At 46.5% G+C, this 72089-nt stretch overlaps 1 long non-coding RNA gene across 2 annotated transcripts; it reads left to right on the top strand.

The window, feature by feature from the left end:
* The first annotated feature begins 20714 nt into the window (after nt 1–20714).
* Nucleotides 20715–62459, top strand: LOC138286612 (uncharacterized). 2 transcript variants are annotated; one of them, XR_011202023.1, is made up of 4 exons: nt 20715–20788; nt 22184–22239; nt 48930–48985; nt 62402–62459. It is a non-coding gene; the product is annotated as an uncharacterized lncRNA (long non-coding RNA). The 2 variants fall into 2 exon arrangements; XR_011202022.1 differs by lacking the exons at nt 20715–20788; nt 22184–22239 and adding an exon at nt 47811–47874.
* The last annotated feature ends 9630 nt before the right edge of the window (nt 62460–72089 follow it).

The following is a 72089-nucleotide window of genomic DNA, read 5'->3' as shown; positions in this document are numbered from 1 at the left end:
CCCACTGGACCATCCTGGGGAGTGCAAAGCCACAGTCTCTCAATGTCTCTACAGTGGGTGGGCTGCCCACTGGACCATCCTGGGGAGTGCAAAGCCACAGTCTCTCAATGTCTCTACAGTGGGTGGGCTGCCCACTGGACCATACTGGGGAGTGCAAAGCCACAGTCTCTCAATGTCTCTACAGTGGGTGGGCTGCCCACTGGACCATCCTGGGGAGTGCAAAGCCACAGTCCATCAGGTGGATGACAGTCTCCACTGGTCAAGGAGGAGGCATGGTGGGCACAGTGAACCATAAACGGTGCTTGAGACGGCGCTGCCCAGCGGAGCGGTGCTTGAGATGGCGGTGCCTAGCGGAGCGGTGCTTGAGAGGAAGGGCCCAGCGTAGCGGTGCTTGAGAGGAAGGGCCCAGCGGAGCGGTGCTTGAGATGAAGGGCCCAGCGGAGCGGTGCTTGAGAGGAAGGGCCCAGCGGAGCGGTGCTTGAGATGAAGGGCCCAGCGGAGCGGAGCGGTGCTTGAGATGAAGGGCTCAGCGGAGCGGTGCTTGAGATGAAGGGCCCAGCGGAGCGGTGCTTGAGACGGCGGTGCCCAGCGTAGCGGTGCTTGAGAGGAAGGGCCCAGCGGAGCGGTGCTTGAGATGAAGGGCCCAGCGGAGCGGTGCTTGAGAGGAAGGGCCCAGCGGAGCGGTGCTTGAGATGAAGGGCCCAGCGGAGCGGTGCTTGAGATGAAGGGCTCAGCGGAGCGGTGCTTGAGATGAAGGGCCCAGCGGAGCGGTGCTTGAGACGGCGGTGCCCAGCGTAGCGGTGCTTGAGAGGAAGGGCCCAGCGGAGCGGTGCTTGAGATGAAGGGCCCAGCGGAGCGGTGCTTGAGAGGAAGGGCCCAGCGGAGCGGTGCTTGAGATGAAGGGCCCAGCGGAGCGGTGCTTGAGAGGAAGGGCCCAGCGGAGCAGTGCTTGAGATGAAGGGCCCAGCGTAGCGGTGCTTGAGAGGAAGGGCCCAGCGGAGCGGTGCTTGAGACGGCGGTGCCCAGCGGAGCGGTGCTTGAGAGGAAGGGCCCAGCGGAGCGGTGCTTGAGATGAAGGGCCCAGCGGAGCGGTGCTTGAGACGGCGGTGCCCCGCGTAGCGGTGCTTGAGAGGAAGGGCCCAGCGGAGCGGTGCTTGAGATGAAGGGCCCAGCGGAGCGGTGCTTGAGAGGAAGGGCCCAGCGGAGCGGTGCTTGAGATGAAGGGCCCAGCGTAGCGGTGCTTGAGAGGAAGTGCCCAGCGGAGCGGTGCTTGAGACGGCGGTGCCCAGCGGAGCGGTGCTTGAGAGGAAGGGCCCAGCGGAGCGGTGCTTGAGATGAAGGGCCCAGCGGAGCGGTGCTTGAGACGGCGGTGCCCAGCGTAGCGGTGCTTGACAGGAAGGGCCCAGCGGAGCGGTGCTTGAGATGAAGGGCCCAGCGGAGCGGTGCTTGAGAGGAAGGGCCCAGCGGAGCGGTGCTTGAGATGAAGGGCCCAGCGGAGCGGTGCTTGAGAGGAAGGGCCCAGCGGAGCGGTGCTTGAGATGAAGGGCCCAGCGGAGCGGTGCTTGAGACGGCGGTGCCCAGCGGAGCGGTGCTTGAGAGGAAGGGCCCAGCGGAGCGGTGCTTGAGATGAAGGGCCCAGCGGAGCGGTGCTTGAGACGGCGGTGCCCAGCGTAGCGGTGCTTGAGAGGAAGGGCCCAGCGGAGCGGTGCTTGAGAGGAAGGGCCCAGCGGAGCGGTGCTTGAGATGAAGGGCCCAGCGGAGCGGTGCTTGAGAGGAAGGGCCCAGCGGAGCGGTGCTTGAGACGGCGGTGCCCAGCGGAGCGGTGCTTGAGAGGAAGGGCCCAGCGGAGCGGTGCTTGAGATGGCGGGGCCCAGCGGAGCGGTGCTTGAGAGGAAGGGCCCAGCGGAGCGGTGCTTGAGATGTCGGGGCCCTGTTCAGCGGTGCTCTTCTCCACGGCGGGGCCCTGTTCAGCGGTGCTCTTCTCCACGGCGGGCCCTGTTCAGCGGTGCTCTTCTGCACCGCGGGCCCTGTTCAGCGGTGCTCTTCTCCACGGCGGGCCCTGTTCAGCGGTGCTCTTCTGCACCGCGGGCCCTGTTCAGCGGTCCCTATCTCCACGGCGGGGCCCTGTTCAGCGGTGCTCTTCTGCACCGCGGGCCCTGTTCAGCGGTGCCTATCTCCACGGCGGGGCCCTGTTCAGCGGTGCTCTTCTGCACCGCGGGCCCTGTTCAGCGGTGCCTATCTCCACGGCGGGGCCCTGTTCAGCGGTGCTCTTCTCCACGGCGGGGCCCTGTTCAGCGGTGCTCTTCTCCACGGCGGGGCCCTGTTCAGCGGTGCTCTTCTCCACGGCGGGGCCCTGTTCAGCGGTGCCTATCTCCACGGCGGGCCCTGTTCAGCGGTGCTCTTCTGCACCGCGGGCCCTGTTCAGCGGTGCCTATCTCCACGGCGGGGCCCTGTTCAGCGGTGCTCTTCTTCACCACGGGCCCTGTTCAGCGGTGCTCTTCTCCACGGCGGGGCCCTGTTCAGCGGTGCTCTTCTGCACCGCGGGCCCTGTTCAGCGGTGCTCTTCTCCACGGCGGGCCCTGTTCAGCGGTGCTCTTCTGCACCGCGGGCCCTGTTCAGCGGTGCCTATCTCCACGGCGGGGCCCTGTTCAGCGGTGCTCTTCTTCACCGCGGGCCCTGTTCAGCGGTGCTCTACTCCACGGCGGGGCCCTGTTCAGCGGTGCCTATCTCCACGGCGGGGCCCTGTTCAGCGGTGCTCTTCTGCACCGCGGGCCCTGTTCAGCGGTGCTCTACTCCACGGCGGGGCCCTGTTCAGCGGTACTCTTCTGCACCGCGGGCCCTGTTCAGCGGTGCCTATCTCCACGGCGGGCCCTGTTCAGCGGTGCTCTTCTGCACCGCGGGCCCTGTTCAGCGGTGCCTATCTCCACCGCGGGGCCCTGTTCAGCGGTGCTCTTCTTCACGGCGGGCCCTGTTCAGCGGTGCTCTACTCCACGGCGGGGCCCTGTTCAGCGGTGCTCTTCTGCACCGCGGGCCCTGTTCAGCGGTGGTCTTCTGCACCGCGGGCCCTGTTCAGCGGTGCCTATCTCCACGGCGGGGCCCTGTTCAGCGGTGCTCTACTCCACGGCGGGGCCCTGTTCAGCGGTGCTCTTCTGCACCGCGGGCCCTGTTCAGCGGTGCTCTACTCCACGGCGGGGCCCTGTTCAGCGGTGCTCTTCTGCACCGCGGGCCTTGTTCAGCGGTGCCTATCTCCACGGCGGGCCCTGTTCAGCGGTGCTCTTCTGCACCGCGGGCCCTGTTCAGCGGTGCCTATCTCCACGGCGGGGCCCTGTTCAGCGGTGCTCTACTCCACGGCGGGGCCCTGTTCAGCGGTGCTCTTCTGCACCGCGGGCCCTGTTCAGCGGTGCCTATCTCCACGGCGGGCCCTGCTCAGCGGTGCTCTTCTTCACCGCGGGCCCTGTTCAGTGGTGCCTATCTCCACGGCGGGGCCCTGTTCAGCGGTGCTCTTCTGCACCGCGGGCCCTGTTCAGCGGTGCCTATCTCCACGGCGGGGCCCTGTTCAGCGGTGCTCTTCTTCACCGCGGGCCCTGTTCAGCGGTGCTCTACTCCACGGCGGGGCCCTGTTCAGCGGTGCTCTACTCCACGGCGGGGCCCTGTTCAGCGGTGCTCTTCTGCACCGCGGGCCCTGTTCAGCGGTGCTCATCCAGCAGGTCAAGGGAGCCAGACCTGGCCTGGACTCCCTGCTCAGTCGCCCTCGGACCGTGACGTTTCTGGACCCTTCGGGGACGGACTCCTGGCCTCCTTAGTGTCCTCCTTCCCAGCTGGGATGTGGCATGTGGGGTCCACCTTCTCCGCGCTCCTGCTGCCCTTCCGCTCCTTTGATGGGGCTCTCGGGCCCTTGCCTCCCCTAGATGGTGTGGGTGGTGAAGTGGCCGCACATTGCTCCTTGGGGGCAGCCCTGTCGGTCCTCGCACGGCGGCCCTTGTTTTTGCGGGTCCTCTTGCCGGGGGGGGGGGCTGGACGTGTCCTTGCTGCTGATCGATGTGTCACTGCTGGCAAAGGGTGGGCTCCAGAACCCAGGCACAACAGTGACACCCGAAGCTGGGCTGGTGGTGGCTGCGGTGCTCTTGGGACTCTTTGAAGATGGATGGGGGAGCTCATCGGGGGGAAAGAGGTTAAGGTTAGCCAGGAAAAGTTTTTTAGGGCCAAGGTAAAGGGTAGGAGAAGTGGAGATGGAAGTGGAGGTAGAGGAGGTGGTTGTAGGAGAGTCAGGTGTGCTGTCATTGGGTGAAGGTGCTGGTGCTGTAGGCTGTCGTGAGGTGGATGGCTGTTGGGTGGGTGTCTGCCTGCGTTTGTGTGTCTTGGAAGAGGGGGTGACAGACACAGTGGGAGAGGACACAGGGGACGTGTAAATGGCAGTGGGGGTGGTGACTGCACGAGTGTGGACTGTACTGGAGGGTGAGGTGGTGATGGAAGCACTGGCTGATGTTGGGGTGCATGCAGGTGTGAGTGTAGACGTCACAGGGAGGGAGGAGGGAGACGAGGAGGAGGGGGACACAGGGGTGGCAGTGGCTGTTGGCATGTCTGCATCTGGGTGTTGCTTGGGTGAGTGTTTGTGGGATCTGTGGTGCTTGTGTTTGGATGAGCTGCTCTTGGGTGTTGAGGTGTGTGCAGGCTGGTCTGATGGTGTGGATGGGATAGGCTGAGGAACAGGAGACAGAGAAAGGCTGGAGGCAGTAAGAAGAGGGAGGCTGGAAACAGGGACAATGGCTGCCGTCAGTGCTGAGGCCAGAGCAGTGAACGCTCGTTGATGGGCAGCCTGACCCGAATGAATGCCCTCCAGGTACGCATTGCTCTGTTGCACCTCCCTTTGCACACCCTGGATGGCATTCAAAAGGGTCGTCTGCCCAACAATGAGCGTCCTTACCAGGTCAATGAGCTCCGCACTGAGGGCAGCAGGGGCAACAGGGGCAGGGGCTGAGGTGCCTGGGGCGAAAGAGACGCGCGCCTTCCTGGGCGAACCGGCACGGAGGGAAGACTGAGGGGCTGCTGGGAGGGCGGGGCTGGTGCGCTGGGTGGCGGCTGTACCTGTAGAGGCGGGGGCACGGATGTTGCCGCCACCCCTAGGGAGCTCCCATCCGAGGACGTGTCGCTTTCGCTGCTCTCACCAGCGGTCCCCGTCGTGGTGCTCCCCTCGCCCTCCGGATCACTGGTGCCCTCGGTGTCTGTTCCTGGGCCCACCGGTGCCTTGTGTCCTGCAGCTCCCTCGTGCTCCGATGCCAAATCTCCTCCGCCTGATGATGCTAATGCACACATGCACAAGAAGATGAAGAGAAAGGGTGGGGGGAGAAAAAAGAAGACCAGGTTGAGTGCATGCAATGTCAACACCGTTGGCGGAGAGGACAGACACAGGTGCCTAATGCACTAAGCCGCGCATTCGGGGTACACTACTCAGTACTACTGACTAAGACAACAGGCCAAGAGACGTCAAACGCGCACATGGGAGATGCTGGACCTTCAATGGCTGTACTTGTCACCCTACCGAGGTGGGGGCCGGGGGCACAGGGCCATGCCTAAGGGAGAGGACTACACTACAGAAAGCGCCCTGGCCTAATGTCACCCACAGCCCTCCTCCCCCACCCAGACGCCTCCACTGCGCAGAAAGATAGGAGAATGTGCTGATACTCACCCCCTTGTGTCTGCTGTGATGTCTTAAAGCGCCCATCCAATTCAGGGTAGGCCACCGCCAGGATCCGGGACATCAGGGGGGTCATGGTGCGACTGGCACCCCTCCTAGGTTGGGAGGCCATCCCCAGCAGTGTTTCTGCGGTCTTCCTTGTTCCGCGGGGGATGTCCTCCCACCTCTTGCGGCAGTGGGTGCCCCGTCTGTTGTGGACCCCCAAGTTCCGGACTTCCTTGGCGATGGCACGCCAAATCTCGATCTTCTGATGGGCGCTGACCTATTTGACATGTACAGGGTGGAAAGGAGGAAATCATGAATGACCTGCATGTTAGATGTGATTGGCCCCCCCCACCAACTTTGCCATATGGCACATGCTCTCATCTGTCGGGCGTTGCACTCCTCATTCGCCCCCCACCCCACCAACTTACATCCACCCCAATCCACACAGGCATAGCCCATTCCATGTGCACCCGGTGTACTCACTTGTTGGTCTGGAGGACCGTAGAGTAGCGCATACTGGGGGAGGACCCCATCCACGAGCTTCTCCAACTCTTCAGACGTGAAGGCAGGGGCCCTTTCCCCAGTCGCAGCAGCCATTGTATCTTCCAGACCGAGGTCACAGCAGCACTTGCAGTATAGGTCCTCTCCTGTGGATGATCAGGTCTCGAGTGATTAAGCAGATAGAAAATGGCGGTCACGCCCGTGGCGGTGCGTACCGCGGCGGTGCGTACCGCGACCGCCGGCGCACTTCGTCATTGGCTCCTGAAACCCATAGGCTTCAATGTTAACCAATGCGGCTTTGCGCCGCGGTCTTCGACCGCCTACCGCCACGGTGTGCCCCGCCAGCGCATTGACCTCACATCCCATTGTCCCACTTCACAGGTCAGGCAGCCGCCATTTCAAGGGCCTACATGGCTTAATTTTGACTGCGACACACAGGCCTAGGCCTTGCATTGCCACACATACACGCCTTTCAACCCATTGCCATTCTTTAACTGTGCAAGCTGTCTGTACGTACCTGTGGTTTGGCTGACTCTGTGCTCCATGTTGTCCTTCCTAGGCACCGTCCGCTGGGACTTGCGATGAGAAGGAGGAATCCTCGCGTGTACCGACCGCTGGTGGACCTGTCGACAATGGAAGAACGCCATATATTACTTCGATACAGACTTGACCGTGCCACTATCCATGAACTGTGTGCCCAGCTGGAGCCAGCCCTGATGTCCCCCATCCGCCAACCCACAGGGATTCCCCCTCTGGTGCAGGTTTTGTCAGTCCTCCATTTTTTGGCCAGTGGGCATTCCAGACCACAGTGGCCATGTCATCTGGAATGTCTCAGCCTATGTTTTCTAAGATTTTGAGCAGAGTGTTGTCTGCCCTGATGAAACTCATGCGGAGCTACATCATTTTCCCAGAGGAGGGTGACTTGCCTACAGTGAAGGGTGATTTCTATGCCCTTGGACATATCCCCAACATCATTGGTGCCATTGATGGGACCCATGTGGCTTTGGTACCCCCAAAAGACGATGAGCAGGTGTACCGAAACAGAAAAAGTTATCATTCGATGAATGTCCAGGTGGTCTGTTTGGCTGACCAGTACATCTCCCATGTAAATGCCAAGTTCCCAGGGTCAGTGCATGACGCATATGTGATGCGAAATAGCAGCATCCCCTATGTGATGGAGCAGCTACAGAGCCTACGTGTGTGGCTAATAGGTGACTCTGGTTACCCCAACCTGCCGTGGCTACTGACCCCAGTGAGGAATCCCCGGACAAGGGCAGAGGAACGGTACAATGAGGCCCATGGGCGTACTAGGAGGGTGATTAAGCGAACCTTTGGCCTCCTGAAGGCCAGGTTTAGGTGCCTGCATATGACAGGTGGATCCCTAATGTACTCACCAAAGAAGGTGTGCCATATCATCGTGGCGTGCTGTATGCTTCACAACCTGGCTTTGCGACGCCAGGTGCCTTTCCTGCATGAGGATGGTCCAGATGGTGGTGTTGTAGAAGCCGTGGAGCCTGTGGAGAGTGAAGAGGAGGAAGACTCAGAGGACGACACAGACAATAGGGACAGAGTGATACAACAGTATTTCCAGTAACACCCAGGTAAGAATCACCCACGCCATTTCACAATTGGTTCTAGCCTCCTGCATCTGTACTTTCTGTAGTTCCCACCAGATCTTTTTGGGTAATTTTTGTTTTTCCCTTCCCTTCTCAGTGCTGTATGACTCAGTGCCTGACTTCTGCTTGGTTTGCCCATGAACTACAGCGTATTGACATTGGTATGTTGTCATCACTAATTGACAGAACAGATATTGAACAGTAATATGTAATACATTTGCTAATAATACAGCATGACTCCAAACTGATTTGTGTGCAATATGTGATTTATTTACAGGGCTAGATATTGGTACATGTGATTATAAGGGTGATGGGTGGGGGTGGAGTAATGTCCATGGCAGAGTCCAGTTCTCAGTCTCACAGGTGCATTGTCCTTTTGCCTGTGGACGGATGGAGCAGAGGCAGTTCATGGTTGGACAGGGTGGCAATGTGGGACAGTGGGAAGAGTTCAGGGGGTATGTCCTGCTGGCGGGGGTCTTGACATCCTACTCTGTCTTTTTTTTGGATCTCAGGCTCCTCTTACGGGGTGGTTGTTCTTCAGCAGGAGGTGGGGTTCTGGTGGCCTGCCGTGGTGTTGGGGCCTCCTGTCCACTAGCGCCGGCGGAGGTGGTAGGCTGTTCCTGGTCCGGGCTAGTGACAGGGGCCCTGTGTGGTGCCACATGGTCCCGCAACGCGTCTTCTATCCTGTTGAGGGCCAGGACGATGGTCCCCATTGCGGTCCCGATGATTCTCAGCTCCTCCCTGAACCCCATGTAGCGTTCCTCCTGCTGTGCCTGGATCTCCGTGAACCTGGCCAGTACCGTCGCCATCGTCTCTTGGTAGGCCCCCATGATGGTGGTGAGGGCCTCTTGGAGAGTGGGTTCCCTGGGCCTCTCCTCCCCCCCCTGTCGCACAGCAGCCCTCCGAGCTGCCCGGTTTCCCCCGGCCTCTGTCTCCTGGACGGTGTGCCCGCTCCCACTGCCCCCAGGTCCCTGTTGTTGTTGGGGTGTTGGGTTAGCCTGGGTGCCCTGTAGTGGCACACACACCGCTGATTGACGTGTCCTAGAGACAGAGGCATGGGCCCGCTGGGTGGGAGCTGTGCTGGTGTTGGCAGAGGGGGTCGGGTCTGGTGTGGCCTGTGTCTGGGTGAGGGGAACCGACTGCCCAGAGGTCCCCGATGGTCCGGGCTGGTCATCAGGTTCAGTGTCGACAGAGCTGCTGTCCTCACTGTGGGCCTGTTCCGGGGGTGGGATGGACATTTCTGGACCCTCCTGGCTCGTGTTTTGGCGTTTGGGTCCTGCATGGGGTAAGAGAGTTTGGTTATTGTTTCTGTGTGTACAATAGCGTGCGTGTTATGGGTGCCCTCGTCCCCCAGTGCAGGCATTCCCTTGAGGGAGGTGTTGTGAGGGTAGTTAGTGGGGGGGGGGTAAGTGCAGTGGTCATGCTTGGGTGATGGGTGTCCATGGATTGTGTTGGCATGCAGGAGTTGGTGTTGGGATGGGTGGGTTGTGCTGGTGAGACATTGTCAGGGAGGATGTGTGCTGGGGGGTTGGGGGTGAGGGTGGGGGTGTGGGTTGGCATGCTGGTGGGGTGGGGGGGATCTAGTAGTTGAGATTGGACTTACCAGAGTCCATTCCTCCGGCTACTCCTGCGAGGCCCTGAGGATGCAGGATGTTGAAGACCTCTTGCTCCCATGATGTAAATTCGGGAGGGGTGGGTGGGGGTCCGCCGCCAGTCTTCTGGACCGCGATGTTGTGCCTGGAGACCATCGATCGGACCTTCCCCCGTAGGTCGTTCCATCGTTTGCGGATGTCCTCCCTATTCCTGGGATGCTGTCCCACCGCGTTGACCCTGTCCACGATCCGCTGCCATAGCTCCGCCTTCCTAGCTATAATGGTGTGCTGCACCTGTGAGCCGAAGAGCTGGGGTTCCACTCTTAGGATTTCCTCCACCATGACCCGGAGTTCTTGGTCCGAAAAGCGTGGGTGCCTTTGGGGTGCCATGGGGTGGCGTGGGTGAGGTGTGGGGTGGTGTATGTGATGATGAATATGTTGGTGTGTGGTGCTTTGTGCTACTATGTGGTGTGTGTGATGGTGTAGTGTGCCTCAGTGTGTATTGCTATGGATTGTCTGCTGTGTCTCTCTCTCCTTCTCTCAGTAATTGTGGTCGTAGGGGTTTGTGGGTGATGTGGGGGTGTGTTTTATAGTTGATTGATTGTGTGGGAGTGGGTTGTGTATGTGTATCAGGTGTGTGTATTTGTAATTGTCCAATGTGCCTGTGTTTTGGTGCTGTGTGTGTATTTTGACCGCGGCGGTGTGTACCGCCAATGGAATACCGCGTTGGAAAGGCCGCCGCGTTGATTCGTGGGTCGTAATGGCATGGGCGTTTTTCTGTTGGCGTGACGGTGGAGGTTTGGTCATCTCCAGTTTATCGCTGCCCTCTGATGTGGCGGGCTGCAGTGGAGGTCGGATTTTTGGAGGTTTGGCCGTTGTGGGTCAGAATGACCGTGGCCGCTTTCCGCGGCCGCGGCGGTGTTATGGCAGTCTTCTGACCGGCGGTAAGCGCCTTTTACCGCCGAGGTCAGAATGACCCCCTATGCCTCTAAGGATTGTGTTTGTGCAGGAAGGTGCTCCTCCATTCCCAAAAACAATCCTGCATGCAACTCAGGCACCCTTGCACCCTGGTGCAAAGGTGCCTACGTTGGCGCTAGGCAGCCCATTGTGCGCCAGCGCAGGGGAAAGGACAGGAATGCACGGTATGCCTTAAATATGGTGCATTCCTGCACCTTCCCAGTGATGCAGTGCAGCGCCGCAAGGAGACTTGCTCCGCTACACTGCGCCCTTTGCCACAAATATGGCCTTTATTGTCTTCGAATAACATTGCAGGGCACAAAAATCAAAATAAATCATACTGACTGTTGACTCTAGGTCTGGTGAAAACAAGCAGCAACTGTCAACTTAAAAGAAACAAAATGGTGAACAATCTGAGAAAGGAGAGTTCTCTTGATAAGGACTTACAGAAATGTAAGAATGATCCAAGGTATTTTCATGTATTAGAAATAACATATGATGTTGAACTGCAACCAAATATAACAAGCATGTGCAATGGAATGGGTCCCGCATTTGCTCGATTTAGAGCTAATATAGTTGTAAAATCCTAACTGGACTTTTCTTGCCACAGTTCACATAAGCAAGCCAATTCAAAGTGCCACGGCCGCCATGAGCATGAGCACGAAGGAGAGACACAAAAGGAAAAAGAAGTTTGCTCCCAGTCAAACACATCAGGAATCGTGCAATTATCCATGTAACAGGGTCGGTGTCCAAGACGGTAACAAAACTGCCCCAAGGAGGGACAAACGTAAAGCATTTACCAATGATAACAAAGGATTTTTGAAAGGCAAGCCAATGAACAAGTGATAGTGATGAGCGTGCAGTGGGCGTGGTTAAAAGCCCACAGATAGATTACACCAGGCCAGAGCACTTGCACACTCAACCTAAAAATTGAGGACAGGAACACTAGAATATGGTTAAAGAAAATAAGATTTGCACAAGTACCCTAATTTATTACATTGAAAGTTAAGATGAAATAAGAAGTTGTTACTTTGCAAAATTGTCTCTTCTGCAAGCAGTTCCTATCACAGTATTGCACCTGATTGTATTTTGCACATAGTTTTTAAATACAACTGAGGATCTACACAGAGAGGGAGATATCTAAGAGTATTTTAATATTCTTACCCTTGGTCTCTCACAATGTGTTAAATTTATACATAGGTCTCAAAATAAAAATTAAGTCATCTCTAAACATTGTACATTAATTCATAAGAGAGTGGGACAACTAAGAACATTTAAAAAATGTTATTAGTAACAGCTCACTAAGGGCCAGATGTACGAAAATGCAATTTTGCATTTCTTAACTAGCGACTTCATAGAAATCACTTTTTAAGGAATGCAAAATGCTATGTACAAAGATACCAATTTCCTAACAGTGATTCTTACAAAGTATCACTACTGGGAAATGGGTATTAAGAAATCCAATTGCATTTTAGTCAATGGACCAGTTTTGCATTTCCTAAATAGCGATTTCTTATTAAGAAATCGCTTTTTAGGAAATGCTAAGCCAGGGATGGCAATGGGAAAATGACCCCCCTTGGTGCACCTCAAAAATAGGGGTTCACCTGTAGAGCACACATATCCCTAAGGGGCGTGTGTGCTCTATTGCAGTTAAAAAAAACCTTGGGGTGCTTTTTAGGGTAGAGCGCGCAAAGTGCTCTGTCCCTGTTGTTATCTCTCTACAGGCTTGTAACCACGCCCATCATTTTGGTTGGTTCGTGGGCTTGCCTCTTAATATTCGCTTGACTTGATTAGTGAAAGGCATGCATATGTCATGCCTTTTCCGGTGTTTGGCCCTCCTCGAGCTCACGGTCAACTACTGAAAACATACAAGGCTCCATATTTTCCATATGGTTGCTGGACTACTTTTTCTCTTTGATTCGTGGGCAGTGCAATCTCGCTGGGCAGCAGTCACGTGCTTTGCATGACATCGATCCTGTTACGTAGATAATTGCACTTTTGCCTGTTACATGGATAATTGCAATTTTGCTGATACGTTTCACTGCAAGCTAACTTCTGTTTCCTTTTGTGGTGTTTGCTTCGCGCTCATGGCGGCCGTAGGCTCGCTTATGTGGAACTGTTTATCTTGTCTTTTTCAATTTATGTGGCAAGAAAAGTCCGGTTAGGAGTTTACAACGCTTATAGCTCTAACTCGAGCAAACACGAGACCCATTGCATTGCAAATGCTTATTTTAAATTGCACCTTGTTACCACTGACTTCAAGCCGGTGGTAATTGCATCTCTAAACGAGCTGAAATCGCATTTTGGAAATGTATGGTACATCAGAATAGGAAATGCAAATAGGAAATCCCTATTTGCATTTCCTGTTTTGGAAATCGCAATTTGCGATTCCTTAAAGGGCTTTGTACATTAGAAAAGCCCAATTAGCATTTCTTAACAGTCCAAAATACTGATTCAAACCGTTAAGAAATGCAAACAGGCTTCGTACATTTGGCCCTATGATTATAGTTCACCTCTTTATATTTCTGGAACCTTTTATAGGTATTGGGGCTGTACTGTAGAATAACAGCATATTGCAGTCTCGCCCATCTTGTACTTTAACGTATGTTTTAATATTTTAATATATTTTACCGTCGATATTGAGAGGAAAGATAGACTGTGTTGTTTTTTTGCACTTTCTAAGGCGTAAAAGCTATTAAAAGGACACCTAAAAATGTTTTAAACCTTCCATCTCCTGCAGCCTATGTCGCATTAAGTTTATTCCTCGTCTCATTGATATAAATTCTAGTATATCTCTCTAAAATGCAGGCTATTCTAAACATTACTGGGAAAGTAATTACATATTTTTTGGCACTTTCAAACATTTTATTTGCACTTAGCTCCAAACTGACATCGGAGGGAGTGTTTTACTAATGTAAGTACAGTATTGATCGTGGGGTTGCATGCATTCGAAAAAAAGAGAGAACAGAAAGAGGCACGATTTTTAAATGTTTAAATTTAAAAATGTAATATATTTTAAAGATGTTAGTGTTTTTACTATCTAGAAAGGCATATTATCGAACACAAATAAAAGAGATGAAGGTTGTGATAATCCAGACAGAACGTAGGAGCTCCCCACAGAGTCCTCAGCTTACAAACACCAGTAGTCTATGGAGTTAATGCAGGAGCAACCCGTAGAAGGACCAAGGATCCACCCAGGAGCAACTCAGGAACAACACACAATACTGCTTATAAACTCAATGATAAGTTTTCTAAGGAATCCCCCGCATAAAACTAATCAAGAACTCTCGGACGGTGCAGCTCAAAAGCTCATGGTAAGAGCTCTACAGAGTCCACCCTGGAGCAACAAAGAAACACCCACAAAAGGCACATATTTCAGGCTCTAGGGTATGTGTACGTACGGTGAATACTGTGTAGAGTCCACACGATCTCCCATTCCTGGAAATTTTGCAAATGCAACGTTTTAGGCACTGAGATGGTAGGAATATTTTGCTGTATATGCTTTTGGTAATGGCTTGCCGTCAGCCGGAGCTTTCACGGCAGCCGGTGTCTCATCATCCAATCTCGTATGAGAACGAGTAATTGCCGCAACAGAAGCCATGACTACTGCAGATTTGGCTGCTTCATTAGCATCCTCATGAACCCACAAGATATATATATATATATATATATATATATATATATATATATATATATATATATATATATATATATATATATATGGGACAGCAACATCTCTCAGGCTCCCACAGCCGCAGAGTCCAATGGTAATGGTGCACCCCATCACTATCTCTCAGCACTCTCTCTCGCAGACGGTCTGGCAAATGGAATAAATCACATATCACATGCACTCGAGCAGCATGCTGATAATCTTGAGCTTTAATAGTCCACTAACCCATCGTAAACAGCAGTTTACCTGATGGCAAACCCAACACGTTTCAGCGTACAATGCCTTGATCACAGGTGAATTGCTCACCTTCCATACACTTCTTAAACACCCAAGGGGTTCCCTTTCTTTCTCAGAGGATAGGGCAGCCATCCTAACCTTTCAATAATCATCTTAAAACATCAAACAATTATTGAGTATAACGCTATCAGGTCAACAGTAATTTCAGCCGCACAACATAATATAACAAAATCAAAAGAACACTTGCAGGGAGAAATGTTTAATAATATGCGACAGCGAGAGACAATGTGTATATTAGATCTCCATAAATGCCTATTATAAAGTAATTCGATCATTATTTTAGTGTGTTATCCAGGCCCCCAGAAACTCTCATTTAGGAGAAAGATCACTGCATAATACAAAAGTAGCCTGCAATGGCAAATGAACATCCTAGTTCCCTTCTCTTCAAATAAATAACAATTCATTGTATTCCAAAATCCTCATGTGCAACTTAAAGAAGAATTTCAATTATGCACCAATGGGCTAAATACATTGAGCGACACAATCCAGCCTCAGTGGGCATATTCAAAACGTACTGTGTCAATGAATCCTGAGCATTCAACCTATAGCAGCAGGGTGATTGTGCCACCCTACACTACATTAGTTACACTCACCAATATTAGGTGTCATAATAAATAGGGATAAGATAGAAAATCTATCCCAGGGCCCAGTGCACCTGCAGCCAAGACTGTGTGAAAATCCTGCAGAAGGGTCTGAATACCATTACTGATGTCCCAGATATAAATCAGGGCATATTCTGCATTTAGGGGTAGTACATGGATTTTTCCCAACACCGGGATACCCCACTCTCCCCCCAGCTGGCGTAGCTTTTGAGCCAGAGGCTCCATGGCTTGAGGTAACATAATAGAAGCGACAGCGAGCATCCTTGCCGCGTCCCTCATTTTACTTGGAAGAGGGAGATGCAATGTCCTATCCAGACCCTCACCTGTGGCTCTACATACAGCAGTCATATCAAAGCCTGTGGCCTCCCCCATCCCAAACACCGTCAACGTGGAGACGAGGTATTCCCATTCTACTATATAAAATGCCTTCTCTAAATCTAGGACCAGGCATGCGGTGAACGGCCAGCAGGTTGGGGCCAGCTCCATCACTCTTTATAGTCTGCATATATTCAGTGTAGTGAATCCTCTGGGAATTAACCCATTCTGGTCCGGATGCACCAGTCTTTTCATGAGTCCTTAGAGGCGGCCTGCTAAAATCTTACTCAGTGCCTTGTTGTCGGACCCTAAGATGGACAGAAGGTGGTAGGAAGCAAAATCTGCCAGGTCCTTACCCGGTTTGGGAAGGGAGACTAATAGCGACTCCTGCATGCTTTTCGGCAGGTGACCCTCGTCTCCCACTAGTTGATAAAGTTCAAGTAATCTAGGGGGAAGTTAGTGCTCAAACGCTTTATAAAATTCAATAGGGAGCCCATCTAATCTCGGTGTGTTATTGGTGGCTGCTCCGTGAATTGATCCCCTAATTTCCTGTATCGTGAGAGGAGTGTTGAAGTCGCCGCTCTCTAACGGGGTTAAGGTGGGGATTTCGACCTCCTCTAGGAAACTGCATATGTTGTCGTGTCAGGCCACTCAAGGGGGATCATAAACTGCACACTATTGTGCTGTGAATGCTTCATGTATTTGTACCTGTTGGAGGGCAAACTCTGTTGGAGACATGCGGATCCGCAAAATGGATGTTGGGGGTTGGCACTACATTGCAACCAGGCCAACAGGTGACCGGCCTTGACACCTTCGGCATGTATTTTGGCCTGATACAACCTGAAGTTGACACCATGTAGTTGCTCCACTAATTGTGTGTGTGTGGCTAGTGCTGTGTTTAGGCCAGCCTGCACTACAGGGTCATCTCTAGCAGTAGTTGCTAGGGATTTCAATGATGTTTCTGTCTGTGTCTGGTCTCTGTGTATCGTTGCCCTCACTCCCACCACTGTGCATATAAAGTGGCTATGTAGTACTACCTTCATTGCTTCCCAATCAGTAAGCTTAGACCTGGATGTGCCCCAATTGTCAGTGAAATAGTGAATCAGTGTGTCATTTGTCGCTTCTCAAAAAGCCTGCTCTTCTAATAAGGCCGTCTGCAGCCTCCGGGTGGGGACTGGCGGCTGGACAGCTCCTCATTCTAGCTATAGTTGCATCGGGTTGTGGTCAGAGAAGGTCCTACCCAGATATTCCACCGCAGTTGCTAGAAGGCAGGTAGCGGGGTCGCATAAGATCCTATTTAGCCTGACATGTAAGTCATGTACAGCCAAGTAATATGAAAAATCTGTCATATTCAGGTATAGGGATCTCCAGCAGTCTAGGAGTGACCAATTCTGAAGCCACTGAGAGAATAATGCAGATGCCGACACAGCTGGGAAGCCAGGGAGTGGAGGGTGCGAGCTCTCTAATTGTGGATCAAGTATACAGTTAAAGTCGTCCCCTAGTATCCAAGGGATGTGAGTCAAGGGTATTAATGTTGTGGAGAGTTTAGAGAAAAAGGCTGATTGCGCCATGTTAAGGGTTTATATACTGCCCAGTAACATGGCCTTTCCATCCAGGGGGCCCTCACCAAACACATATCTGCTCTCAGGTTCCATGTCTATTTACAGGAGTTGAAAGGGGACTTCTGGGGGCGTCCAGATTAAGGCCATTCGTGCGAAGCCCGAATATGTGGTGGAACAGCATTGACCCCTCCATTGCCTTTGTAAGTGAACTTCCTCCCCTCATCACATGTCTCTCTTGGAAAAAGGCTATTTATACACCTCTCCTTCTTAAATATTGCAGCATAGAGTGCCTCTTTCTAGTGGTGACCAGCCCCGGATGTTCCACATAATTATCTTGAGCCTAGTGATCTGCCCAGTAAGTAAGGTGTGCCCCGGTTGAGGCCATATCTGTGCCTTTGTGACACCGGCCCATGTTGTAAAGCCTATGATAGACCTGAAAAAAAGGTTGAAAGCAGATCACATATTTTAACTGTTCATATAACCTGAACTCCCAACTTCCAGTCCAGGGCAACCCTGGAACCTGAGGCCACCCAAATAAGTAAAATTATAACCCATAGTTGCCGTTCTCCTATGCTGGCCTTCCTGGGCTACAGCTATGACTAGGAGTCAAACTGCTAGGGGGGTGTCCAGCCCTGTTGAGGATGTATATCACTGCTGCTATTGTGGGAAGCAGCAAACAGGCGAACTATGAGCGGAGGAACCCATGTTGTGTAGATGATCAGTCACTGCAGACACTCATATATCTCAACCCCACCTATAACCACAGGAAGACATAGTGTTGATTATAAGCACATCTACCTCCACAGGTTGAGTATCACAGAATCTCATCTGCCATTTGGAACGTCTCTTTAGGCAATAGTTGCGAAGTCATGCTGTCTTCAAAGTGAATGGAGGCAGATTCAGCCATGTCAGTGTCCGGAAAAAAGTCCTGTCGTGAGCGTCTACCCGCCCATAAGTTAACCCCAGGGGTCAGTGCCTAGGCCTGTGCTTCCTTGGCTTGCGAGGGCGCCACGTGTACCAGGGCTTTCAGGCGTCGGCGAGGCACTTGTCTCCTTTTGTTTGTGTTCTTGGTACTGCAATGCTGGCGCTCCAGGGAGGAACGCAAAGAAGCTTTATAGCGGCGCTGTTCCACCCAATCCCAGGCATCTGACATTTCTGTAAATAAAACGGTCTTGTTACTAGCTATTACCTTCAGGTTCGCTGGGAAAAGAAGGGAGTGGCGTAGGCCTGTCTGTTGCAATTTGAGCTTCACTCCGAGAAAGAAGAACCTGCAGAGCTGTACCGATAGGGTATAATCCGGGAAGAGGTATACCCTGGCAATGTCATGGTGGAGTGAAGATGCTGCCCAAGCAGGTCATAGGAGAACTTCTTTGTTTCTGTAATTCAGAATGCGTGCAACCAGAGGTGTTGGGGGAGACCCCGGTGAGGGGTGCCGTGCTGATACTCTGTGAGCACTCTCCACTAGAAAGTAAGCTAACCGCTGATCTAGGGCCACCTTTTGAAATAACCATTGTTCAAAGACTGTTGTAGGGTCAGTGTCTTCTGCACCCTCCGGAAACCCCATAATGCGGATACTGTTCAGATGGGGCCTTCCTTTGGAATCTTCAGCTCTGGCCTCCAGCTCATGCACTTTGGTGGTAAGGGAGTGTACCTGACCCTCCAGCTCTTGGACAGTTGGGCAGATTCCAGCAACGCTGCGTTCCGCCAGGGCGACTCTGCCCATCAGTTTCTGCTGGTCAGCTCACAGGAGTCCACGCTCTATTACCACTGTATCCACCTTAGCACTGAGTTTGTATTTGGTGGCCGTTATGGTATTGTTTGGCTTCTGTGGTGGAAGGCATTGTCGGTGTGAGGGAGGTGGGGATCATTCACCCCAGGGTCCATGGTGTTCACGCTGCCTGATCGCTGTGATGAAGGTCCCAGTCTGCCCCTGCGGCCCATTCTCGATGAGTCAGTGGGCATGTGGTGCCACTGATCAATGCCCTGCTTGTCAATGGTGGTGATGCTTTGTATTCAGGGGCCTGTTGACCCAACTTTTTCCGACCTTTTGCTGTGACACAGTCAGCCCTTGTGGATGCAATGCTTATGCCCTACACAGTTCAGAGGGAGCGGGTAGAGCCTCGTAGAGCCTCCAGGATCAGAGCAGTGGCGTATGATCATTGTTCTTAGGTGGTTCTTCTGTATTGCGCACCACCGCAATGTTATAGAGTATGGCAGCGTAGATCCAGTGCAGGACCCACCACTCCCCTATTCCCTTACACGAAGGGGGGCACAAACAGTCCCGAGTCCCTCTCTGTGTTGGCAGGGGGGGGCACTCGTCACCTTCCCTTGGCGCCTCATGCAGTGCAGGGGCCACAGGAGTGTTGTCGCTTTATGGGGTCTCTGGCACAAAGCAATCGTCATACAGTGCCACTGGCCACGTGTGTACCCATTGTTGCCACAGATGAGGCGTCCAGGCACTTGATCGCTTTGCAGGGGGTGGAAAGAAAAGAAGTGCTACCCCTGTGACATCACTCCTCACGGCAGCCCTGCAACAGTCTTGAAAGGGGGAGGCCCGCTTTCTACTTGAGCCCCAGTGTGTTTCCGATGTGGAATGGGGGTAGGGCGATAAACAAATGGAGGGAGGGAAGAAAAAAAAGTGGGGGGCTGCATTGGTAGCACAGGAACGAGGTGTGAAACACCCCATTTCTCTGTGGGCGGTACCCCCGTAATGTAGTCTTGCACAGCGGCCTATTTCAGCATTGCGTTCTGCAGATGGGTCTCTTGCCTTCGATTTCCCCTCATCTCCTCACAGCCTTCTGCTGCATCGCTCTCAGCGATCAGAGCACCGGAGGTAGACTAGTGTGTCTGTACACAGGCTGGCAGCGGTTGGCTCACTTTCCGTGCCAGGGCTCACTCCGGCTGCCCGCCCATGGCCACGTGTGCAGGGGCGCCAGTCTCCAGGCCCGAGCAGGTCACCCCTCTTAGGCAGCATTTCCGATCTGCGGGAAGCCAAATGGGCCTCCACTGTGTCCACCATCCGGGCCTTGTGGACTCGGGTCCTCCTGAAAGAGGGATGGCAGCAGGTTTTGCAGGATCGTGCATGGCCTGATGAAGTGATCTCAAAGCCCGTTCGCCATCTTGCGCGGCTGGCCACGCCTTCCAGCACTACACTTAATGGCTCATAATGTCACTGCACAGAACAGAACATATGGTTTAATGTGCTGTCTACAAGACTTACCATATAACATTCTGTGCCTCTTATGTTCATTTTTCTCTCTCTCTTCAGTTTGGTTCCTTTGATATGTAAATTAAAAAACAAAGGGTCTGATTTAGATCTCAATACTCTGTCACAATCGTGACGGAAATCCCGACTGCCATTTTATGATCGCCATAGGATATAATGGGATCATAATACGGCGGACGGTATATCCACCACATTGGTGAGAAGTATTCCCCTCTGCCAAGATCTAAATCAGGCCCAAAGACTTAAAGAATAGAACAGTCTAACCAAGTACAAAGGGCCTTCTTATTTGCTTACAACAGGGTCCCCAAGTTATATACACAAACATGAATCTTGAGGTAATGTGGGCTTTTGACCTTCAGGGTCTCAGAATAGCGACATTTGCAAGGTTGCTTTACTTGAAAGGGCAGCTTTGAGCCCACATCCTGCGCTCTGCCGTTCTGATATTTGAGGTTCAGCTGCAGTGCGTTTTCACACACGAGAGATTCTGAAGCGCTAGACTTTGGAAACAGTCTGGAAATCCTTAAAAGGCAAAATATGTCAATTTTGAACCCTTCATATCTTGGCAAATTTATGTATGCAGTTATTTCATTTGATGAAATGTCATCATTGCGGCCCTGACGTCTTGGTTGTGCTGTGGTACCCCTGATTGGACCGCCATTAGTCAATCCACGCCTTTTATCATCAGTCACGTGATGCCAAGTTAAAGAGAAGAACTGTATATAAAGTGTCCTTGATTTCCCCTGAACTTGGGACAGCTATAGAAGAGAAAGGTACATTTTGGAGCCCTCTGAACAGACAATTATTATCCTGTCCATCTGTCTTTAGTCTCTCGGTCTCTCCATCTCTCTCTCTCAGTCTTTCTCCCTTGCTCTATCTCTCTTTCACTCCTTCTCTCTCTCTCTCCCTCTCTCTATCTCTCTCCCACTCTCACTGTCTTTCTCCCTTTCTCACTCTGTCTTGAGCCTCCTCTCTCTTTTTCCCTGCCCTGCCATCTCTTTACCACTCTGCTTGGTTCATGCTCTCTGCTCTCCTGGCTCTATCATTCAGTCTCCTCGCCCTCCTTCTCTCCCTCCCTCTCTCTTTCAGTGTCTCTTTCTCTCTCTGTCTGGCTCCACATCCGCCTCCCCTCTCCCCTCCACGGTCAGGTTCTCATCTCTGCCTCTTACCTACATATCCTTCCTATGGGGTCTCACTTTTCTCTCCACCACTATCCTTCCTCCCTGTGGGCTTGCACTCTGCTCTCTCGACTGTCTGTCTTCCCTCACTCGTGCTGTCTCTGCCGTTTTATGTGACATGTTTCTTAGTGTGAGCACAACTGCTTTTCACCTTTGAGAAATGCAGGCCCAGGGGATGGGATTCCCGGGGCCAGAAAAGGTTTGGGGGGGAGGGGCGCGTGGCCATCTTCCCCTTCCCTTTAAAGTTAATAGTAACCCTGGGGGATACGAGCCCCAGGGCCTAACAAGGCTCAGCGAGGGGAGCCAAGGCCGCACATATTGGCTTTGGCACTTCTTGTTGACTGGGTAGCTAGTCTTAGTCTGTGTTTAGTTTTACATTAAGGTCTCAACGCACCAGAATATATTTTTGTAGAGAAGACATTTTGATTTTCTGTTGATAAAGATCTCTTTGTTATACAGGGTGGGGAGGTTGGACAAGCAGGATGTATAAAGATCATTGGTTAATATCTGCCTTTTGTTGGAATAACACACTAAGCATCTTTATCCATAGTGTAAATGAGGTTCTTTTCACTAGTGCTAAAAGTCTGACTGATTCATTTGTCCACCAATTCTCACTCTCACTTCTGATTGTGAATGCTGCAAGACGGGAGCTCAGTCTCCTGGGATTTATTTTGTAATTCCTCAGGTGCTGCGGCACCATGACGTATTTCATATAAAATGATATAAAGGAAGTCAGTCTCTGTGTGATTGATGTTTATAGTCTGCTCGCTTCCCCATCATGCTTATGTTCTCTCTCATCTACTTTGTGCCTCTGTATATTTTGTTCTCTATCATAATTCAATTTAAGAATGTATTCCAGGCATGACATATGGGTCTGCAAGTACCGAAGCTCCATAGATGAATAGACTTCGAATTAGTCGTACAAGAGTTTGTGTGTCTCTCAAAGTTTCAGAGCCTGACATTTATTACGTGGGTTGTTTGTCATTACAGCAAGGTTGAGAACTTTGAGGTACAACAACATCGCAACCCAACCAGAAGATCGCAGAGTAAGTGTGTATTTTATACTCATAACGCCACATCTATGTACCTTGATTTGCCTCATAATGTGGTGGTTATATTTTTTGGTATGATTTTTTTTTTTTAATCATTTTGCTTGCAACAAACATTTGTAATATAGTCCACACGATATCCACCACCCACCCTGACCTCACAACAAGGTTTCACCCCATCCACCTTTTCCTTTCTATTCGGATTCCTGGAGTACTCCCCTAGTGTGCAATGTGTTGGTTCCGGTCCAATTACTCCTGATGAGAGGGAGTCAAATTCCGAATCACTCCTTCATTCATTGTCTTTCCATTTCTCCCCCATCACCTCCAATCCTCCCCATTTTTTCCTCAAGTTTGTTCATAAAACCACACCCTTTTTAGATTTCCTTTTCCAGAAGTTTATAGAATTCCATCCCTAATTCCCAATCTTGCTGGGTCGAGTGGTTCCGAGCCCCATCTCTGTGCAATGTCTGGTTTAATGTGGTGTTTACATTTATGCTGTGTTTGCAATATTGTATGTGATGTAACACATAACATACAGCGATCCCCTGACCTACGTAGTGAACACCTCTCAAATGCCGATCTCTGTATGCCTACTCCCACCAAGATTAGGGGAAGAATTTATTACAATTATGTTAAGCAAATGATGCTGTTGTAATGCATTGTAGTCTCACAGGCTTTCAGGTGCAACTGAATGAATGTGATGATTGTTGTAAAGTGAGTGAATCAATCTTCAAAGTAGCAAAAACAAAATTTACGGTTTGTACTTGATGACGCTTAAATGAAGGTTTTACATTTTTTTGACGCTTAAACGTAGTGCTGCAATAATCATGTGTGACTTTAACCGAACTAATAAAGATTGTACGGGGACAAAATGTGCCCTTAGAGTAGTTTGCCAACATTTATAAGCGTGCTTTATATAACGTGGTGTATTAGAATTGCACTAATCCGACATAATCATAAACGTGTGCTATGATTTGCTTGTTTGAAATGTTTTAGCTTAGCATTACTTTAGTGGAGGCTTTGGCCTAGTTGCCATGTCTCACGATTTAGATGCTCGTATTTTTCCAATGTGCTAATAAACGTGTATTTCTGCTTGAAGCTGTACTTTTCCACTGAGATCGTTCACCTGCTTATCTTAAGGTTTCGTGCCAGCCTGGCATTTTTCTCTCTTTGCTCCAAGGTTAATCTGCAGGTGCGGACAATGGAAGCTCTGAAAATGAGTTAATTGGTATAAAATGTCGCAACTTGCGTACCCGTCTCCAAGGATAATGTATGCTTAAGTAAAAGCTTGAGAACTGTTGTTTTTGATTGGACAATTTGAAGCTAACCTATGAACCCTCCAATGGAAGACCCTACTGGATTTGAACTGTTGTCTATTTAAACCAGGTGCACGAGAAGAAAGCAGCCATTATTGCTGTTACCAGCCATTACCCGGACATCATTGACATTGCAGCCATTACAGCTATTACCAGCCCGATACCCGCCATTTTGCAGGACATTGCAGCTATTATGGCCCACCTTGCTGCGACGCCATTTTGAAAGACACTTTGATGCTTTCTCTAATCGAGAGAAATAGATTTAAATGATTCCTACCCTAGAGACTTTAACTTTGATCCCTTTGCATGAAGTAGTAGTTTTATCTTGCCGCCGTGAGGCAATTGCCCCGTCCACCCCTGCCCCTTTGCCCCGTCCCATGCTGATCGAGAAACGGTACCTGTGAGACGAAGACTTCCTTGAATGCTGATTGTAATTGGTAAATATGAAAGGAAATTGTACAATTGCATTGTGTTTCTTTTAGGTAACCAACTGCTGATTTTTGATAAGAGCCCTAGCTAGGAGTTTTCTAAATTAATGTTGCTAAATTGTTTTTGCATGAAGTCCCACATGCCGATACTAATTTGAGGTAGATGAGGATTCCTTTGTTGCACGATGCAATTTGAGACCTTTGTTATGCTGACCAATGTATGCAATTAGTCCATTACAGATTATAGTTCTAGTGATTTGCATTGCTATTATCGAATGCCTTGTTATTCAAATGCTGCATAGATTGCATCTTTTCCGCCGTTATGGACAGCTATTAATGTTCATTTACGTTTATCATTTGGTGTTGAGACACATCTATATTGTGCTAGCTTTGTTAATATAGGGAAATAAATTCACTAACTTTGAATAAACTGGTGTGGTTATTCCTGACTGAAAGGTCAGGGTTCGCCGAAATGTATTCCGGATTAATTGTTAAGTGTTATGTTGATCAGGGTATTGCTTATGTTCGTTTTTGATTATTGATTTGATTAAATTGACTGATCTCTGGTGAAGAGAGTCCCACTTAGCCAAAAGATTCATCGGCCTAAAGAGCGTCCAAATACAGGCAAATTATTACCACGGAACGCTCTATCAGTAGATGGTAGCAGAGGACGGTTTCGCCTTTTGGGACCCCGTACTCTTAAAGTACATGGTGTTGAATTAACGGTTACGCCCTTTGAGACCCCGCTCGAGAAGTTGAATTAGATTTTTCTTGGATAAAACTGATTGAGAAAATTATGATGGGCTAAGTCCACCGCGACTTTCCCGGGATCTCGGAGCTTGCGAATGAAGAGAATGGAGGTGTGAGATCAGCGTTGGTGGTACTAGTGACGGTATGAGAGAAGTTAGGATTTTGCGCTTGCACAGCTTATTGCCGCAGATTGTGTGAAAAGGTTGCGAGGATTTTAGAGAATAGCGGAGGTGCGACTCCGAGTGTAGAAGTAGGGAAGTCGTCGAACTTCATAGAAATAGCGGAGGTGCGACTCCGAGTGTGAGAGTAGGGAAGTCGTCGAACTTCATGTGCATGTGGCGCTTCGTGCATAAAAAGGTTCACATGGTTGTTGTTGTTGAGACGGGCCCTGCGAGGTCAAGAGACTCCGGAGTATGTTGAAAAGTGTATGAGACACTTGTTTATATTGTGGTCTGGTCGGTTTAGTAGGTTGATCGGGCGTGGTCAACGAGTCGGTACGTGTGTTAAGGGAGTGAAAGAAACTTCGACTTCGGGCTTTGACAAAATTCTAAGTGCACTAGAATAGATCACTGACAAGTTGAGAGCAGTCTGCGGGTCAGATCTGCTTGCGAACGTGGGGACCGAGAAAGATGGAATAACTGCCGAGGCTAGTGAAAAATCCCTAAGGTCCTGAAGCGATTGTGTTACCCTTCCTGTAGTAAACCGACAGATCTGTTTTATTATTATTATTTTTTTGGTAGCTCGCGATACATGCAAGAAGTTGTTACGAGAGGAGCTGAGTGAAGGAGGACTAGCCGCGAGGCTTTGTCAGCCGCAGTGTGTGTGAGTGTGACGTCACTAGGAGCCGCGCTGGGATAGGTTGGTTGCAGAGAAGGGTCGCGCACGGATTGGACGCAGTCCGTGGGACTCGATTGGAAGGGGAAAGGCAAGCGAAGAGTATTCCGGGAATTAAAGTCACCTATTGATTACATATTTTGTGAAATAAAAGACGAGAAAATGAAATTTTTTAAAGCATTAAGGAGTGCGATGAAGGGGGAGTCTTACATTAAAGCGAGCGTAGGAGAGGAGACGCCGCCCGAAGGTACACCAGCTTACATTGTAATGGAGGAAAAGGGGGTAGCTCCGTGCCTATGGTTAAAGCAATGGCACAAGCTGACAGAGAAACATGGGAGCGTAGCGTTCCCGATTCATGGAACATTCAATATAAGGATCCTAGAGAATTTGAGATTCGCGATGTACGACATGAAGGTACCTCCAAGGCCAGCACAGTTTGAGGCTCTAGCGATTTGGGAACTAATGGCTAGACAGCAGCAGCAAAATAAGTTCGAGACTAGGATAAGGAAGGTAGAAAAGACACTAGCGGACGCTAGGTGGGATAATGCACAGAAAGTGTGGAGGTCAGATGTATTGCAGGGGATAAAATTGTTTCCCGCAATTACTAAGGAAGAAGAGGAGACAGGTAAGAAAGCTACCTGTAAGACAAATAGGAGGTGTTCCAAAGATAGAGAGGACGAGGAAAGGTTGAGAAGAGAAGAGGAGTTAGAGAATGAGGAGTTAATAATGCAATTGCTGAACGACCGTCCACCACCTTATGCAGAGAATGGACAAGGTCCAAGTACCAGTTCTGCCCCTCCGGCACCGGTACAGAATAATGAAACTCAGAGTTCAGAAACGCTATCGGGATCTAAGGACCCGAGTTTACTGTTCACCCCGCAGATACCGCAGGTTAGGAGAATATATCCAGATGTGCCCATGTTGAAACCAGCAGAAAATTATCAGCCGCAGGTCCCAAGGTACTACAGCAGTGACAACAGTACAGGAATGATTCTAGATCCAACCGCAATGGGAGGACAGAATGGTCACTACCCAACATTGGCACAAGCTGAATCCACCCAGTTTTTGATGCCTCAAAAGCAGATGCAGGGGGGAAACGCACATGCTCAGATGACGGGGAGTCAGATGGGCATGCCGGCAATGATGACCCATAGTGTGGGAATGAACATGTCTCAGAACATGGGAAATGGACAAAACCCAGATGCGATATCGCAACCCATTACTGTAGGTCCACCGGTACCTTTGTACAGTCAGCCTAACTTAGGTATGAGCGGTCAGGGATCAATGCTGCAGAGTGGGACAGAAAGGAGGTGCATAGAAAACACTCCAGGGATAACTCCGATAGCGGCTCAGCCAACTGGATCTGGGTCCTTGATGGAGTTTAGTCCCATATGTGCTCAGTCGACAGTGGTGAGGTCGAGCCCCCCACTGATAATACCTCTAACATCGAACACTGAAAAGTTGCCACAACCATCAATGGCAGTCGATGTGAATGCTACACTGATGGGGTTGAATGCGCAACAGCTGACACAGTGGTTCAACAGTCTGAATTCCACACAAAGCTCAGCCAGTGGGAAGGGAGAAGATTATCTGAATAGTGTCAGGTTGAACATGGAAGCACAAGAATTGGTGGAAGGGACTATGGGTGTGAATAGGTTAGAGTCCTACTCGGAAGAAGAGCTGAGGTATCTATGTCCCAGGATTACGAGGGAAGTGAACAAGGTACATAGAAGCTTGCAAGAAATAGCTGACAAAAACCGGGTTGACATAGACAAGACGAAACACTTGAGCAGGAGCTACAGGTTGGATTTCGGGACCACAGATTTTGAACACATGAGGTCAGCAGGCATGAAGGCACACCTTAGAGAATTGTTGCAGAGTGCACAAGTGTGGAGGTGCTTAGACAACTGGGAAAGCAGATGGGCAAAGAGAAAGGAAAAGAGGAAAGACAGTGTCCCAGAGCTCAACGAGAAAAGACCACAGAGTAGTGATGCAGTAACCATGTTACCAATGAGGGAGACAGCAGGGGGAAAATTAATACATGTACCATGGCATAGAAGCGACATTCAGTCTTTTACGGATGATTTTCCCAAACTGAGATAGAAACCGATTGAATGGTATCAACAGACTGACAGGTTTGTGAAGCTTGCAAAATGTCTCTGGGAAGACCTGAACACTCTCTTTGAGATTGTGGTTCCGGCAGATTTGTGGGAGGATTGCAAAAGAGCTGTGGGTTGGCCGACAAGTGAACCAGAGAGAGACAGGGATACGGGTGCACCATCACCTATGGTGATGAGCCTGTACTATAAGGTGATTGAGCATTTGAAGACGAAGGTTGCCGCGAAAAATGTGGATTGGCAGAAGATCGATCGAACTGCCCAAGAGGCTAAAGAGTCGATTCATAGTTACTATGAGAGGTTGTTGAAGGCGTTCAAGAACTACAGTGGCACGGAAACAATAGAGGCGAAGGACATGCTTCATTTTGTGTTTAGATTTGTGGAAGGGCTGAGACCAGAGATAAGTCAGATGATAAAGTCGCATTTGATTTGTTGGCAGTCGAAACCTATTGATGAAGTGTTGAATTATGCGAAATACTGTAGCGACGAAATTGAAGTGAAACAGAAAAGGTTGAAAGAGAAAGTGATGATGATGCAGCTCAAAGCAGCTCAGACAGGTCTGCAAGGTTTGCAAGGGTTGCAAGGGTTCCAACAACAGGTACCGCAACAGCAGCCGCAGTTGCAGGGAAATATGACGTTTCAGCCACAGGCGAGAGGCAGAGGCAGAGGAGGTTTTGTGAATAATGGTCCGGATTTGAACACTGTTGTGACTCCGAATGGTGTGCAGACATTGAAAAAGGTGATGCCGTGTCACGTGTGCGGAATTGTCGGTCATTGGAAACACGAGTGCCCGATGGTGGTGCAGCAAGGTGCAGGTGTTGGTCAGCAAAACAATGATGTCAATGCATTTCAGACAATGAGGGGACCGAAAATGAGAGGTCCAAACCCAAATTTTCAGGCCATAAATCAGTTGCAGGGATTACAACCTATGCAGCCGCAGCAGATGCAGATGCCCCGTATGCAGAGGACGCAAATGCAGCCAATGCAACAGCAGTTTCCCATGGTACCTAATCAGCAAATGCAAATACCTTTGGCACCAATGAGTCAGCAGCAAGTGATGGTTCCTCCACAGGTCTCGGGTCAGGTAATGAATACAAATGGCACCGTACAACAGTTCCCATTACAGAGTGAGGATGGAATAAACAATGTATGGGAGAGTGAAAGTTCAGGAGAGGCAGGAGATTGTGTGCTTGCAGCATCCTTGGAAGTTGATCAAAAGGGTCCGTACGTGGAGGGAAGAGTAATGGGTCATCGTGTCTCATTCTTGGTTGACACAGGAGCCACACGTTCAACTGTTAAGAGCATTGAAGTACCAAATTTGCCACTCTCAGGGGGAACAGTTCAAGTGGTGGGAGTAGCAAACAAACACCTGACAAACCCAATTACAGATCCGGTACCAGTCAGCATTGGTAACTATCAAGGGTTACACAAATTTGTGGTATGTGACTCAAGCCCGATAGCACTGTTAGGGAGAGACCTATTGAGCAAATTGGGTTGTTCGATTATGTGTTCGAACGATGGAATAAAAATCCAGACGAGCAGTGATGGGGAAGAAGAGGACAGTGTAGAGGGGGATGAGATGGAAACTGTCGATGAAGAGTATCCTCTGATTTGTCTTTTCCCGATGATAACTGAAGAAGATATTCCAGCTGAATTACGGGAAACAGTCGGAAAGGAAGTGTGGGATATGACAGGGAAAGAGGTGGGATTGATGAAAGGAGTGGAACCAGTGAAAGTGACTGTAAAGCCCAATGCAACCTTTCCCCAGACCCCACAATACCACATGGCACAAGACACCCTCATGAAAGTTGCCCAACTTATTGACGAATTTGTAAAACAGGGAGTACTGAAGGAAGTGTTAAGCAGTCCATGTAATTCACCAATCATGGGACTAATAAAGCCGAGTGGAAAGGTCCGAATTGTACAGGACTTGAGGAAAATAAATGACATCATAATTAAATGTTGCCCTGTCGTACCAAATCCAGCTGTGATAATGTTTCAAGTCCCTTGCGATGCCGAGTGGTTCTCAGTCATCGACTTGTCACAAGCATTCTTTTCGGTGCCTCTTCATGAGGACAGTCAATTTCTCTTTTGTTTCAAATTCTTAGACAGAGTGTACAGTTGGTGTCGAATTCCTCAAGGGTTTTCTGAGTCACCGTCAATATTCAATCAGATTCTAAAGAAAGACTTGGAAGCATTAGAATTGCCATTCGAGTCAACCCTAGTACAGTACATCGATGACTTACTGATCGCATCTAAGACAGAAAGTGGCTGCACAGCTGATACCATTGCTCTGTTGAACCATTTGGGAAGGAATGGACACAAGGTGTCTCCTTCCAAATTGCAGTTCTGCCAGAAGAAAGTGAAATACTTGGGTCACCAGATAGAGAAAGGGTCACGGAGAATAATGAAGGAAAGAATAACGAGTGTACTTCAAATGAGTCCACCAAAGACAAGGAGGGAGGTGAGGAAGTTTTTGGGAATGGTGGGCTACTGTCGTCAGTGGATTCCCAACTTCTCAACTCTAGCAAAGCCTTTACTGAAGCTGACCCAGAAGGATGCCTTGGATCAAATTGAGCTGAAAGGAGATGAGATGGATGCTTTTATCGAATTGAAAGAATGCATGTGCAGGGCTCCAGCTTTAGGTATGCCTGATTACACAAAGCCTTTCACATTGTTTTGTCATGAACGTGATGCATGTTCTTTGTCTGTCTTGACTCAAGCCCATGGTGGCATAAACAGACCAGTAGCGTATTTTTCAGCTACTTTGGATCCGGTCGCAGCAGCACTTCCAGGGTGTTTGCGCGCCGTAGCAGCAGTTGGTATCAGCCTCACTCAGAGTGAAGGACTAGTGATGGGACACCCAGTAACAGTCATGGTCCCTCACTCAGTTGAAATACTTTTGACCCGCTCCCGAACGCAACACATGACTGGAGCAAGACTCACAAGGTATGAAACGATAATCCTGGGCTCACCGAATGTGCAGCTGAAAAGGTGCACTACGTTGAATCCAGCAACCTTGCTTCCCGGTGAAAATGCTGAAATTGAGAACGCTGAAGACGTCGAGCATGACTGCCTTCAGGTGACTGAATTTTGCACAAAACCTCGACCTGACATTAAGGATACTAAACTTGATGAAAATGACCAAATTGTTTTCGTTGATGGTTCATGTCTAAGAGATGGGATGGGAATTTTGAAAGCAGGATATGCTGTATGTACTGTAACAGGTGTCTTAGAAGCGTCCTGGCTTCAAGGAGTCTATTCTGCACAAGTAGCAGAACTTGTAGCCCTTACAAGAGCATGTCAACTGTCTGCATTGATGAAAGTCACCATTTACACCGATAGTCAGTACGGGTTTGGAATTGTGCACGACTTTGGACAACTATGGTCACAGAGAGGTTTCCTGACTTCTTCAGGATCCCCAGTGAAAAACGGGGAGAGAATAAGGGAATTGTTACACGCCATTCAAATGCCAGCCGAAGTTGCAGTGGTAAAGTGTAGTGCTCATACAAAAGGACAGGACTATGTTTCTCTGGGAAATGCATATGCGGATCAAGTCGCAAGATTTTGTGCCTTGAACTGTATATTACTCAGAGATTAATGGAATTCGATAAGTGAACCAGAGCTCGAACCAGCTGAAGCATTTGCCTTGAAGATCGTAGATACAATAGATGAACTAAAACCATTACAGAATAACGTCAGGGAGGATGAAAGAGATTCCTGGATTAAATCACAATGTATAAAGAGACCAGATGAGTTATGGGTTTCAAATGAGGGAAAATTTGTTTTGCCAAATAGTCTCTTATCACAGCTTGCGCGGTTCTATCATGGGCAGGCTCACCTAGGGAGAGATGCCATGATAAGATTGTTCAAAACTGATTGGTTTAACCCCAGATTTCGTCAAGCTGCAGAAGCAGTTTGCCATCGATGTGTCATTTGTCAGCAGATGAACCCAGGAAAGGGAACAGTTGTGAACGCGAGCCACATTGGCAGGGCCAGTGGCCCGTTTAGTAGAATGCAGATGGACTTCATTGAGATGCCTGTGCATGGAGGTCTGAAGTATGTGTTGGTGATTGTGTGCATTTTTAGTCACTGGATTGAAGCATACCCCACACGTAGAAATGACAGCCTTACAGTTGCAAAACTATTGTTGAGGGAGTTGATACCACGTTTCGGATTCCCGATCTCTTTAGAATCAGATAGGGGAAGTCACTTCAATAACGAGGTGATAAAGTTACTTTGCGAAGCGCTGAACATTGAGCAAAAACTGCATTGTAGCTATCGCCCTGAAGCCTCAGGACTGGTGGAACAAATGAATGGTACATTGAAATCAAGAATGGCGAAAATATGTGCATCGACAAATTTGAAATGGCCTGACGCATTGCCCTTGGTGCTAATGTCAATGAGAAACACCCCTGATAGAAAGACTGGATTGTCTCCGCACGAAATTCTCATGGGCAGGGCTATGAGACTTCCTGCAGTTCCCGCAAACGCGCTTTTGAATATTACAGATGATATGGTGTTAGACTACTGCAAAGGTCTGGCTGACGTGGTTCGCTCTTTCTCTCACCAGGTGGAAGCAACCACCTTGCCACCGATCCAAGGTCCAGGACACACACTGAAAGCAGGTGACTGGGTCGTGGTAAAGAAGCACGTGAGAAAGTCGTGTCTGGAACCCCGTTGGAAAGGCCCTTTCCAAGTGATCCTGACGACCACTACCGCTGTGAAGTGTGCGGGAGTTCCCAACTGGATTCACGCCAGTCACACAAAGAAAGTGTTGTGTCCCACGGATGAGGAAGTTGAAGCGCTGAAACTGCCAGTGCCTGATAAAACAGTGCTGAGCGCCGAGACAGAGCAAACACGAACTGAAAGTGAACAGGCAGAAACAGGAGAGAGAGAAATATTCTCTGGGGACGAAACGACCGACTCACTTGGGGAAGACCAAGGAGAAAGTTCAGACAGTGACGAAGCAGCTGAAGGTGACAAAAGGCCTGAAGCAGCTGAAGGTGACAAAAGGCCTGAAGCAGCTGAGGGTAGCAAAGAGCCTGAAGCAGCTGAAGGTGATAAAGAGCCTGAAGCAGCTGAAAGTGATAAAGAGTCTGAAGAAAGTAACGGTGACGAAGGGCTCGAAAGAGGTGAAAAAGCAGGAGAGCCTGATCAGAGGAGGGCTTTCCCAGAAGCAGACGATACAGAAAAAGAAAACGAGAACGTGATTGATTCCCCAGAAGGAGGGGACAAGGCAGAACAGAACGAAACAGTTCAAGCTTCCACATAAAAGGTCGCAGGTCCATCAAATGGACACGGTGCAAAGAGGAGACTAAGTACATCACCAATAAAACAAAGGACTAAAGAAAACTTGAACGACGGAGAAAGGCCAAAAGTGAAAGAGAAAAGAAAAGAAGTAACTGTCGTGGTACCATCCTCAAGTGAAGGAAAAGACTTGGCCAAAGAGGAAAGTACCAGTGAGGCAGAATCAAAAAGAGAAGCAAAATTGAAAAGGAAAAGGATACCAAACAGGAGATATTCCGGTCCAGAATGGGCATATGTAGTCAATGACGATTGGACTGACGAATTTGTATCTCTTAGCCTCGAGAACGAAGAAGAAGAGATACCAATAGAAAATAAAAGTTTTATGGACTCTGTCGATTGAAAGGGTGATAAATGACATTGCTTGCTACAATCTAACGTGATACAAACAACCAGCTGAGACATTGCTAAACCGGATGAGACATTTGCTAACCTGATAAGACTTTTGAAAACCTGATTGACTCTTAAAATAACGTTGCAAAATGAAGAAAAAAAAAAAAAACAAAAAAAAAGGAGTGAGTTATTGAACTTTGAAAAAAAAAAAAAAAAAATTTGAGTTATTGCCGAATTGAGACAAATGCTGCTAACCGATAAATGACTGGCCTCTTGAAGAAAACTGTGTGAACATTGCGCTCGTTCAGCTTTGTAACTGATTGCTAAATAGTTTCTTTTTAGGTGCTTCTAGCTCTCTGATTCTGTACAGATCATGACGCAAAACAGTAAAAAGAAATATTGTAAATATGTGTGTATAGGCTTGGTAATTGCATGTGTACTAATAATAATGGCAATAGTGCTTGGAATGCATGGTAAGGGTGAGAATGAGAAAATCGATGCTTCCACTTTTGCTCCTGTTACTGTCACTGAACTAACCGCATTGAAAAGACTAGAATTGGATGAGAGACACTTGCATGATAAGAAAGAACTTTCGTATAATGTTTTCTATCGCTTGCTAACAGAATATGTTGAGACTATGGATGCGAAAGATTGTTATGTGTGTACACAGATACCGACATCAGTAAAGGAAGGGGTGACTTATCACCACATGCCTCTTACATACGGGATTACATGTAGTATAGTAATGTCTAGATTTTATGGTCAAACTAACATACAGTATTTTTACTCAAATTATGATGTTACCTTTGCATATGTTCCTATAATAGCGCAGCTAAGCCAGATTGCTAAAGATTGGGATGCTAAAATAATGAGGGAATTTTTCGAGCCAATGCAACCTTTTGAAACGGCTCACGCTCATAGGGAAAACCTTACCTCCTCGCTCTCTGCAGTAGAAATAAGCTTTTTAGATCGCACAGATGATAGAAGGGCACAAATGAATGCGAAATTAGAAAAAGAGCTAAGTAAGAGGACTTCAGTAGATCACTATGATTTTGCCGCAATAAAAACACAAGGGAGAATAGCTTTAGATGCTTGGCATGTAGGGAAATTTTGTATATATCGAGGTGAATCTTATTATGATAACATTTTCGTAGGAGCGAGTGAGTGTAAGCATACGTTTATCTTTAAGGCCAAATGGACATTCATGATGAACGGACTTGACCCTGTCATACCAGGCGTATATTACATTTGTGGGTATAATGCCTATTACCGTCTTCCGAAGGGATGGTGGGGAAGATGTTATTTGGGTATAGTGTTCCCAAAGGTTTATCAACTGGATGACTTATCGATGATTCCAAAGACATCTGGATCCCATCGTATCCAGAAAAGAGAGACCGCAGCTGCTGTGGTAGGAGATATATTTGGAGCCATGATTCCTTCGTTGGGAGTTGTGTTGAATTCCATCAAAATAAGAAAGTTGTCCACTATAGTGGATAACATGTTGACAAAGTTTTCAGGTGCTATAATCCTGATAGATGCTGAACTTGCAGCGGAAAGAGCTATGACTCTTCAAAACAGGCTTGCCTTAGACATTCTTTTAGCAAAGGATGGCGGCGTTTGCAAAATGCTTGGTGCGCGCCACTGTTGCACGTATATTCCTGACAACAGTGTGAAAATTAAAACTATGCTTGCTAATCTAACAAAAGAGAGTGCAGATTTGAAGGAATTGAAAGAACCAGGAGTGTGGGAGAAGGTTGGAAAGGGACTTGCTTCAGTGGGAAATTGGCTTGGTGGCATTTGGAATGGAATATTGCTAAAAATAATACAGGGAATTCTAATAGTTCTAATTTGCATATTTGGAATTTGGGGAATAAAAAGGGGAATATTAATGATTATGGAAAGAATTAAAAGAAGGAAGGAAGAGAAAATGATGAAAAGAATGGCAGAAGAATACAAAGCAAGGACAAGGGGAATTAAAAGGAAAAGAGAACTGACAGAATTTTAATGGAATAAAATTTGTGGGGATAGTTTGTGTGATGACAAGTAGTCATCAGAGGAGGGATTGATGACGCTGAAATGAAGGTTTTACATTTTTTTGACGCTTAAACGTAGTGCTGCAATAATCATGTGTGACTTTAACCGAACTAATAAAGATTGTACGGGGACAAAATGTGCCCTTAGAGTAGTTTGCTAACATTTATAAGCGTGCTTTATATAACGTGGTGTATTAGAATTGCACTAATCCGACATAATCATAAACGTGTGCTATGATTTGCTTGTTTGAAATGTTTTAGCTTAGCATTACTTTAGTGGAGGCTTTGGCCTAGTTGCCATGTCTCACGATTTAGATGCTCGTATTTTTCCAATGTGCTAATAAACGTGTATTTCTGCTTGAAGCTGTACTTTTCCACTGAGATCGTTCACCTGCTTATCTTAAGGTTTCGTGCCAGCCTGGCATTTTTCTCTCTTTGCTCCAAGGTCAATCTGCAGGTGCGGACAATGGAAGCTCTGAAAATTAGTTAATTGGTATAAAATGTTGCAACTTGCGTACCCGTCTCCAAGGATAATGTATGCTTAAGTAAAAGCTTGAGAACTGTTGTTTTTGATTGGACAATTTGAAGCTAACCTATGAACCCTCCAATGGAAGACCCTACTGGATTTGAACTGTTGTCTATTTAAACCAGGTGCACGAGAAGAAAGCAGCCATTATTGCTGTTACCAGCCATTACCCGGACATCATTGACATTGCGGCCATTACAGCTATTACCAGCCCGATACCCGCCATTTTGCAGGACATTGCAGCTATTATGGCCCACCTTGCTGCGACGCCATTTTGAAAGAGACTTTGATGCTTTCTCTAATCGAGAGAAATAGATTTAAATGATTCCTACCCTAGAGACTTTAACTCTGATCCCTTTGCATGAAGTAGTAGTTTTATCTTGCCGCCGTGAGGCAATTGCCCCGTCCACCCCTGCCCCTTTGCCCCGTCCCATGCTGATCGAGAAACGGTACCTGTGAGACGAAGACTTCCTTGAATGCTGATTGTAATTGGTAAATATGAAAGGAAATTGTACAATTGCATTGTGTTTCTTTTAGGTAACCAACTGCTGATTTTTGATAAGAGCCCTAGCTAGGAGTTTTCTAAATTAATGTTGCTAAATTATTTTTGCATGAAGTCCCACATGCCGATGCTAATTTGAGGTAGATGAGGATTCCTTTGTTGCACGATGCAATTTGAGACCTTTGTTATGCTGACCAATGTATGCAATTAGTCCATTACAGATTATAGTTCTAGTGATTTGCATTGCTATTATCGAATGCCTTGTTATTCAAATGCTGCATAGATTGCATCTTTTCCGCCGTTATGGACAGCTATTAATGTTCATTTACGTTTATCATTTGGTGTTGAGACACATCTATATTGTGCTAGCTTTGTTAATATAGGGAAATAAATTCACTAACTTTGAATAAACTGGTGTGGTTATTCCTGACTGAAAGGTCAGGGTTCGCCGAAATGTATTCCGGATTAATTGTTAAGTGTTATGTTGATCAGGGTATTGCTTATGTTCGTTATTGATTATTGATTTGATTAAATTGACTGATCTCGGGTGAAGAGAGTCCCACTTAGCCAAAAGATTCATCGGCCTAAAGAGCGTCCAAATACAGGCAAATTATTACCACGGAACACTCTATCATACTAAAAGGCAAGTGTGAAAGGGAAGAGATAGATGCTGAAAGGACAACAATTAGAGTGAGTGAACTAACATACTTGCCTAGGAGTGATTTTTAAAATCAATTGAAATGTTGATAGCCATCCTGTGGCACTTAAGCAGAGAGCACAAGCACTGCAGGAGCCTTGAAAAGAATGGGTTATGAATTGAGTTTCAAATCATTGGAGGTTTTGAAAGAAACATATAATATAAATATGACTAGCCTATGATGCTCTATGGCCACGAGGTGCTACAGGAAAAAAGAAGTCAAGCGACTCCAGAAGGCCTAAATAGAGTACTCAGAAAAACTGGTGAGGTCTCCCAAGGGGTAGAGTACATACTGTGCTTAGCGTGGAACTGACATATATAATTTATTGAAAGATTATCAAAGAAAAATTAATTATTGGCATGGTATCACTGAATCAGCGACAGGCTTGATGAAGCACACTATACAAATACATTTAAGAGCATACCTATGAGTGTTTACTGTCATGATTGCACCACACAACATGGTACATGCATGACGCAAACCTTAAGTCATATTTTTGAAGCCGTGCAAAGCCACTTTGCGTGGATTTGATTGACTCCAAAAATATGGAGTAACACAAGGCAGTGGAAATCGCTGCATTGCCTTACTCTGCCCTAGGAAAGTGCTCCGAGGGTGTTCACACATACATCCCAAGGTTTGTGATGCATTCCCAGATTTACAAAACCTGGTAAACCTGGGAATGTGCCTAAAAGATACGCCTCACAGCAGATGCGTTAATTAAGAGGAGAAATATTTTTAGTTCTCCTCATTGCTTCCTCTTTCTTCGAGTGCTGCATTCTGCGGCACACATAGATAGAGGACTATGCCTTTAAGGATTGTGTTTGTGCAGGAAGGTGCCCCTTCAATCCCAAAAACAATCCTGCATGCAACTCAGGCACCCTTGCACCATGGTGCAAAGGTGCCGACGTTGGCGCTAGGCAGCCCATTGTGCGCCAGTGCAGGGGAAAGGACAGGAATGCACAGTATGCCTTAAATATGGTGCATTCCTGCACCTTCCCAGTGATGCAGTGCAGCACCGCAAGGAGACTTGCTCAGCTACACTGTGCCCTTTGCCACAAATATGGCCCTTATTGTCTTCGAATAGAATTGCAGGGCACAAAAATCAAAATAAATCATATTGACTGTTGACTCTAGGTCTGGTGAAAACAAGCAGCAACTGTCAACTTAAAAGAAACAAACTGGTGAACAATCTGAGAAAGGAGAGTTCTCTTGATAAGGACTTACAGAAATGTAAGAATGATCTAAGGTATTTTCATGTATTAGAAATAACATATGATGTTGAACTGCAACCATATATAACAAGCATGTGCAATAGAATGGGTCCCGCATTTGCTCGATTTAGAGCTAATATAGTTGTAAAATCCTATCTGGACTTTTCTTGCCACAGTTCACATAAGCAAGCCAATTCAAAGTGCCATGGCCACCATGAGCATGAGCACGAAGGAGAGACACAAAAGGAAAAAGAAGTTTGCTCCCAGTCAGACATATCAGCAATCATGCAATTATCCATGTAACAGGGTCTGTGTCCAAGACGGTAACAAAACTGCCCCAAGGAGGGACAAACGTAAAGCATTTACCAATGATACCAAAGGATTTTTGAAAGGCAAGCCCATGAACAAGTGATAGTGATGAGCGTGCAGTGGGCGTGGTTAAAAGCCCACAGATAGATTACACTAGGCCAGAGCACTTGCGCTCTCGACCTAAAAATGGAGGACAGGAACACTAGAATATGGTTAAAGGAAATAAGATTTGCACAAGTACCCTAATTTATTACATTGAAAGTTAAGACGAAATAAGAAGTTGTTACTTTGCAAAATTGTCTCTTCTGCAAGCAGTTCCTATCACAGTATTGCACCTGATTGTATTTTGCACATAGTTTTTAAATACAACTGAGGATATACACAGAGAGGGAGATATCTAAGAGTATTTTAATATTCTTACCCTTCGTCTCTCACAATGTGTTAAATTTATACATAGGTCTCAAAATAAAATTAAGTCATCTCTAAACATTGTACATTAATTCATAAGGGAGTGGGACAACTAAGAACATTTAAAGTTTTTTATTAGTAACAGCTCACTAAGGGCCAGATGTACGAAAATAAAATTTTGCATTTCTTAACTAGCGACTTCATAGAAATCACTTTTTAAGAAATGCAAAATGCTATGTACAAAGATACCAATTTCCTAAAAGCAATTCTTACAAAGTATCACTACTAGGAAATCGGTATTAAAAAATCCCATTGCATTTTAGTCAATGGACCAGTTTTGCATTTCCTAATTTTTAGGAAATGCTAAGCCAGGGATGGAAATGGGAAAATGGTCCCCCTTGGTGCACCTCAAAAATAGGGGTTCACCTGTAGAGCACACATATCCCTAAGGGGCGTGTGTGCTCTATTGCAGTTAAAAAAAACCTTGGGGTGCTTTTTAGGGTAGAGCGCGCAAAGTGCTCTGTCCCAGTTGTTATCTCTCTACAGGCTTGTAACCACGCCCATCATTTTGGTTGGTTCGTGGGCTTGCCTCTCAATATTCGCTTGACTTGATTAGTGGAAGGCATGCATATGTCATGCCTTTTCCGGTGTTTGGCCCTCCTCGAGCTCACCGGTCAACTACTGAAAACATACGAGGCTCCATATTTTCCATATGGTTGCTGCACTACTTTTTCTCTTTGTTTCGTGGGCAGTGCAATCTCTCTGGGCAGTAGTCACGTGCTTTGCATGACATCGATCCTGTTATGTAGATAATTGCACTTTTGCCTGTTACATGGATAATTGCACTTTTGCCGATACGTTTCACTGCAAGCTAACTTCTGTTTCCTTTTGTGGTGTTTGCTTTGCACTCATGGCGGCCGTAGGCTCGCTTATGTGGAACTGTTTATCTTTTCATTTTCAATTTATGTAGCAAGAAAAGTCCGGTTAGGAGTTTACAACGCTTATAGCTCTAACTCGAGCAAACGCGAGACCCATTGCATTGCAAATGCTTGTTTTAAATTGCACCTTGTTACCACTGACTTCAAGCCGGTGGTAATTGCATCTCTAAACAAGCTTAAATCGCATTTTGGAAATGTATTGTACATCAGAATAGGAAATGCAAACAGGAAATCCCTATTTGCATTTCCTGTTTTGGAAATCGCAATTTGCGATTCCTTAAAGGGCTTTGTACATTAGAAAAGCCCAATTTGCATTTCTTAACAGTCCAAAATACTGATTCAAACCGTTAAGAAATGCAAACAGGCTTTGTACATTTGGCCCTATGATTCTAGTTCACCTCTTTATATTTCTGGAACATTTTATAGGTATTGGGGCAGTACTGTAGAATAACAGCATATTGCAGTCTCGCCCATCTTGTACTTTAACGTATGTTTTAATATTTTAATATATTTTACCGTCGATATTGAGAGGAAAGATAGACTGTGTTGTTTTTTTGCACTTTCTAAGGCGTAAAAGCTACTAGAAGGACACCTAAAAATGTTTTAAACCTTCCATCTCCTGCAGCCTATGTCGTATTAAGTTTATTCCTCGTCTCATTGATATGAATTCTAGTATATCTCTCTATAATGCAGGCCATTCTAAACATTACTGGGAAAGTAATTACATATTTTTTGGCACTTTCAAACATTTTATTTGCACTTAGCTCCAAACTGACATCGGAGGGAGTGTTTTACTAATGTAAGTACAGTATTGATTGTGGGGTTGCCTGCATTCGAAAAAAAAAAGAACAGAAAGAGGCACGATTTTTAAATGTTTTAATTTAAAAATGTACTATATTTTAAAGATGTTAGTGTTTGTATTATCTAGAAAGGCATATTATCGAACACAAATAAAAGAGATGAAGGTTGTGATAACCTAGACAGAACGTAGGAGCTCCCCACAGAGTCCTCAGCTTACAAACACCAGTAGTCTATGGAGTTAATGCAGGAGCAACCCGTAGAAGGACCAGGGATCCACCCAGGAGCAACTCAGGAACAACACACAATACTCCTTATAAACTCAATGATAAGTTTTCTAAGGAGTCCCCCGCATAAACCTAATCAAGAACTCTCGGACGGTGCAGCTCAAAGCTCATGGTAAGAGCTCTACAGAGTCCGCCCTGGAGCAACAAAGAAACACCCACAACAGGCACATATTTCAGGCTCCAGGGTATGTGTACGTACGGTGAATGCTGTGTAGAGTCCACACGATCTCCCATTCCTGGAGAGTTTGCAAATGCAATGTTTTAGGCACTGAGATGGTAGGAATATTTTGCTGTACATGCTTCTGGTAATGGCTTGCCGTCAGCCGGAGCTTTCACGGCAGCCAGTGTCTCATCATCCAATCTCATATGAGAACGAGTAATTGCTGCAACAGAAGCCATGACTACTGCAGATTTGGCTGCTTCATCAGCATCCTCATGAACCCACAAGATATATATATATACATATATATATATATATATATATATATATATATATATATATATATATATATATATATATATATATATATATATATATATATATATATATATATATATATGGGACAGCAACATCTCTCAGGCTCCCACAGCCGCAGAGTCCAATGGTAGTGGTACACCCCATCACTATCTCTCAGCACTCTCTCTCGCAGACGGTCTGGCAAATGGAATAAATCACATATCACATGCACTCGAGCAGCATGCTGATAATCTTGAGCTTTAATAGTCCACTAACCCATCGTAAACAGCAGTTTACTTGATGGCAAACCCAACACGTTTCAGCATACAATGCCTTGATCACAGGTGGATTGCTCGCCTTCCATACACTTCTTAAACACCCAAGGTGAAAATTGGGAAAAAACATAAAAGAAGGACAGACAAATCCCTTTCTTTCTCGCGGGGAGAAATGTTTAATAATATGCGACAGCGAAAGACAATGTGTATATTAGATCTCCATAAATGCCTATTATAAAGTAATTCTATCATTATTTTAGTGTGTTATCCAAGCCCCCAGAAACTCTCATTTAGGAGAAAGATCACTGCATAATACAAAAGTAGCCTGCAATGGCAAAGGAACATCCTAGTTCCCTTCTCTTCAAATAAATAACAATTCATTGTATTCCAAAATCCTCACATGCAACTTAAAGAAGAATTTCAATTATGCACCAGTGGGCTAAATACATTGAGCAACACAATACAGCTTCAGTGGGCATATTCAAAACGTACTGTATCAATGAACCCTGAGCATTCAACCTATAGCAGCAGGGTGATTGTGCCATCCTACACTACATTAGTTACACTCACCAATATTAGGTGTCATAATATACATAGGGATAAGATAGAAAATCTATCCCAGGGCCCAGTGCACCTGCAGCCCAGACTGTGTGAAAATCCTGCAGAAGGGTCTGAATACCATTACTGATGTCCCGGATATAAATCAGGGCATATTCTGCATTTAGGGGTATTGCATGGATTTCTCCCAACACCGGGATACCCCACTCTCCCCCCAGCTGGCGTAGCTTTTGAGCCAGAGGCTCCATGGCTAGAGGTAACATAATAGAGGCGACAGCGAGCATCCTTGCCGCGTCCCTCATTTTACTTGGAACAGAGGGAGATGCAATGTCCTATCCAGACCCTCACCTGTGGCTCTACATACAGCAGTCATATCAAAGCCTGTGGCCTCCCCCCATCCCAAACACCTTCAACGTGGAGTAGAGGTATTCCCATTCTACTATATAAAATTCCTGCTCTAAATCTATGACCAGGCATGCGGTGAACGGCCAGCAGGTTGGGGCCAGCTCCATTGCTCTGTATAGTCTAAATATGTTCAGTGTAGTGAATCCTCTGGGAATTAACCCATTCTGGTCCGGATGCACCAGTCTTTTCATGAGTCCATAGAGGCGGCCTGCTAAAATCTTACTCAGTACCTTGTCATCGGACCCTAAGATGAACAGAAGGTGGTAGGAAGCAAAATCTGCCAGGTCCTTACCCGGTTTGGGAAGGGAGACTAATAGCGACCCCCGCATGCTTTTCGGCAGGTGACCCTCGTCTCTCGCTAGTTGATAAAGTTCAAGTAATCTAGGGGGAAGTTAGTGCTCAAACACTTTATAAAATTCAATAGGGAGCCCATCTAATCTCGGTGTGTTATTGGTGGCTGCTCCGTGAATCGATCCCCTAATTTCCTGTATCGTGAGAGGAGTGTTGAAGTCGCCGCTCTCTAACGGGGTTAAGGTGGAGATTTCGACCTCCTCTAGGAAACTGCATATGTTGTCCTGTCAGGCCACTCAAGGGGGATCATAAAGTGCGCACTATTGTGCTGTGAATGCTTCATGTATTTGTACCTGTTGGAGGGCAAAATCTGTTGGAGACATGCGGATCCGCAAAATGGGTGTTGGGAGTTGGCACTACATAACAACCAGGCCAACAGGTGACCGGCCTTGACACCTTCGGCATGTATTTTGGCCTGATACAACCTGAAGTTGACACCATGTATTTGCTCCACTAATTGTGTGTGTGTGGCTAGTGCTGTATTTAGGCCAGCCTGCACTACAGGGTCATCTCTAGCAGTAGTTGCTAGGGATTTCAATGATGTTTCTGTCTGTGTCTGGTCTCTGTGTATCGTTGCCCTCACTCCCACCACTGTGCATATAAAGTGGCCATGTAACCTTCATTGCTTCCCAATCAGTAAGCTTAGACCTGGATGTGCCCCAATTGTCAGTGAAATAGTGACTCAGTGTGTAATTTGTCGCGTCTCAAAAAGCCTGCTCTTCTAATAAGGCCGTCTGCAGCCTCCGGGTGGGGACTGGCGGCTGGACAGCTCCTCATTCTAGCTATAGTTGCATTGGGTTGTGGTTAGAGAAGGTCCTACCCAGATTTTCCACCGCAGTTGCTAGAAGGCAGGTAGCGGGGTCGCATAAGATCCTATCTAGCCTGACATGTAAGTCATGTACAGCCAAGTAATATGAAAAATCAGTCATATTCAGGTATAGGGATCTCCAGCAGTCTAGCAGTGACCAATTCTGAAGCCACTGAGAGAATAATGCAGCTGCCGACACAGCTGGGAAGCCAGGGAGTGGAGGGTGTGAGCTCTCCAATTGTGGATCAAGTATACAGTTAAAGTCGTCCCCTAGTATCCAAGGGATGTGAGTCAAGGGTATTAATGTTGTGGAGAGTTTAGAGAAAAAGGCTTATTGTGCCATGTTAAGGGTATATATACTGCCCAGTAACATGGCCTTTCCATCCAGGGGGCCCTCAGCAAACACATATCTGCCCTCAGGGTCCATGTCTATTTACAGGAGGTGAAAGGGGACTTCTGGGGGCATCCAGATTAAGGCCATTCGTGCGAAGCCCGAATATGTGGTGGAGTAGCATTGACCCCTCCATCGCCTCTGCAAGTGACCTTCCTCCCCTCATCACATGTCTCTCTTGGAAAAAGGCTATTTATACACCTCTCCTTCTTAAATATCGCTGCATGGAGTGCCTCTTTCTAGTGGTGACCAGCCCCAGATGTTCCACATAATTATCTTGAGCTTAGTGATCTGCCCAATAAGTAAGGTGTGCTCCTTTTGAGGACATATATGTGCCTTTGTGACACTGTCCCATGTTGTTAAACCTATGATAGACCTGAAAAAAAGGTTGAAAGCAGATCACATATTTTAACTGTTCATATAACCTGAACTCCCAACTTCCAGTCCAGGGCAACCCTGGAACCTGAGGCCACCCAAATAAGTAAAATTATAACCCATAGTTGGCGTTCTCCTATGCTGACCTTCCTGGCTAGGAGTCAAACTGCTAGGGGAGTGTCCAGCCCTGTTGAGGATGTATATTACTGCTGCTATTGTGGGTTGCAGCAAACAGGCGAACTCTGAGCGGAGGAACCCATGTTGTTTAGATGATCACTCACTGCAGACACTCATATATCTCAACCCCACCTATAACCACAGGAAGAAATAGTGTTGATTATAAGCACATCTACCTCCACAGGTTGAGTATCACAGAATCTCATCTGCCATTTGGAGCGTCTCATTAGGCAATAATTGCAAAGTCATGCTGTCTTCAAAGTGAATGGAGGCAGATTCAGCAGTCAGTGTCCGGAAAAAAGCCCTGTGTTGAGCGTCTACCCGCCCATAAGGTAACCCCAGGGGTCAGTGCCTGAGCCTGTTCTTCCTTGGCTTGCGAGGGCGCCACGTGTACCGGGGCTTTCAGGTGTCGGCGAGGCACTTGTCTCCTTTTGTTTGTGTTCTTGGTACTGCGACGCTGGCACTCCAGGGAGGAAGGCTAAGAAGCTTCATAGCGGTGCTGTTCCACCCAATCCCAGGCATCTGACATTTCCGTAAATAAAACGGTCTTGTTACTAGCTATTACCTTCAGGTTCGCTGGGAAAAGAAGGGAGTGGCGTAGGCCTGCCTGTTGCAATTTGAGCTTCACTCCGAGGAAGGAGACACTGCAGAGCTGTACCGATAGGATATAATCCGGGAGGAGGTATACCCTGGCAATGTCATGGTGGAGTGGAGATGCTGCCCAAGCAGCTCATAGGAGAACTTCTTTGTTTCTGTAATTCAGAATGCGTGCAACCAGGGCTGTTGGGGGAGACCCCGGTGGGGTGTGCCGTGCTGGTACTCTGTGAGCACTCTCCACTAGAAAGTATGCTGACCGCTGATCTAGGGCCACCTTGTGCAATAACCATTGTTCAAAGACTGTTGTAGGGTCAGTGCCTTCTGCACCCTCCGGAAACCCCATAATGCGGATACTGTTCAGATGGGGCCTTCCTTTGGAATCTTCAGCTCTGGCCTCCAGCTCATGCACTTTGGTGGTAAGGGAGTGTACCTGTCCCTCCAGCTCTTGGACAGTTGGGCAGATTACAGCAACGCTGTGTTCCACCTGGGCGACTCTGCCCATCAGTTTCTGCTGGTCAGCTCACAGGAGTCCAAGCTCTATTACCACTGTGTCCACCTTAGCACTGAGTTCCTATTTGGTGGCGTTTATGGTATAGTTTGGCTTCTGTGGTGGAAGGCATTGTCGGTGTGAGGGAGGTGGGGATCATTCACCCCAGGGTCCGGGGTGCTCATGCTGCCCGATCGCTGTGATGAAGGTCCCAGTCAGCCCCTGCGGCCCATTCTCGATGAGTCAGTGGGCATGTGGTGGCACTGATCAATGCCCTGCTTGACAATGGTGGTGATGCTTTGTATTCAGGGGCCTGTTGACCCACCTTTTTGCCGCCTTTACTGTGACACAGTCAGCCCTTGTGAATGCAAAACTTATGCCCTACACGGGTCAGAGGGAGCGGGTAGAGCCTCGTAGAGCCTCCAGGATCAGAGCCGTGGCGTATGATCATTGTTCTTAGGTGGTTCTTCTGTATTGCGCGCCACCGCAATGTTATAGCGTATGGCAGCGTAGATCCAGTGCAGGACCCACCACTCCCCTATTCCCTGACACGAAGGGGGCACAAGCAGTCCCGAGTCCCTCTCTGTGTTGGCACGGGGGGGCACTCGTCACCTCCCCTTGGCGCCTCATGCAGTGCAGGGGCCACAGTAGTGTTGTCGCTTTATGGGGGCCTCTGGCACGAAGCAATCATCATACAGTGCCACTGGCCATGTGTGTACCCATTGTTGCCACAGATGAGGCGTCCAGGCACTTGATCGCTTTGCAGGGGGTGGAAAGAAAAGAAGTGCTACCCCTGTGACATCACTCCTCACCGCAGCCCTGCAACAGTCTTGAAAGGGAGAGGCCCTCTTTCTACTTGAGCCCCAGTGTGTTTCCGATGTGGAATGGGGGTAAGGCGATAAACAAATGGATGGAGGGAAGCTCTTAGGCAGCATTTCCGATCTGCGGGAAGCCAAATGGGCCCCCACTGTGTCCACCATCCGGGCCTTGTGGACTCGGGTCCTCCTGAAAGAGGGATGGCAGCAGGTTTTGCAGGATCGTGCATGGCCTGATGGAGTGATCTCAAAGCCCGTTCGCCATCTTTCGCACTGGCCACGCCTTCCAGCACTACACTTAAAGGCTCATAATGTCACTGCACAGAACAGAACATATGGTTTAATGTGCTGTCTACAAGACTTACCATATAACATTCTGTGCCTCTTATGTTCATTTTTCTCTCTCTCTTCAGTTTGGTTCCTTTGATATGTAAATTAAAAAACAAAGGGTCTGATTTAGATCTCAATACTCTGTCACAATTGTGACGGAAATCCCGTCCGCCATATTATGATCCCCATAGGATATAATGGGATCATAATACGGCGGACAGTATATCCACCACATTGGTTAGAAGTATTCCCCTCCGACAAGATCTAAATCAGGCCCAAAGACTTAAAGAATAGAACAGCCTAACCAAGTACAAAGGGCCTTCTTATTTGCTTACAACAGGGTCCCCAAGTTATATACACAAACATGAATCTTAAGGTAATGTGGGCTTTTGACCTTCAGGGCCTCAGAATAGCGACATTTGCAAGGTTGCTTTACTTGAAAGGGCAGCTTTGAGCCCACATCCTGCGCTCTGCCGTTCTGATATTTGAGGTTCAGCTGCAGTGTGTTTTCACACACGAGAGATTCTGAAGTGCTAGACTTAGGAAACAGTCTAGAAATCCTTAAAAGGCAAAATATGTCAATTTTGAACCCTTCATATCTTGGCAAATTTATGTATGCAGTTATTTCATTTGATGAAATGTCATCATTGCGGCCTTGAAGTCTTTGTTGTGCTGTGGTACCCCTGATTGGACCACCATTAGCCAATCCACGCCTTTTATCATCAGTCACGTGATTCCAAGTTAAAGAGAAGAACTGTATATAAAGTGTCCTTGATTTCCCCTGAACTTGGGACAGCTATAGAAGAGAAAGGTACATTTTGGAGCCCTCTGAACAGACAATTATTATCCTGTCCATCTGTCTTTAGTCTCTCGGTCTCTCTATCTCTCTCTCTCAGTCTTTCTCCCTTGCTCTATCTCTCTTTCACTCCTCCTCTCTCTCTCTCTCTCTCTCCCTCTCTCTATCTCTGTTTCACTCTCACTGTCTTTCTCCCTTTCTCACTCTGTCTTGAGCCTCCTCTCTCTTTTTCCCTGCCCTGCCATCTCTTTACCACTCTGCTTGGTTCATGCTCTCTGCTCTCCTGGCTCTATCATTCCGTCTCCTCACCCTCCTTCTCTCCCTCCCTCTCTCTTTCAGTGTCTCTTTCTCTCTCTGTCTGGCTCCACATCCGCCTCCCCTTTCCCGACCGGACATATTGGCTTTGGCACTTCTTGTTGAATGGGTAGCTAGTTTTATTCTGTGTTTAGTTTTACATTTAGGTCTCAACGCACCAGAATATTTTTGTAGTGAAGACATTTTGATTCTCTGTTGATAAAGATCTCTTTGTTATACCGGGTGGGGAGGTTGGACAAGCAGGATGTCTAAAGATCATTGGTTAATATCTGCCTTTTGTTGGAATAACACACTAAGCATCTTTATCCATAGTGTAAATGAGCTTCTTTTCACTAGTGCTAAAAGTCTGACTGATTCATTTGTCCACCAATTCTCACTCTCACTTCTGATTGTGAATGCTGCAAGACGGGAGCTCAGTCTCCTGGGATTTGCTTTGTAATTCCTCAGATGCTGCGGCACCATGACGTATTTCATATAAAATGATATTAAGGAAGTCAGTCTCTGTGTGATTGATGTTTATAGTCTGCTCGCTTCCCCATCATGCTTATGTTCTCTCTCATCTACTTTGTGCCTCTGTATATTTTGTTCTCTATCATAATTCAATTTAAGAATGTATTCTAGGCATGACATATGGGTCTGCAAGTGTTACCAAAGCTCCATAGATGAATAGACTTCGAATTAGTTGTACAAAAGTTTGTGTGTCTCTCAAAGTTTCAGAGCCTGACATTTATTACGTGTGTTGTTTGTCATTACAGCAAGGTTGAGAACTTTGAGGTACAACAACATCGCAACCCAACCAGAAGATCGCAGAGTAAGTGTGTATTTTATACTCATAACGCCACATCTATGTACCTTGATTTGCCTCATAAGGTGGTGGTTATATTTTTTGGTATGATTTTTTTTTTTTTATCATTTTGCTTGCAACAAACATTTGTAATATAGTCCACACGATATCCACCACCCACCCTGACCTCACAACAAGGTTTCATCCCATCCACCTTTTCCTTTCCATTCGGATTCCTTGACTACTCCCCTAGTGTGCAATGTGTTGGTTCCAGTCCAATTACTCCCGATGAGAGGGAGTCAAATTCCGAATCACTCCTTCATTCATTGTCTTTCCATTTCTCCCCCATCACCTCCAATCCTCCCCATTTTTTCCTCAAGTTTGTTCATAAAACCACACCCTTTTTATATTTCCTTTTCCAGCAGTTTATAGAATTCCATCCCTAATTCCCAATCTTGCTGGGTCGAGTGGTTCCGAGCCCCATCTCTGTGCAATGTCTGGTTTAATGTGGTGTTTACATTTATGCTGTGTTTGCAATATTGTATGTGATGTAACACATAACATACAGCGACATACAGCGATCCCCCGACCTACGTAGTGAACACCTCTCAAGTGCTGATCTCTGTATGCCTACTCCCACCAAGATTAGGGGAAGAATTTATTACAATTTTGGTAAGCAAATGATGCTGTTTTAATGGATTTTACTCTCACAGGCTTTCAGGTGCTACTGAATGAATTTGATGATTGTTGTAAAGTGAGTGAATCAATCTTCAAAGTACGGTTTGTACTAAAAGGTAAGTGTGAAAGGGAAGAGATAGATGCTGAAATGACAACAATTAGAGTGTGTGAACTAACATACTTGCCTAGGAGTGATTTTTAAAATACATTTAAATGTTAATAGCCATCCTGTGGCACTTGAGCAGAGAGCACAAGCACTGCAGGAGCTTTGAAAAGAATGGGCTATGAATTGAGTTTCAAATCACTGGAGGTTTTTGGAAGAAACATATAATATAAATAGAAATAGCCTATGATGCTCTATGGCCGTGAGGTGCTACAGGAAAAAAGAAGTCAAGCGACTCCAGAAGGGTAAATAGAGTACTCAGAAAAACTGGTGAGGTCTCCCAAGGGGTAGAGTACATACTGTGCTTAGGGTGCAACTGCTTTATATATTTTATTGAAAGATTATCAAAGAATAATCAATTATTGGCATGGTATCACTGAATCAGCGACAGGCTTGATGAAGCACACTATACAAATACATTTAAGAGCATACCTATGAGTGTTTACTGTCATGAGTGCACAACACAACATGTTACATGCATGACGCAAACCTTAAGTCATATTTTTGAAGACGTGCAAAGCCACTTTGCGTGGCTTTGATTGGCTCCAAAAATATGGAGTAAGACAAGGCAGTGGAAATCGCTGCATTGCCTTACTCTGCCCTGGGAAAGTGCTCCGTGGGTGTTCACACATACATCCCAAGGTTTTTGATGCATTCCAGATTTACAAAACCTGGTAAACCTGGGAATGTGCCTAAAAGATACGCCTCCCAGCAGATGCGTTAATTAAGAGGAGAAATATTTGTATTTCTCCTCATTGCTTCCTCTTTCTTCGAGTGCTGCATTCTGCAGCACACATACATAGAGAACTATGCCTCTAAGGATTGTGTTTGTGCAGGAAGGTGCTCCTTCATTCCCAAAAACAATCCTGCATGCAACTCAGGCACCCTTGCACCATGGTGCAAGAGTGCCTACGTTGGCGGTAGGCAGCCCATTGTGCGCCAGTGCAGGGGAAAGGACAGGAATGCACGGTATGCCTTAAATATGGTGCATTCCTGCACCTTCCCAGTGATGCAGTGCAGCGCCGCAAGGAGACTTGCTCAGCTGCACTGCGCCCTTTGCCACAAATATGGCCCTTATTGTCTTCGAATGGCATTGCAGGGCACAAAAATCGAAATAAATCATATTGACTGTTGACGCTAGGTCTGGTGAAAACAATCCGCAACTGTCATCTTGAAAGAAACAAACTGGTGAACAATCTGAGAAAGGAGAGTTCTCTTGATAAGGACTTACAGAAATGTAAGAATGATCCAAGGTATTTTCATGTATTAGATATAACATGTGCTGTTGAACTGCAACCATATATAACAAGCATTTGCAATGGAATGGGTCCCGCATTTGCTCGATATAGAGCTATTATAGTTGTAAAATCCTAACTGGACTTTTCTTGCCACAGTTCACATAAGCAATCCAGTTCAAAGTGCCACGGCCGCCATGAGCATGAGCACAAAGGAGAGACACAAAAGGAAAAAGAAGTTTGCTCCCAGTCAGACATATCAGCAATCATGCAGTTATCCATGTAACAGGGTCGGTGTCCAAGACGGTAACAAAACTGCCCCAAGGAGGCACAAACGTAAATTATTTACCAATGATAACAAAGGATTTTTGAAAGGCAAGCCCATGAACAAGTGATAGTGATGAGCGTGCAGTGGGCGTGGTTAAAAGCCCACAGATAGATTATACCAGGCCAGAGCACTTGCGCTCTCGACCTAAAAATGGAGGACAGGAAAACTAGAATATGGTTAAAGAAAATAAGATTTGCACAAGTACCCTAATTGATTACATTGAAATTTAAGACGAAATAAGAAGTTGTTACTTTTCAAAACTGTCTCTTCTGCAAGCAGTTCCTATCACAGTATTGTACCTGGTTGTATTTTGCACATACTGTTTAAATACAACTGAGGAACTACACAGAGAGGGAGATATCTAAGAGAATTTTAATATTCTTACCCTTGGTCTCTCACAATGTGCTAAATTTATACATAGGTCTCAAAATAAAATGAAGACATCTCTAAACATTGTACATTAATTCATAAGAGAGTGGGACAACTAAGAACATTTAACGTTTTTTATTAGTAACAGCTCACTAAGGGCCAGATATACGAAAATGCAATTTTGCATTTCTTAACTAGCGACTTCATAGAAATAACTTTTTAAGAAATGCAAAATGCTATCTACAAAGATATGATTTCCTAATAGCGATTCTTGCAAAGTATCACTACTGGGAAATCGGTATTCAGAAATCCCATTGCATTTTAGTCAGTGGACCAGTTTTGCATTTCCTAAATAGGGATTTCTTATTAAGAAATCGCTTTTTAGGAAAAGCTAAAGCAGGGATGGCAATGGGAAAATGGTCCCCCTTGGTGCACCTCAAAAATAGGGGGTTCACCTGTAGAGCACACATATCCCTAAGGGGCGTGTGTGCTCTTTTGCAGTTAAAAAAAAACTTGGTGTGCTTTTTCGGATCGAGCGCGCAAAGTGCTCTGTCCCTGTTGTTATCTCTCTACAGGCTTGTAACCACGCACATCATTTTGGTTGGTTTGTGGGCTTGCCTCTTAATATTCGCTTGACTTGATTAGAGAAAGGCATGCATATGTCATGCCTTTTCCGGTGTTTAGCCCTCCTCGAGCTCACCGGTCAACTACTGAAAACATACGAGGCTCCATATTTTCCATACGGTTGCTGGACTACTTTTTCTCTTTGTTTCGTGGGCAGTGCAATCTCGCTGGGCAGTAGTCACGCATTTTGCATGACATCGATCCTGTTACGTAGATAATTTCACTTTTGCCAGTTACATGGATAATTGCACTTTTGAAGACACGTTTCACTGCAAGCTAACTTCTGTTTCCTTTTGTGGTGTTTGCTTCGCGCTCATGGCGGCCGTAGGCTCGCTTATGTGGAACTGTTTATCTTTTCATTTTCAGTTTATGTGGCAAGAAAAGTCCGGTTAGGAGTTTACAACACTTATAGCTCTAACTCGAGCAAGTGCGAGACCCATTGCATTGCAAATGCTTATTTTAAATTCCACCTTGTTACCACTGACTTCAAGTCGGTGGTAACTGCATCTCTAAAAAAGCTCAAATCGCATTTTGGAAATGTATGGTACATCAGAATAGGAAATGCAAATAGGAAATCCCTATTTGCATTTCCTGTTTTGGAAATCGCAATTTGCGATTCCTTAAAAGGCTTTGTACATTAGAAAAGCCCAATTTGCATTTCTTAACAGTCCAAAATACTGATTGAAACCGTTAAGAAATGCAAACAGGCTTTGTACATTTGGCCCTATGATTCTAGTTCACCTCTTTATATTTCTGGAACATTTTATAGGTATTGGGGCTGTACTGAAGAATAACAGCATATTGCAGTCTCGCCCATCTTGTACTTTAACGTATGTTTTAATATTTTAATATATTTTACCGTCGATATTGAGAGGGAAGATAGACTGTGTTGTTTTTTTGCACTTTCTAAGGCGTAAAAGCTATTAGAAGGACACCTAAAAATGTTTTAAACCTTCCATCCCCTGCAGCCTATGGCGTATTACGTTTATTCCTCGTCTCATTGATATAAATTCTAGTATATCTCTCTATAATGCAGGCCATTCTAAACTTTACTGGGAAAGTAATTACATATTTTTTGGCACTTTCAAACATTTTATTTGCACTTAGCTCCAAACTGACATCGGAGGGAGTGTTTTACTAATGTAAGTACAGTATTGATTGTGGGGTTGCATGCATTCGAAAAAAAGAGAGAACAGAAAGAGGCACGATTTTTAAATGTTTTAATTTAAAAATGTTATATATTTTAAAGATGTTAGTGTTTGTATTATCTAGAAAGGCATATTATCGAACACAAATAAAAGAGATGAAGGTTGTGATAACCCAGACAGAACGTAGGAGCTCCCCACAGAGTCCTCAGCTTACAAACACCAGTAGTCTATGGAGTTAATGCAGGAACAACCCGTAGAAGGACTAGGGATCCACCCAGGAGCAACTCAGGAACAACACACTATACTGCTTATAAACTCAATGATAAGTTTTCTAAGGAATCCCCCTGCATAAAACTAATCAAGAACTCTCGGACGGTGCAGCTCAAAGCTCATGGTAAGAGCCCTACAGAGTCCCCCTGGAGCAACAAAGAAACACCCACAAAAGGCACATATTTCAGGCTCTAGGGTATGTGTAAGTACGGCGAATGCTGTGTAGAGTCCACAGGATCTCCCATTCCTGGAAATTTTGAAAATGCAATGTTTTAGGCACTGAGATAGTAGGAATTTTTTGCTGTATATGCTTTTGGTAATGGCTTGCCGTCAGCCGGAGCTTTCACGGCAGCCAGTGTCTCATCATCCAATCTCGAATGAGAACGAGTAATTGCTGCAACAGAAGCCATGACTACTGCAGATTTGGCTGCTTCATCAGGATCCTCATGAACCCACAAGATGCTGTCCCATATATATATATATATACATATATATATATATATATCTATATATATAGGACAGCAACATCTCTCGGGCTCCCACAGCCGCAGAGTCCAATGGTAGTGGTGCACCCCATCACTATCTCTCAGCACTCTCTCTCGCAGACGGTCTGGCAAATGGAATAAATCACATATCACATTCACTCGAGCAGCATGCTGATAATCTAGACCTTTAATAGTCCACTAACCCATCGTAAACAGCAGTTTACCTGATGGCAAACCCAACACGATTGAGCGTACAATGCCTTGATCACAGGTGGATTGCTCACCTTCCATACACTTCTTAAACACCCAAGGTGTTCCCTTTCTTTCTCAGAGGATAGGGCAGCCATCCTAACCTTTCAATAATCATCTTAAAACATCAAACAATTATTGAGTATAACGCTATCAGGTCAACAGTAATTTCAGCCGCACAACATAATATAACAAAATCAAAAGAACACTTGCAGGGAGAAATGTTTAATATTATGCGACAGCGAGAGACAATGTGCATATTAGATCTCCATAAATGCCTATTATAAAGTAATTCTATCATTATTTTAGTGTGTTATTCAGGCCCCCAGAAACTCTCATTTAGGAGAAAGATCACTGCATAATACAAAAGTAGCCTGCAATGGCAAAGGAACATCCTAGTTAGCTTCTCTTCAAATAAATAACAATTCATTGTATTCCAAAATCCTCATGTGCAACTTAAAGAAGAATTTCAATTATGCACCAGTGGGCTAAATACATTGAGCGACACAATCCAGCCTCAGTGGGCATATTCAAAATGTACTGTGTCAATGAACCCTGAGCATTCAACCTATAGCAGGGTGATTGTGCCACCCTACACTACATTAGTTACACTCACCAATATTAGGTGTCATAATAAACAGGGATAAGATAGAAAATCTATCCCAGGGCCCAGTGCATCTGCAGCCCAGACTGTGTGAAAATCCTGCAGAAGGGTCTGATTACCATTACTGATGTCCCGGATATAAATCGGGGCATATTCTGCATTTAGGGGTATTACATGGATTTCTCCTAACACCGGGATACCCCACTCTCCCCCCAGCTGGCGTAGCTTTCGAGCCAGAGGCTCCATGGCTAGAGGTAACATAATAGAAGCGACTGCGAGCATCCTTGCCGCGTCCCTCATTTTACTTGGAACAGAGGGAGATGCAATGTCCTATCCAGACCCTCATCTGTGGCTCTACAAACAGCAGTCATATCAAAGCCTGTGGCCTCCCCCCATCCCAAACACCGTCAACGTGGAGACGAGGTATTCCCATTCTACTATATAAAATGCCTTCTCTAAATCTAGGACCAGGCATGTGGTGAATGGCCAGCAGGTTGGGGCCAGCTCCATTGCTCTGTATAGTCTGCATATGTTCAGTGTAGTGAATCCTCTGGGAATGAACCCATTCTGGTCCGGATGCACCAGTCTTTTCATGAGTCCTTAGAGGCGGCCTGCTAAAATCTTACTCAGTGCCTTGTCATCGGACCCTAAGATGGACAGAAGGTGGTAGGAAGCAAAATCTGCCAGGTCCTTACCCGGTTTGGGAAGGGAGACTAATAGCGACTCCTGCATGCTTTTCGGCAGGTGACCCTCGTCTCCCGCTAGTTGATAAAGTTCAAGTAATCTAGGGGGAAGTTAGTGCTCAAACGCTTTATAAAATTCAATAGGGAGCCCATCTAATCTCGGTGTGTTATTGGTGGCTGCTCCGTGAATCGATCCCCTAATTTCCTGTATCGTGAGAGGAGTGTTGAAGTCGCCGCTCTCTAATGGGGTTAAGGTGGGGATTTCGACCTCCTCTAGGAAACTGCATATGTTGTCCTGTCAGGCCACTCAAGGGGGATCATAAACTGCACACTATTGTGCTGTGAATGCTTCATGTATTTGTACCTGTTGGAGGGCAAACTCTGTTGGAGACATGCGGATTCGCAAAATGGGTGTTGCGGGTTGGCACTACATAGCAACCAGGCCAACAGGTGCCCGGCCTTGACGCCTTCGGCATGTATTTTGGCCTGATACAACCTGAAGTTGACACCATGTATTTGCTCCACTAATTGTGTGTGTGGCTAGTGCTGTATTTAGGCCAGCCTGCACTACAGGGTCATCTCTAGCAGTAGTTGCTAGGGATTTCAATGATGTTTCTGTCTGTGTCTGGTCTCTGTGTATCGTTGCCCTCACTCCCACTACTGTGCATATAAAGTGGCCATGTAGTACTACCTTCATTGCTTCCCAATCAGTAAGCTTAGACCTGGATGTGCTCCAATTGTCAGTGAAATAGTGACTCAGTGTGTAATTTGTCGCGTCTCAAAAAGCCTGCTCTTCTAATAAGGCCGTCTGCAGCCTCCGGGTGGGGACTGGCGGCTGGACAGCTCCTATATTCTAGCTATAGTTGCATTGAGTTGTGGTCGGAGAAGGTCCTACCCAGATATTCCACCGCAGTTGCTAGAAGGCAGGTTACGGGGTCGCATAAGATCCTATCTAGCCTGACATGTAAGTCATGTACAGCCAGGTAATATGAAAAATCAGTCGTATTCAGGTATAGGGATCTCCAGCAGTCTAGGAGTGACCAATTCTGAAGCCACTGAGAGAATAATGCAGCTGCCGACACAGCTGGGAAGCCAGGGAGGGGAGGGTGCGAGCTCTCTAATTGTGGATCAAGTATACAGTTAAAGTCGTCCCCTAGTATCCAAGGGATGCGAGTCAAGGGTATTAATGTTGTGGAGAGTTTAGAGAAAAAGGCTGATTGCGCCATATTAAGGGTGTATATACTGCCCAGTAACATGGCCTTTCCATCCAGGGGGCCCTCAGCAAACACATATCTGCCCTCAGGGTCCATGTCTATTTACAGGAGGTGAAAGGGGACTTCTGGGGACATCCAGATTAAGGCCATTTGTGCGAAGCCAGAATATGTGGTGGAATAGCATTGACCCCTTCATCGCCTCTGCAAGTGAACTTCCTCCCCTCATCACATGTCTCTCTTGGAAAAAGGCTATTTATACACCTCTCCTTCTTAAATATCGCTGCATGGAGTGCCTCTTTCTAGTGGTGACCAGCTCTGGATGTTCCACATAATTATCTTGAGCCTAGTGATCTGCCCAGTAAGTAAGGTGTGCCCCGGTTGAGGCCATATCTGTGCCTTTGTGACACCGGCCCATGTTGTAAAACCTATGATAGACCTGAAAAAAAGGTTGAAAGCAGATCACATATTTTAACTGTTCATATAACCTGAACTCCCAACTTCCAGTCCAGGGCAACCCTGGAACCTGAGGCCACCCAAATAAGTAAAATTATAATCCATGGTTGGCGTTCTCCTATGCTGACCTTCCTGGCTAGGAGTCAAACTACTAGGGGTGTGTCTAGCCCTGTTGAGGATGTATATCACTGCTGCTATTGTGGGTTGCAGCAAACAGGCGAACTATGAGCCGAGGAACCCATGTTGTGTAGATGATCACTCACTGCAGACACTCATATATCTCAACCCCACCTATAACCACAGGAAGAAATAGTGTTGATTATAAGCACATCTACCTCCACAGGTTTGAGTATCACAGAATCTCATCTGCCATTTGGAGCGTCTCATTAGGCAATAGTTGAAAAGTCATGCTGTCTTCAAAGTGAATGGAGGCAGATTCAGCCATGTCAGTGTCCGGACAAAAGTCCTGTGGTGAGCGTCTACCCGCCCATAAGGTAACCCCAGCGGTCAGTGCCTGGGCCTGTTCTTCCTTGGCTTGCGAGGGCGCCACGTGTACCGGGGCTTTCAGGCGGCAGCGAGGCACTTGTCTCCTTTTGTTTGTGTTCTTGGTACTGCGATGCTGGCGCTCCAGGGAGGAACGCAAAGAAGCTTCATAGCGGCGCTGTTCCACCCAATCCCAGGCATCTGACATTTCAGTAAATAAAATGGTCTTGTTACTAGCTATTACCTTCAGGTTCGCTGGGAAAAGAAGGGAGTGGCGTAGGCCTGCCTGTTGCAATTTGAGCTTCACTCCGAGGAAGGAGACCTTGCAGAGCTGTACCGATAGGGTATAATCCGGGAAGAGGTATACCCTGGCAATGTCATGGTGGAGTGAAGATGCTGCCCAAGCAGCTCATAGGAGAACTTCTTTGTTTCTGTAATTCAGAATGCGTGCAACCAGAGGTGTTGGGAGAAAACCCCGGTGGGCGGTGCCGTGCTGATACTCTGTGAGCACTCTCCACTAGAAAGTATGCTGACCGCTGATCTAGGGCCACCTTTTGCAATAACCATTGTTCAAAGACTGTTGTAGGGTCAGTGCCTTCTGCACCCTCCGGAAATCCCATAATGCGGATACTGTTCAGATGGGGCCTTCCTTTGGAATCTTCAGCTCTGGCCTCCAGCTCATGCACTTTGGTGGTAAGGGAGTGTACGTGTCCTTCCAGCTCTTGGACAGTTAGGCAGATTCCAGCAACGCTGCGTTCCGCCTGGGCGACTTTGCCCATCAGTTTCTGCTGGTCAGCTCACAGGAGTCCAAGCTCTGTTACCACTGTGCCCACCTTAGCACTGAGTTCTTATTTGGTGGCCGTTATGGTATAGTTTGGCTTCTGTGGTGGAAGGCATTGTCGGTGTGAGGGAGGTGGGGATCATTCACCCCAGGGTCCGGGGTGTTCACGCTGCCTGATCGCTGTGATGAAGGTCCCAGTCTGCCCCTGCAGCCCATTTTTGATGAGTCAGCGGGCATGTGGTGGCACTGATCAATGCCCTGCTTGACAATGGTGGTGATGCTTTGTATTCAGGGGCCTGTTGACCCACCTTTTTGCCAACTTTACTGTGACACAGTCAGCCCTTGTGGATGCAATGCTTATGCCCTACAGGGGTCAGAGGGAGCGGGTAGAGCCTCGTAGAGCCTCCAGGACCAGAGCAGTGGCGTATGATCATTGTTCTTAGGTGGTTCTTCTGTATTGCGCGCCACCGCAATGTTATAGCGTATGGCAGCGTAGATCCAGTGCAGGACCCACCACTCCCCTATTCCCTGACACGAAGGGGGCACAAGCAGTCCCGAGTCCCTCTCTGTGTTGGCAGGGGCACTCGTCACCTCTCCTTGGCGCCTCACGCAGTGGAGGGGCCACAGGAGTGTTGTCGCTTTATGGGGGCCTCTGGCACGAAGCAATCGTCATACAGTGCCACTGGCCACGTGTGTCCCCATTGTTGCCACAGATGAGGCGTCCAGGCACTTGATCGCTTTGCAGGGGGTGGAAAGAAAAGAAGTGCTACCCCTGTGACATCACTCCTCACCGCAGCCCTGCAACAGTCTTGAAAGGGGGAGGCCCGCTTTCTACTTGAGCCCCAGTGTGTTTCCGATGTGGAATGGGGGTAGGGCGCTAAACAAATGGAAGGAGGGAAGAAAAAAAAAGTGGGGGCCGCATTGGTAGCACACGAATGAGGTGTGAAACACCCCATTTTTCTGTGGGCGGTACCCACGCCCCCGTAATGTAGTCTTGCACGGCGGCCTATTTCAGCGTTGCGTTCTTCAGATGGGTCTCTTGCCTTCTATTTCCCCTCATCTCCTCACAGCCTTCTGCTGCATCGCTCTCAGCGATCAGAGCACCGGAGGTAGACTAGTGTGTCTGTACACAGGCTGGCAGCGGTTGGCTCACTTTCCGTGCCAGGGCTCACTCCTGCTGCCCGCCCATGGCCACGTGTGCAGGGGCGCCAGTCTCCAGGCCCGAGCAGGTCACCCCTCTTAGGCAGCGTTTCTGATCTGCGGGAAGCCAAATGGGCCTCCACTGTGTCCACCATCCGGGCCTTGTGGACTCGGGTCCTCCTGAAAGAGGGATGGCAGCAGGTTTTGCAGGATCGTGCATGGCCTGATGGAGTGATCTCAAAGCCCGTTCGCCATCTTGCGCGGCTGGCCACGCCTTCCAGCACTACACTTAAAGGCTCATAATGTCACTGCACAGAACAGAACATATGGTTTAATGTGCTGTCTACAAGACTTACCATATAACATTCTGTGCCTCTTATGTTCATTTTTCTCTCTCTCTTCAGTTTGGTTCCTTTGATATGTAAATTTAAAAACAAAGGGCCTGATTTAGATCTCAATACTCTGTCACAATCGTGACGGAAATCCCGTCCGCCATATTATGATCCTCATAGGATATAATGGGATCATAATAGGGCGGACGGTATATCCACCACATTGGTGAGAAGTATTCCCCTCTGCCAAGATCTAAATCAGGCCCAAAGACTTAAAGAATAGAACAGCCTAACCAAGTACAAAGGGCCTTCTTATTTGCTTACAACAGGGTCCCCAAGTTATATACACAAACATGAATCTTGAGGTAATGTGGGCTTTTGACCTTCAGGGTCTCAGAATAGCGACATTTGCAAGGTTGCTTTACTTGAAAGGGCAGCTTTGAGCCCACATCCTGTGGTCTGCCGTTCTGATATTTGAGGTTCAGCTGCAGTGCGTTTTCACACACGAGAGATTCTGAAGCGCTAGACTTAGGAAACAGTCTAGAAATCCTTAAAAGGCAAAATATGTAAATTTTGAACCCTTCATATCTTGGCAAATTTATGTATGCAGTTATTTCATTTGATGAAATGTCATCATTGCGGCCTTGAAGTCTTTGTTGTGCTGTGGTACCCCTGATTGGACCGCCATTAGCCAATCCACGCCTTTTATCATCAGTCACGTGATCCCAAGGTAAAGAGAAGAACTGTATATAAAGTGTCCTTGATTTCCCCTGAACTTGGGACAGCCATAGAAGAGAAAGGTACATTTTGGAGCCCTCTGAACAGACAATTAATATCCTGTCCATCTGTCTTTAGTCTCTCGGTCTCTCCATCTCTCTCTCTCTCAGTCTTTCTCCCTTGCTCTATCTCTCTTTCACTCCTTCTCTCTCTCTCTCCCTCTCCCTCTCTCTATCTCTCTCCCACTCTCACTGTCTTTCTCCCTTTCCTACTCTGTCTTGAGCCTCCTCTCTCTTTTTCCCTGCCCTGCCATCTCTTTACCACTCTGCTTGGTTCATGCTCTCTGCTCTCCTGGCTCTATCATTCAGTCTCCTCGCCCTCCTTCTCCCCCTCCCTCTCTCTTTCAGTGTCTCTTTCTCTCTCTGTCTGGCTCCACACCCGCCTCCCCTTTCCCCTCCCGGTCAGGTTCTCATCTCTGCCTCTTACCTACATATCCTTCCTATGGGGTCTCACTTTTCTCTCCACCACTATCCTTCCTCCCTGTGGGCTTGCACTCTGCTGTCTCGTCTGTCTGTCTTCCCTCACTCGTGCTGTCTCTGCCGTTTTATGTGACATGTTTCTTAGTGTGAGCACAACTGCTTTTCACCTTTGAGAAATGCAGGCCCAGGGGATGGGATTCCCGGGGCCAGAAAAGGTTTGGGGGGGAGGGGCGCATGGCACCTTCCCCTTCCCTTTAAAGTTAATAGTAACCCTGGGGGATACGAGCCCCAGGGCCTAACAAGGCTCAGCGAGGGGAGCCAAGGCCGCACATATTGGCTTTGGCACTTCTTGTTGACTGGGTAGCTAGTCTTAGTCTGTGTTTAGTTTTACATTTAGGTCTCAACGCACCAGAATATATTTTTGTAGAGAAGACATTTTGATTCTCTGTTGATAAAGATCTCTTTGTTATACCGGGTGGGGAGGTTGGACAAGCAGGATGTATAAAGATCATTGGTTAATATCTGCCTTTTGTTGGAATAACACACTAAGCATCTTTATCCATAGTGTAAATGAGCTTCTTTTCACTAGTGCTAAAAGTCTGACTGATTCATTTGTCCACCAATTCTCACCCTCACTTCTGATTGTGAATGCTGCAGGATGGGAGCTCAGTCTCCTGGGATTTATTTTGTAATTCCTCAGGTGCTGCGGCACCATGCCGTATTTCATATAAAATGATATTAAGGAAGTCAGTCTCTGTGTGATTGATGTTTATAGTCTGCTCGCTTCCCCATCATGCTTATGTTCGCTCTCATCTACTTTGTGCCTCTGTACATTTTGTTCTCTATCATAATTCAATTTAAGAATGTATTCTAGGCATGACATATGGGTCTGCAAGTGTTACCAAAGCTCCATAGATGAATAGACTTCGAATTAGTTGTACAAAAGTTTGTGTGTCTCTCAAAGTTTCAGAGCCTGACATTTATTACATGTGTTGTTTGTCACTACAGCAAGGTTGAGAACTTTGAGGTACAACAACATCGCAACCCAACCAGAAGATCACAGAGTAAGTGTGTATTTTATACTCATAATGCCACATCTATGTACCTTGATTTGCCTCATAATGTGGTGGTTATATTTTTTGCTATGAATTTAAAAAAAAAATCTTTTTGCTTGCAACAAACATATGTAATATAGTCCACATGACATCCACCCCCCACCACCCACCCTGACCTCACAACAAGATTTCACCCCATCCACCTTTTCCTTTCCATTCGGATTCCTTGAGTACTCCCCTAGTGTGCAATGTGTTGGTTCCAGTCCAATTACTCCCGATGAGAGGGAGTCAAATTCCGAATCACTCCTTCATTCATTGTCTTTCCATTTCTCCCCCATCACCTCCAATCCTCCCCATTTTTTCCTCAAGTTTGTTCATAAAACCACACCCTTTTTAGATTTCCTTTTCCAGAAGTTTATAGAATTCCATCCCTAATACCCAATCTTGCTGGGTCGAGTGGTTCCGAGCCCCATCTCTGTGCAATGTCTGGTTTAATGTGGTGTTTACATTTATGCTGTGTTTGCAATATTGTATGTGATGTAACACATAACATACAGCGATCCCCTGACCTACGTAGTGAACACCTCTCAAGTGCTGATCTCTGTATGCCTACTCCCACCAAGATTAGGGGAAGAATGTATTACATTTTTGTTAAGCAAATTATGCTGTTGTAATGCATTGTAGTCTCACAGGCTTTCAGGTGCAACTGAATGAATGTGATGATTGTTGTAAAGTGAGTGAATCAATCTTCAAAGTAGCAAAAACAAAATGTACGGTTTGTACTAAAAGGTAAATGTGAAAGGGAACAGATAGATGCTGAAAGGACAACAATTAGAGTGTGTGAACTAACATACTTGCCTAGGAGTGATTTTTAAAATCAATTTAAATGTTAATAGCCATCCTGTGGCACTTGAGCAGAGAGCACAAGCACTGCAGGAGCTTTGAAAAGACTGGGCTATGAATTGAGTTTCAAATCATTGGAGGTTTTGAAAGAAACATATAATATAAATATGACTAGCCTACGATGCTCTATGGCCATGAGGTTCTACAGGAAAAAAGAAGTCAAGCGACTCCAGAGGGCTAAATAGAGTACTCAGAAAAACTGGTGAGGTCTCCCAAGGGGTGGAGTACATACTGTGCTTAGGGTGGATCTCACATATATATTTTATTGAAAGATTATCAAAGAATAATGAATTATTGGCATGGAATCAGCGACAGGCTTGATGAAGCACACTATACAAATACATTTAAGAGCATACCTATGAGTGTTTACTGTCATGATTGCACCACACAACATGGTAAATGCATGACGCAAACCTTAAGTCATATTTTTGAAGCTGTGCAAAGCCACTTTGCATGGCTTTGATTGGCTCCAAAAATATGGAGTAAGACAAGGCAGTGGAAATCACTGCATTGCCTTACTCTGCCCTGGGAAAGTGCTCCGTGGGTGTTCACACACACATCCCAAGGTTTGTGATGCATTCCCAGATTTACAAAACCTGGTAAACCTGGGAATGTGCCTAAAAGATACGCCTCCCAGCAGATGCGTTAATTAACGAGGAGAAATATTTTTAGTTCTCCTCATTGCTTCCTCTTTCTTTGAGTGCTGCATTCTGCAGCACACATAGATAGAGGACTATGCCTCTAAGGATTGTGTTTGTGCAGGAAGGTGCTCCTCCATTCCCAAAAACAATCCTGCATGCAACTCAGGCACCCGTGCACCATGGTGCAAAGGTGCCTACGTTGGCGCTAGGCAGCCCATTGTGCGCCAGTGCAGGGGAAAGGACAGGAATGCACGGTATGCCTTAAATATGGTGCATTCCTGCACCTTCCCAGTGATGCAGTGCAGCGCCGCAAGGAGACTTGCTCAGCTGCACTGCGCCCTTTGCCACAAATATGGCCCTTATTGTCTTCGAATGGCATTGCAGGGCACAAAAATCTAAATAAATCATATTGACTGTTGACGCTAGGTCTGGTGAAAACAATCCGCAACTGTCATCTTGAAAGAAACAAACTGGTGAACAATCTGAGAAAGGAGAGCTCTCTTGATAAGGACTTACAGAAATGTAAGAATGATCCAAGGTATTTTCATGTATTAGATACAACATATGCTGTTGAACTGCAACAATATCTAAAAAGCATGTGCAATGGAATGGGTCTCGCATTTGCTCGATATAGAGCTATTATAGTTGTAAAATCCTATCTGGACTTTTCTTGCCACAGTTCACATAAGCAAGCCAATTCAAAGTGCCATGGCCGCCATGAGCATGAGCACAAAGGAGAGACACAAAAGGAAAAAGAAGTTTGCTCCCAGTCAGACATATCAGCAATCATGCAGTTATCTATGTAACAGGGTCGGTGTCCAAGACGGTAACAAAACTGCCACACGGAAGGACAAACGTAAAGCATTTACCAATGATACCAGAGGATTTTTGAAAGGCAAGCCCATGAACAGTGATGAGCATGCTGTCGGGGTGGTTAAAAGCCCACAGATAGATTACACCGGCCAGAGCACTTGCACACTTGACCTAAAAATGGAGGACAGGAACACTAGAGGATGGTTAAATACCATAAGATTTGCACAAGTACCCTAATTTATTACATTGAAAGTTAAGATGAAATTGAAATAAGAAGTTGTTACTTTGCAAAACTGTCTCTTCTGCAAGCAGTTCCTATCACAGTATTGCACCTGATTGTATTTTGCACATAGTTTTTAAATACAACTGAGGATATACACAGAGAGGGAGATATCTAAGAGTATTTTAATATTCTTACCCTTCGTCTCTCACAATGTGTTAAATTTATACATAGGTCTCAAAATAAAATGAAGACATCTCTAAACATTGTACATTAATTTATAAGAGAGTGGAACATCTAAGAACATTTAACGTTTTTTATTAGTAACAGCTCACTAAGGGCCAGATGTACTTAAATGCAATTTTGCATTTCTAAACTAGCGACTTCATAGAATTCACTTTTTAAGAAATGCAAAATGCTATGTACAAAGATACCGATTTCCTAATAGCGATTCTTACAAAGTATCACTACTGGGAAATCGGTATTAAGAAATCCCATTGCATTTTAGTCAATGGACCAGTTTTGCATTTCCTAAATAGCGATTTCTTATAAAGAAATCGATTTTTAGGAAATGCTAAACCAGGGGCGGCAATGGGAAAATGATCCCCCTTGGTGCACCTCAAAAATAGGGGTTCACCTGTAGAGCACACATATCCCTAAGGGGCGTGTGTGCTCTATTGCAGTTTAAAGAAACCTTGGGGTGCTTTTTAGGGTCGAGCGCGCAAAGCGCTCTGTCCCTGTCCCTGTTGTTATCTCTCTACAGACTTGTAACCACACCCATCATTTTAGTTGGTTCGTGGGCTTGCCTCTTAATATTCACTTGACTTGATTAGTGAAAGGCATGCATATGTCATGCCTTTTCCGGTGTTTAGCCCTCCTCGAGATTACCGGTCAACTACTGAAAACATACGAGGCTCCATATTTTCCATATGGTTGCTGGACTACTTTTTCTCTTTGTTTTGTGGGCAGTGCAATCTCTCTGGGCAGTAGTCACGCGCTTTGCATGACATCGATCCTGTTACATAGATAATTGCACTTTTGCCGGTTACATGGATAATTGCACTTTTGCCGATACGTTTCACTGCAAACTAACTTCTGTTTCCTTTTGTGGTGTTTGCTTCGCGCTCATGGTGGCCGTAGGCTCGCTTATGTGGAACTGTTTATCTTTTCATTTTCAGTTTATGTGGCAAGAAAAGTCCGGTTAGGAGTTTACAGCGCTTATAGCTCTAAGTTGAGCAAACGCGAGACCCATTGCATTGCAAATGCTTGTTTTAAATTGCACCTTGTTACCACTGACTTCAAGCCGGTGGTAATTGCATCTCTAAAAAAGCTCAAATCGCATTTTTATCACGCACCAGTCCTGCACATCCATCACCCAGCTGCTGCCCCACAAGCCTAAGGACTGCATCAAAACCCCATGCTGTACTTCACCATCCACAACACAGCTCCAGTACCCTCCCTACATAGCACCATTATCTGCCAGAACTACACCTACTCTCGGTCACTATATTACACCACTTCTCAGCATTCCACCACCACTGCTCAACCATTCAGCACTGTGCCACGTCCACTAGCACCACCCCTTAGCACTTAATCACAAAAGCGTGCAACCACCAGTCGGCACTATGGCTCCATCTCCATCACTGCCCCACCATTCAGTGCATATCATTGTTAATTCTAGCCCTGCAGCATAACTCCCAGCACCCAACTACCGCACTCAAGCCCTGCACCACCATCCTGCTACATTTCCTCATTGCTACAGAAACACTACACTCCCAAACCATGCTCCACAACTTGAACACAAAACCACAACTCCAGACTTTCACCACCACCTCCCCCATTGCAGCAGCATGTCAAATACCATTTAACAGTGTTAAATCGGTGCCACTTCCCTTGGACTGCACTCTCCTCCCATCATTTTACTTTCAAACCCAACTCTATAACCTCACCCTCATCAACTCACCACCACCTGCTAGTAGCACCATACCACCCGCTATAGAAAATATAACCATCCACCATGCACTAGTGCTGTACCATCAGTGTGACTGGTACACCACTGCCTTAGAAGAGCACACCACCTGTAGTATCATTTTACCTCCATTTGGATCTGAGCACTACACCATGAGGTTGCAGTCATCTACCATTTGCACAACAGCACCACCCGCCACATCAAGAACCTCCCTGCAGAACAGGGACCAGGCATGCTAACCTGAGCAGTTTCACCAAGTATAAAGGGTCTTTCTATTTGATCTGGGCAGCCTCCCAAAGTTATACACACATAAGGTGATTTTCATGTATTGATGTCTCATGTTGTACAATATCTCCGAATAATTACGAGCCTACATTTGCAATGTTGCTTTACAAGAAGCCAGATAAGGTCAGCATGGCAGGCACATTATGTGGTCTGTCCTTCTGATTTCACAGCCAAATAGATTCAAGGGAGCCAGATTTGTGATGACACCTGGATATCCATAAAAGGTCAAATATGTCATGACTGGACGATTCAGATCTTGTTCTGATTAAATGTCGAAATACAGGCCGCATCTTGATTTGTAAAGCCTTAGTCAGAGCCCCTGACTGCACCGGTAAGAGGGTGATATTAGCCAATTTCTCCTTCCGTCATGTATCACCTGATCCCATACTTAGGAGCAGAATTGTGTACAAAGTAGCTTAGAAGTCCACGGAACCTGAACACCTCCAAAGAAGCTCCAGGTGCATGCCAGAACCTCTGAACAAGGGATTATCATCCACTTGGTGCGCCTTCTGTCTGTGGTCGCTCTATGCTCCTCTCTTTCTCTGTTTGTGTCTCCCTCTTTCTCTTTCACCAGTCATCTGTTAGCACTCTGAGTCAATCAATGGGTCTCCTTTTCTGTTCACCTTGCTCTATAAATCAGTCACTCGCTCACTGTTGCTCCCCCGTCTCTTTTCTATCCCTTCGCCCTCTTTCTGGCTCTCTCTGACTTCATGTCTGTCGTCCTCTCTTCCTCTTTTTCACTGTCAAGGGTCTGACGAATTGATAACGCGTCCCGCCCTAGGTAATTTACTTACTCTGGGACTCGTTTAAGGCCAATGAACCTTTTGACCCTGATTGGAGACACCTTAAGAGGAGATAACTAATCAGCATATCAATTGATAGACCAATATTCTCATCAATAGACACAGTAACAAATCAATCAAATTAGTTAATCACATCAATATGAATTTGAAACGCAACGTGACCATTTAGCCATGAATAACCACACGAATTTAGTAAGATTTATGATATTTATTCCCTATTGGTTACACTCTACCAGCAAGTCTATCAGTCTCAACACCAGAAAACACATCAACAATGTTATAATGTGGCAACTTGAATAAGATTTGAGCAGAGCAAAGATTATAAACTTCAGGACAAAACACAGCATCAACATAGATCTATTTAGCAGAGTATCATTAGCACATCTATTCAACACAGCAAAGATTCAGTCATTTTGTCTGTTTGCACCCAATATTAGTGAACTCCTTCACTAACCTCGAATTAGCATCAGCATGTTGGGCTTCATGCAAAACAATTTAGTAATGTGTAGGCGGGTGGCTGACGCCTCGCCTACCGCGGCGCTTGAATGGCGCCGACTGCGAACCTTCTCCGGGCCCGCTCCGCGTCGCCTAGGAGACGCGTGGGGGTGGAGCGGCTGGCCGGCGCTGGATTTCCGGGTTGCCGCAAGGGAGACCGAGGAGGAGGCGAAAGGAGAGAGACAAGACGCGCGCTGGACCGAGGAGGGGAGAGAAAAGGAAGACGAACCCGAAGAAGAGGAGCGAGACGGAGAGAAAACGAGTGCAGAACACGACGAGGAGGGAGAACCCAACAGAGACAATGGAACAGCAGAGAAACCCTGAGGAGGAGACGAACCCTGCCACGACCCAGGAGGGTCTTGGCTGAGCAAGGTACGGGGTTTACTCCTGGGAACCCGCCATAAGAGAAACAAGGGAGCGGCGGGGGGAAGTGAGGGCACCGGGGAGACCTTAAGGGGAACGGGGCAGGTTGTTCTGGGTGCCGGGAACCGGGGAAGCACTAAACCCAAGCCCAGCTTGCCACCAATCTAAACCAGGCACTCTAAAAAAAAAACGTTTCCCCCCCCATGGTTTTTTTGGTTGTCAACCCACGCTAATTCACTGCCTCTCTAGTTTCTTTCCCCCCCCCACCTATACTAACCCCACCTAGAGATATCCAAATTCATCCCACTTACCTAGAAATATCTCCTTATTTTTCCGAGAGTCAACGAGCATCAGGAGGAAGACGTCCGGAAAACGCCGCCTACAAAGGAAAAGAGAAAATAAGGATTAAAGACTCATAAGTGACAACTCAAGGTGTCAATCCACAGATTAAGAAGACTTACAGCCATTATAATTGTATTAACCGTACTATAATAAAAATATTGGGTTATGCCCTTATAGGGCCCCCTGAAATCCGAGTCCGAGTCCTCTGTACCATTGAGCCCGCCACATAATACAAATTTGGAAAACATCTAACTATGGTCTCGGTCAAAAGCAGTTGGTACCTAGAAAGGAAAGGCAAGCAGACAATTACAATTTCATTATCAATGGTTACCCTCCATAATGGGTCAGCATACAGAGTCAGTCTTCATCCTCAGGACAGTAGTCGATTCGCCATCCACCAGGATAGAACAGCAAAGTCTCAGAAACTAGGGCAGAAAGTTTTTCTCTCTTAAGGAGGTGAAGAAATAGATATCAGGCAAGACAAGGTGAGGATGGTTGGAAGAATCAAAACAGCAAAGGTGAAGACAGAATGCCAGAGTAACAACAGGGGTTTCCCTCTAATGGCTGATGTCTTCTTGTGACACGATGTTAAATTGAATTTGCCAGACAAGTCTCTAATTTCCCATTGGTCAGTATTTGGTGCACCAATATCTCTGTCCAATGGTTGAGTGTTCACCTTACTAGAATTTTCAACTAAGACAGTTCTCATACAGTTCATTGGCTCCTGTGATTTACGTCTTCACCGGGTGAGATGGCAGGTAGGAAAAGTTACACGCACGACTTCAGTCAGTAGCTCCATTGTCTTTACCAGTTCAGGCGACCTTGTACCTGTTGCAAATTACACTGTTTCATTCAACAAGAATGTCTCCTTGAGCAAGTCGGGTCTCATGAGCGAGAATTTACTACGGCTACAAACATCTCTAACTTCTGGAAAAGTACAGCTTTATGTCCTTCAGGAAGACAGCACAGTGCACGTTAGAAAAACACATTTAGTATGAGACCAGGCAGCTAGGCCCAGACTCTTGCTAACTAAGGCCTAATGATTTATTCAGCAAAACCTTAACATATAACTCTTAATGCTAAAACAGAATCATACATTAGTACATTAATAATTCATTATTAGTCAATTTCATCAATCATCGTACACATTGATGGCCACTCCCTGCGGGCACATTTCAAACGCGTACATTAGAAACATATTAATGCGTTTTCTATGCAGTTTGATTACACATTATTTTGCAAGCAGTTCATGTTAATTTTGATTATGAAAGCTACACTCCAACAATCCCTCCTCTGATGACTCTTGTCATCACACAATTCCTTCCTTTAACAACCTTTTTCACTTCTTTATCTCCTTCATCTCAATTTCTTCCTTTTTTTTTGCCTTTTCATATTTTGCTCTGAACAGTTTCTCCCTTTTCTTTTCTTCCCTCCTCTTTTTATGTTTTGCCAAATTTGCTTTAATCCTGTTGCTAATTGTGCATGATAACCATAGTCCAAATAAACAAGCTAGAATAATCACTATTCCCTGTATTAATTTTCCCAGTGACCCAGGCCAAAGACTACTAAACCAACTTCCCACACTAGCAAGTCCTTTTCCAACCTTTTCCCAAACTCATGGTTCCTTCAGTTCCTTCAAGTCTGCACTATCTCTTGTTAGGTTAGTAAGCATACTTCTAATTTCATTACTATTGTCAGGTATGTAGGCACAACAGTGACGCTCATTAAGCATCTTACAGACTCCGCCACTTTTTGCTAAAAGAATGTCTAAAGCAAGCCTGTTTTGAAGAGTCATAGCCCTCTCCGCAGCAAGTTCAGTATCCATCAGGAGTATAGCTCCTGTGAAGTTTGTCAACATGTTATCCACAATAATAGACAACTTTCGAATCTTTATGGAGTTTAAGACAACCCAACTGAACGAATTATTGCCCCAAATATGTCTGCTACTACACCAGCAGCAGTTTCTCTCTTTTGTCTAACACAAAGTAATTCTGTCACTTTCAGAAATTTCTTTAAGTCCTCTAGCTGGTAAATCTTTGGGAAAACTATTCCCAAGTAACATGTCCCATACCATCCCTTTGGAAGACGGTTATAAGCATTAAGTCCACAAATACAATAAACCCCTGGGACCGCTTGATCCATTCTATTTAGCATGAAAGTCCATTTATTTTGAAACAAAAACATATGCTTGCACTCACTCTTTCCCACAAACACATTGTCATAATATGACTTTGGTCGCGTTATACAAAGCCCACCTACATGTTTCGCATCTAATGCTAGCTTCCCTTGTTCCCTAATCCCATTGTTGCTATTACTAAGAAAGGATTGTTGCTACAAGCCCTTTTCTAAGTTCCCTTTTAAAACCCTCCTTCTATCTTCAGTTTGATCTAGAAAGCTTTTCTCTACGGGTGTAAGCAAGCATGTCAAGTTATTGCGGTGTGCATATGATGTACTAATTGATACTCTAGGTTCAAAGAACCCTTTAATTATTTTATGGCATAATATTTAGCTACGCTATTCAGATCGTCTATGATAGGCACATAAGAGAATACAAGGTCGTAGTTAGAGTAAAAATATTGGACCTCTTCTTGGTTATAGAAACGCGTTAGTAGTAGACTACAACTAATCCCATAGGTTACTGGCAAGCTGTGATATGTAACTCCCTCTTGGACCGAAAGAGGAATTTGTGTACACACATAACAAGCGTTTGCATCCATAGTGTACACATACTCACTCAGCAAGCGATAGAAAATGTTAGTAGACAACTCCCCTTTTGTATTAGTTTTGTCATGCAAATACTTTGTATC

Source organism: Pleurodeles waltl, chromosome 3_2, assembly GCF_031143425.1.
Source record: "Pleurodeles waltl isolate 20211129_DDA chromosome 3_2, aPleWal1.hap1.20221129, whole genome shotgun sequence".
In the NCBI taxonomy this organism is placed as follows: domain Eukaryota; kingdom Metazoa; phylum Chordata; class Amphibia; order Caudata; family Salamandridae; genus Pleurodeles; species Pleurodeles waltl.
This window is presented reverse-complemented; position numbering and strand designations above follow the sequence as displayed.